Source organism: Taudactylus pleione, unplaced genomic scaffold (genome assembly GCF_031769625.1).
Source record: "Taudactylus pleione unplaced genomic scaffold, aTauple2 ptg000217l, whole genome shotgun sequence".
Lineage (NCBI taxonomy): Eukaryota > Metazoa > Chordata > Amphibia > Anura > Myobatrachidae > Taudactylus > Taudactylus pleione.
Window position 1 is genome coordinate 5,009,410 of NW_028284619.1, and position 72,089 is coordinate 5,081,498.

General features: G+C 44.1%; 1 protein-coding gene across 2 annotated transcripts; it reads right to left on the bottom strand.

The window, feature by feature from the left end:
* Nucleotides 1–10,955: 10,955 nt before the first annotated feature.
* On the bottom strand, nt 10,956–47,372 carry LOC148517427 (interferon-induced very large GTPase 1-like). 2 transcript variants are annotated; one of them, XM_088478695.1, is made up of 3 exons: nt 47,332–47,372; nt 37,115–37,151; nt 10,956–17,387 (listed from the first exon to the last, which is right to left on the bottom strand). In XM_088478695.1, the coding sequence occupies exon 3, from the start codon at nt 17,167–17,169 to the stop codon at nt 12,370–12,372; it is 4,800 nt and encodes a 1,599-aa protein (XP_088334821.1). In that variant the 5' UTR covers nt 17,170–17,387; nt 37,115–37,151; nt 47,332–47,372; the 3' UTR covers nt 10,956–12,369. The 2 variants fall into 2 exon arrangements, with proteins under 2 accessions (XP_088334821.1, XP_088334820.1); XM_088478694.1 differs by lacking the exon at nt 47,332–47,372 and adding an exon at nt 46,602–46,779.
* Nucleotides 47,373–72,089: the final 24,717 nt, after the last annotated feature.

Sequence of the window (72,089 nt, forward strand, 5' to 3'; positions counted from 1 at the left end):
TCAGCGCCTTTAATCAGCGCTTTTATCAAGCATATACAGTAATACAAAAGTGAATAACAGACTTAAATAGCTCACCACCCAGCAGGCCAAACCTCCGATGTAGCACACGTGCGCTGCCAGACAGCAGTCGCACAGGACATGACGTCATGGTCAGCCGCTGGTGTAACCATAGTGATGTGAATGCACACTAATACTCACTGTGACTGCTCATCGAATGATCATTAGATAAAAGCAAACTCTGTGTCAAAACCGAAAAGCGGCCTGAAACAGAATATGCACCATTAAGTGAAAATAAATGAAAACACCAATACTCTAAAACTTACTCTCGGCAAACTGCCGTAATTATGCTAAAAGCACCATGACCACTACCTACACCTATACATACATGACCGACAACATCAACACGACGTACCTTAACATATATAACATTGGACACATAAAACAATGTCTATTTACAATGTACAGCAAAATATTAATGCACACAATAAACAGACGAACAGCAACAGATATGTACCCACCTTGTATCAACCCACAAAAAACCTATTATGACTATAAGCAGGCCCAAAAATTAACAAAGACTACACTAAGATGTAAAATGGTGTCCGAACATGTCAAGCAGCCCCCTTGGAAGCAATAATCTATTAACCGCTACGGCAAGCACCACTAACTGTTAAATGATAGACTCTATGGATGTTTATACAAAGCATTGAAGACCTAAAGTCTCATTCAAACCACGAGGAGCCAATGTCTCTAACCTCATGATCCAATTGGCTTCACACTGTAACAGTTTATTGCCACGATCACCACCTCTCTGTAGAGGAGGCACATGGTCAATAATGCGATAGCGTAACGTCGCAATACTATGTTTGGCCTCAGAAAAATGTCTGGCTACAGGCTGTTCACTGGTGCCGCTAACAATAGCAGCCCTAATAGCTGACCTGTGTTGCGCCATACGGACTCGGAGTGTACACTCTGTCTTCCCTATGTACATTTTAGAACAAGGGCAGATGATCGCATAAACGATGTATGAACTAGTGCATGTAAGGTGATAGCGTATATTATATTTCACACCTGTGAATGGATGGAAAAACGAAGGCCCTGTCTGTAAATAGCTGCAAGTGGTGCAGTTGGAACATTTATAACAACCCAATTTGGGATTACCCAAAAAGCTGCTTTTCTTGGATTTACCCAATTGGGTGATGTCATTACGCACTAAAAGGTCTTTGAGGTTTCTACCTCTGCGATAACAAGACATAAGAGATGAATTAATGAGGGGTTGAAGGTGCTTATCTGTGCTGATGATTGGCCACAGACGTTTAGCTTGTCGATTGATGGAGGAACTCATGTGGTTAAAGTTGTTAACCCATATATGCCTGTTAGACTGAGTATTTTTAACGGTACTAGGAACACCAAGCAGTTTATCTGCTGGAATTGCCAACGCTTTAAGTTTGGCTTGGCTCAAAGTTGCCAAACTGTACCCTCTTTGTAAAAAATTAGTCAGCATCCTATCAAGTTGTTTGATCCCTTCCTCTCGATCTTTCGCTATACGCAAAGCACGTAAAAACTGTGAGAATGGTAAAGAATTTTTTAATGGTGCTGGATGTGCACTACTGGCCAGTAACACGTTGTTCCTGTCAGTGGCCTTGGTAAATAAAGAGGGAACTAATCTACCTCCACACTTGGTAACCGTAACATCTAAAAAATTCACCGAAGTGAGACTGGTGTGGTACGTGAATCTCACAGGTCTATGCAAATTGTTATATTGCTCAATCAAATTGACAAATGCCTGTGTGGTATCTCCCCACACAATCAACAAATCGTCGATATATCGGTAAAAAGCCAATATGTTTTTAGAAACATTGGGATCAGAAAAAAATACTTCATGTTCAATGGCGAACATATACGAATTAGCATATGAAGGGGCCACATTAGACCCCATAGCGCAACCAGACAGCTGCAAGTAATAAGCGCCATTAAACATAAAGTAATTTCTAGTGAGAGTTAATTCTAACAACTGTAAAAATAATTCCTCATTGATGCCCTTGAATAAGGGATTATCATGTATTAAATTCCTGGTGGCATGTAAACCTTCCCCATGGGGGATACACGTGTATAGGCTACATACGTCCACCGAACATAAGACACAATCTAAAGGTAAATCAGGGAGATCCGCCAAAGATTTTAACAAAGTGTTAGTATCCTTTAAGTATGATGATCTAGCTTGAACACATGGTTGCAGCAACGCGTCCAAATAAGTGGATGTCGGTTGATACAATGAGCCACGAGCAGCGATGATGGGCCGACCCGGCGGCCTAATGGGATCTTTGTGTAACTTGGGAATCAAATAAAGCAATGGTCTAATGGGAAACTTTACTTCCAAAATTTTTTTGATAGCAGCAGGAATAGTTCCCATGCGACAAGCTTCATCCAGTATAGCATCCAATTCCTTTTTAAAAATACACGTTGGATCCTGTGCGAGTTTTTTATATGTAGTGACGTCACTAAGTTGTCGGGATGCCTCCTCAATATAATCGGTGAGGTTTAACACTACAATCCCTCCTCCCTTATCTGCTTGGCGGAATACGATGTCATCATAAGCAGCTAGATGTTTAAGGGCCATGCGTTCATCTTTGGTAAGATTCCAAAAAGAAGGTGTCCTATTATTGGAATCCTCACTAATTGCTTTATCCAAAAGCCGAGTAAAAGTGGTAATCGACGCATTGGTACTGATCGGTTCAAACGCAGACTTTTCCTGCAACTTCATCAATTGAGGGGGTATCGGTGTAGAAACTGCGGGCTTATCTGCAAAGAATTCTTTTATTTTAAGACTTCTATTCAGCATAAATATTTCTTTTTTCCATTGGATTTGATTGAAGGGTACGGTAGGGACAAAAGCAAGTCCTTTGCGTAGAACTGAAAGTTCTGTAACGGACAACATTCTATCTGATAAGTTGAAAACTAAGTCCTGCGTCCCTTGGGGGGTCTTCCTCTCCCTCTTGTTTTGTTGCCCTCTACGGGTGCGCTTGGGCCCAAGTCTAAAAAACGGGCTCTCGTGCGATTGCCAACAGGGGATTGCATACGTTGTCTAGTCTTGAACTTAACAGATGTGTCAGTGTCACTTTCTGTGGTCACAGTATCATCGGAGGTGTTGAAGTGGGATTTGTGCATGTTACGTCTAAACTGTGGTCTCCTGTCATTTTTGGAATTCGCCCCCGTGAGCCAGTTGTAAACTCGCTGTTGATCGTAATCAAGATCCACCTTCTTCTTTTTGTCTGCTTTGAATTTTACAAGCTCCGTTTTGTAGGCTTCCAATTGTGTTGTTAACTTGGAAATCCATTCACCTTGTTTGTCATTCTGAAGAGTTATTAAGTGGCAAGATTCAAAGGCTGTAATTTTGTCTCTAATAATTGCCATCTCTCTTTTGGACTCTTCAATAACCAGTAATAATAGATCGAATGAGCATTTATTCAAAATTGAAGTCAATTTCTTGCAAAAATCGATGTTATAGCGGCCGATGGTAGGTACATTTTTAATTCTGAAACCAGGGGAATTTTTTTATCTTTGTAATAATTGGATAACGTGAGTCCATGGAAAAAGAAGTCAGTTTCTTTCTTTTTGAGACGTAACAAATCATAAAATAAATCTGATGAGGTAGGTACAGACACATGTTTAGACAGATCTTCTTTAAATAGTATGGCCTCAGCCTCTGATTCAGAATAGCTGAAAATAGACCCCTGCTCTAGGGTAATACGTTGGTGTAAACCCTCAGCAATGCCTTCCGCCATTGTGCCACAAAATATAGTGTGACTTAAGCCCCCCAAAAAAATCCCAACAAAGGAAGAGAGCGGCTGAATTTACTATGCCTGTACAGCCAATGTTGACACACGCAGGGGGAAACACATATCACATGCTGGTTCCAATGTCAGAACAAAAACGACAACAAAAAAATACATATAATAAACACATGAGAGCTAGACCTGCACTAGCGGTTTGCTCTTAATCCAAGGTCATGTCCTGTGCGACTGCTGTCTGGCAGCGCACGTGTGCTACATCGGAGGTTTGGCCTGCTGGGTGGTGAGCTATTTAAGTCTGTTATTCACTTTTGTATTACTGTATATGCTTGATAAAAGCGCTGATTAAAGGCGCTGAAACGTCGCTGAAACCAGCTAAGTGTCCGCATTGTTTGTTATCCGGAGTGCCGCCAGTGGTTGGAGTATATATATATATATATATATATATTGTGGTTCCCTGAGGAAGGTGATACGAAACGGCTGTTGGAGCCCACTGGGTTCAGAGCGTGGCTCCCCGGACTATGTTTGACCCATTGAATATGTGCTGAGTATATATTTTTTCTATACTATTGCAAATGGCTTGTTCTCTACCCTGTTGGTGTTATTTAAAATATATTTTTTGATTATAAATGGTGTGCTGGATTTTTTGTCCTTAGTTGGACCCGGTTCTATATATCTATATATATATATATGTATATCACCAGACGGGCAGCACTCCAAACACCATTCAGATAAACTTCACGGGTGCCCTCCAAGGTATCCAAGCAAGAGATCCAAATGCAGCAAGTGGACGGATGCACTCCAAAATAATGCAACAAAGCTAGGCAAATAGTTTCAACATTTCGACATTTTATCTCGTCTTCAGGATGTATCCTGAAGACGAGATAATAAAATCTCAAAACGTTGAAACTATTTGCCTAGCTTTGTTGCATTATTTTGGAGAGCCTCCGTTCACTTGCTATATGTATGTATGTACGCACATATATATATATATATATATATATATACTATACCCTGTATATATGTGTGCATATGTGTGTGTATATAAGACACCCCCCCCCCCCCCGAAAATCCTGCGTATGCCCGTGTTCAATACAAATTTTATTTTCCTTTGGAGTCAGTGCGCATGACATCATGACACGCCGCTGGAAGGAAGATATCAGAGGAGCTGCGGCGTGTGATGTGCAGTGCCAGACAGACCTGGAGGAGAATGGCAGAAGGAAGGCTCATTCTTCAAGGCGATAAGGTAAGTCATGACTCATGCGGTAGCGGGGGTAGGGGGGTGGAGGGCCCAGGGGCCCTGCCTATTTTGTCAGTCCCAGGCCCCACAATTTCTAATGGCAGCCCTGGATATAGGATCAATATTCTAATTGGATTGCTCTGGGTTTTTTACCCCTTGTATTGATTTCATAAATTTATGCCATATTATGCACAAGTAGCAAAGTGGATTTTTGTGTATAGATATATGCTCAATAGAGATCTATTGTTTTGTGTATTGTATATTTTGAATAATGTGAGTTGTATTTGTCTGTAGATTATGTGTATTTGTAATTGTGAACAAACATTGGATTAAAAATTTATATATTAACATATTAATACATATTTCCTATTTTGGAGCCATGACTGATTTATGTATGCATGTGAAGTCTGCTATCTTGCAGTAGATCTATATATACTAGCGCAGTCTGATACATATCGTATTATAGGTCTATGGCTGCCTTGCTGTCCTTCTATACTTATTTATTACACGTTATAAAATCATAGGGCTATATGGAATAGTTTAGCCTAGTTAAATTTTACAGAAAGTATTATATGTATATTATAGTTATGTATCACGTGGTGTTCATCACGGCGTTGCCATGGCCGTCTTTCCGGCGTGACGGAACTCTTTGTTCCTCCGCGCGGCTTGGCTTGGCTCGGCACTTCTGTTCTGCCCGCTACAGATACTGTCGGTGTGGTGTGACGGTGCTGGTGCACAACCTGCATGGAGTGACTTCTGGGTGCGCCGGTGAAATAAGCGGTGACATGCTTCAGGTGTTACACAGGTGAGTGTAGTTAATGGTGGTTATGGGGGTATTTAGCCGTACTGGGTTTGCCACTATGGTTATGGTCTCTTGAGGAAGTACTCACGAAATGGCTGTCGGGACTGTTCTTGCATGTTATTCACATAATGTGTTGTCTATGATAAGTATTGATGTCTTTACATACTTAAACTTATGGATGGCTTGTTTCCCCTGGTACATCATCAATATTAAATGATACATTGTTTTGCATTGGAGTGTGCTGGTCTATATTCCATATTGGATACTTTTTATATTATAGTTATGATTTAAAAACATTATTTGTGGAGTTGCTTGGTGTAGAGGAGGTGCTCTGCTAAAGGCAAAGGCATGCTGCTACTATTAGTTCTACCACAGCCAGAGAGCCACAGATTGCTTCCCCACCCAGGTATCAGAAATAACCCCTCCCATCCTGGACATGATAGGCCAGCCTGGTATAGCCTTGTTGTGTACAGCTTCCAACATGGAACATCTAGGAAACAATGTCACTGCAGTGGCAGTCAGGATAGCAGTTTATTAAACTATACAACCCCATAGGAAATTAAACCCAAGAATGTGTTCATTAATCAAGAACTAAGTCAGAGCCCCAAGGGAGTTGGAGTATGTTTATGGAGTAGTTGAAGACAGGATGAGAACGGAAGGATTGATTTTTTTATTATGAAGAAAATTTATGAGGTAGGATCAGGTCCTGAAAGACATCTTTAATCTGGAGAAGGTTCGGTATTCGTGCCTGGATAGTTTGTCAAAATATATTAAGCAGTGTCTGCACCATTGCACAGAGATTCTTGGGACATATATGGCGTGCCTGAGTTGACCTCAGCCTGCTTTACGAACTGTATGTAACATGTTAATATGTATGTATGTATGTATGTGACCAATATACACAACTATTTTTTGTATTAAATGTATTTGCACTTTAATGCACACATCCTGGCAGGAAGATGCTCTGTGCTGCTGCTCATATTTCTGATCTCTCACATGACACTCACCATCTACATAATCCAGTTATTCTGCTTAGAGTCACCTATATAAAAAGGAGGCAGATGTTTATTTAGCAGAACCGTTATTTATAACAGTATCAATTCAACAAGGTTCTGGAGCAACTGGTTGGGGTTGGGGGGAAACAATTAAAACCACTGGGTAAATTTGAACATCTACCATGTTTTGCCCACCCCATCAACTTGGTGGTTCAGAATGTTTTTTAAAATGAAAAGGGGCATACAGGAGATGCTGTCTGTGGCCATAACAATTTCTGGACATTTTAGGGATGAGTCAACCACCTGTAGGAGATTTCAGTGGCTGTGGCAATGCAACTTCCAACATGGCACATCATGAAACAAATGTTTTCATTAATCAAGAGGTTTGAGGGAGATGGAGTATGAGTACAGTAGTTGAAGGTAGGGAAAGGAATGGTTGATTCGTAGTAAATGTAATTTGTTTTACAAACACAATTGACTCATTCATATCAGTCCTTGTTAAGTTTTTTTGGTGGTTCCGCATTCTTTTTTAAAAATTAAAGGGGCATGCAGGAGATGTTCTCTGTGGCAGCACACAAAACGGAAGATCTGAACAGGAAGGAGGCAGAAGGAATTAAAAGTCAGGTACTAAACATATTTTATCATTGTGCTTCTGGGATTACGTAAAGGAAGGCTGGGAGGGGAGGTGGGAGAATATCTCCAGATAAAAATCGCAAAATAGCCTCGCCATTTAGTGCTGGAGTTGCAAATCACCAAACATGGCTGTTATGATCAAGGAAAGCGAAGCCCACCAGGTTGGTATCTACTGTATTTATTTCAACTAAAAATCACAAATACCTGTATGAAAAAATATAAATAAAAATAAGCGTCAGAGCAGCGGCACAAAAGCATGGCAGTTTAAAAAAATATAGGACATCTATGAAACAATTGCCACACAGCAGTAGCAGACAGGATGGCATTTTATTAAGCTATACAATTAAAAATATCAGGCAGCAATGCCCCAAACAGCACATAGTGCAAAGAGGTGCAAGATGGAATTGTCCTTGGGCCCTGCCACCCACCCTTATTTTGTATATATTAAACAGGACATGCACAGTTTAACAAACCAATCACTTCAGCAACAGGGACTGCCACTTGTGGCTGAAGCGATTGATTTGTTTGGTCCCCCACAAAACAACCTACCAATGGGCAGCTGACATTGCTGGCAATGATCTCTATGTGCACAAACTGGCTTTACAGAGGCATGATGTTGTCGCCATCATCCTCCAATTCCTCACCCTCATCAGTGTGTACTTCATCTTCACACAATAGTAATTTGTCCCCGCTGGAATCCACCATTACAGGTTCCTCTGTATTTTTTGATGTAATTAGCAGTAAAGGTCTTCCTCATGGAATTTTTTAGTTCATTTTGATGAACATCATCTTTTCCACATTTTGAGGAAGTAGCCTCCTACACCGATCACTGACAAGGTTTACAGCTGTGCTGAAAATTCTTTCGAAGTACACACTGGAGAGTGGGCAGCATAAGTAAAGCCAGTTTATGCAAGGGCATCCAAATTGCCTTAGAAAAATTGGGTAGACAATTCGTGCGCTTCACAGAACGTTAGGAGCTGCTACAAAGGGTTAGGTGTACACCCAATAACAAACACCAAATATGGAATTGAAAAATATATAGAGAGATAACCCTGAGCAAAACCTTAAATTGGGGTCATAATAAAAAGTTAATAACAATGATGGAAATGAAACTTTTTTGAAATCTTTTTTCATAAATCCTTTACAGTCTCTGGATATAATTGACTCAATGTCAATAGGTTTCTTGTAAAATACTTCACAATTCTGTCAGTCTGCCCACAGATAAGAAAATGTAAGGGATGGGGAACCATCGGTTGAATGCGCCCATCAGGCAATAATAACAATAAAGAATCTATGATCTATACCTCTGGGAAGAAAGACATGACATATGACAACAGTAGGATTGAGTACAGTTTTCAGACTGTATTGATCCAATTGGGAGCTCCTGACAACCCTTGGATCCTGGCAAAGCAAATAAAGGACTTGATCTATAAGTCCGACAAATTTAGCAGAATCGCTATGTTTCAGCTCCTCCTTCAATTTCTCAAGCTGCTTTTCCAATAGTCTAAATTAGGGGAATTACCTGACTCAAGCTAGCAGTGTCTGAACTCACTTCATAGGTGACTACTTCAAAAGGGTTTCAGCACTTTGCACAACACAAAATATTTTCCACTGAGCTTTAGAAAGGTACATTCCCCCTCCTCTTCCTATGTCATACTTTGTTGTGTAGCTTTGGATGGCTTTTTGCTTTTCCTCCATCTGCTGAAGCATATAAAGGGTGGAATTCCACCTTGGTACTATCTCTTGTTTCAGCCTGTGGCAGGGCAAATTCAACATTTCTTGCTGGTGCTGCAAACTTCTACATTCACCTGAATGGCAAAAAAGTCCAGAATTATTTTAGGCCACAGAGAACATCTCCTGCACGGTACGGCTATATTTTAAAAAAAATTGCACCACCAAGTTGATTGTGTTAGCAAAACATGGGAGGTGTTAGAATTCACCCAGCTGCAATATAGGTGGTGTTGTCAGAAATGCCATATCCCGAGGAGAGTCCAAGCAGAGTAAACTATTTTGCAATGAGTTCCCTGAGTTTTTCTAAAAGGTTGTCAGTGGTATGCATCTTAGTGAAACCGGTGATACACAGCGTAGCCTGCCTCTGAATGAGCTGCTGTTTCTTAGGTGCTGCTGCTGTTGGTGCCGCTGAAGGCAATACACTCACGCAGTGGGCTGTTACAGTCATGTAATCTTGCATTTGCTCGGTTTTGATTGTTCACATACCTGTGCTTAAGTGGACAGTGGAGTGGGTACATTGGCAATTTGGTGGACACTAATTCAGTTTTTTTTTTAATGTCCCTGTACAGGCTGGAAATTGCTTTCCTAGTGAAGTGGAACCTAGATGGGATTTGGCAGCGGGACACAGAACCTCAATTAACTGTCTAAAACACACTGCATTAATGGTGGATATTGGACACATCTAATACCAGCATAGATATTATGGTGTCAGTGATCAGCTGTGCAACTGGGTGACTGCTGTCATACATGCTCCCCATTGGAAAAGATTGTTTAACAGTCAATTGTTTTTATAAACTACTACGAGTAGTTTTCCTGATCCCATTCTGGGATGAAGATCCACTCCCAGCAGCAGCAGGTATATTGTTCAAGGATTCTTTTGAGGAATCCTGGATAGGGGAGGACTGAGTTGGTCTTATCAAATTGGATCCAGGAAAACATTCTATTATGACTGAGAATATCTTTGATTGAGGTGTTGGTGGTGAAGATTGCAGGTGCTTGGATCTAGCAGAGAGAAGGGAGCTAGCTGATGCTAGACTGCTTGTTACTTTTTTAGCCAAAGTTTCTGAATTTTGCAAAAACAGCGTGTTGACTTGTGCTGCTCATCCCCACATTTGCAGAGGATGCACAAATGGTGGAAGGAGGCTCCTCTTCGAGTACAGTATTGGAAAGGTCAGGCTCACACAGGGAACACTTCGACCCTCCCGACGGATTGGTGACATTCCTGAGCACACAGTTGGTTCCTGTGTCTTAAAGATTTTCATTAATTTGAAACTTCAACAAGGAGAGAGGCTTAAATCATCATAAGAGGCAAAACCACCAGTCATAAATAAAGGCCAAGGTCTTCGCCTTTCCATGCCACTTCGTGTGGTGAAAGGCATATTGCCATTTTTCTGCAGCTAACTTTCCCCTTGATATTTATTTTTCTTTACCGCTGTAAAAGATTGGTTCTTTGATTTTAGATGGCTTGACTTAAGCCCTCCTTGACCTTGGGCATCAGCTTTAGTAGATGACGTTGACAGACTAGTATCATCACTGGTGGCAGCAGCTCCAGCACTAGTATGTGGTTCCTGCTCTCATCTCAACTGATCATGCTCCATATCAACAAACACGAACAAAGTGGGGTACAGCACACACCACAATTTGTACCAAAAAGACAACTTTATTTTAAACTGTGTTCAAACACTGCGGAGTCCCACCGCTTATAGGAATATAACCTAGTGTCACAATATTTTATGAATATTACACTGTGGTATGAATGACCAACAGCATCACTTACAATACTTGTATGAATATTACACTGTGGTATGAATGACCTACAGGGTCGCAATTCTTGTATGAATATTACATTGTGATATGTTGAACCTACTGCGTCACAATACTTGTATGAATTTTACACTGCGGTACGGATGGCAGCGTCACAATAGTTTTATGAATATTACATTGCGTTATGAATGACCTACAGCGTCACAATATTTTTAGGACTATTACACTGCGGTGTGGCCAGCGCTTATATATGGATACACTGGGGAATGTACAGCATACATTGTCACAGTGCTTATATGGCTACACTGGGGTACAGCACAAAAAAATATTTTTAACTCTTTTTTTGCTTATTATTATTATTTTTTAACTTTTAGTTCTTTTTATTTTTTTACAGCCCGTGGTTGGACAGCACACCCCTTGATGGACAGCACAGCCCCCTGGATGGAGCACAGCACACCCCTGGATGAGCAACACAGCACACCCCTGGATGGACAACACAGCTTCTCTCCTGGACCTAGAACAGCACACCCCTAGATTGGACACCATAGTCCCCCTGGATAGAGCACAGTACAGCCCGGGACTCAGCAAGGAAATGGCACCGATCACCCCTGAGAATCTGACAGCAGGCGGATGACGTTTTTCCTTGTTTTGGATTCAGAGTCAGGTGGAAAACCTGAGACTGACTCGGATCCAGACTGACTGACTGACCATTGATTACGCTGATCAGGTAATCGGGATGTAGTCGGCATCCCAGCATACGGGATGCCTACGGTCATAATACCGGTTGGGGATACAAAAGTACTCAGTTAGGTTCTATGGGTGTCGGGATGCTGCTGTCGGTATTCTGACCAGCGGCATCCCGACAGCCGGGATATCATACCCAACCCAGGTAAAGCAGATATAAACATGATTTATTACAGTAACAAGAAAGCCAAAATAAATGCATAAACAAAGTAAGCAGGATTTGCACAGCAAGTATTATTTAAGCATACTGGTTTTATATTCAGGTTATAGCACTAAACAACTAAATTATAACAGAATAAAGGTCATATAATGATCGTTGAGGACATGTGTTATAGATATACAGTAGCTCATTGGTATTAAGAGGCTAAAACAGGAGTTGGAGCATTAATATGTTATACAGAGCTGCATCTGGTAAGTGGAATAACTGCTGAAGCTCACAACCAATCAGATTATTCCTTCTATGGTACTGAACACTCTTAATGTTCTCCCAGCCAATTACTGTCCAATTTTGTTCTAAAATGCCAAGTGATTTTCTCCCTATAATTATCTCAGGTTACACTAGAAGCATAAATTGATCTTTGATGCTGATTATAGGACACATGTAGGCCTTACCCTGTAGGCTCTCTTCAGTTTTTAAAATAGTGAGAAATTTTAATTTGTTTTAGACATTTACATTTGTTCATCTAACTCCAAAATGACATCCTGCTTATTTATACTCTTCCACTGTGAGGGGATAGTTCCCTGATCTGTAAATCGTAAGTTATAATATTCTTCCCATGCAGACTGGAAGTGGCAGATCACCCATTTCCAGTAAGTTAGTGAGGAGTTGTCTGGTGTAATAGACCAGTTACTGAAAGGAGGTCCAGCATCACTGTAGGTTTTGTAGGGGAAGCGCCTGTCATCATCATCATCAAGTACAAATAATAAATCACTGGATACAAGAGTGGAACATATATCTGTGGCAAAGTGATCTGTTTTATACCACTTCCAACCAGCAATAGCTTGAGGACGATGGAACTTCACACTGTGCTTCCCATCATGGCCAGCAATAGTATTCGTACAGACTGCGCCACAAAATGGGCACTTTTGCCAGCACCCCGGAAACCCACTAAATAGTATTTCAAGAATCTTTTTTTTCATATCAATTAGATCACACTTGGAAGTGTCACATTTTAGGTCTTTCACCACAATTTCCATAGCCTGTGTCATGGCCTCTTTCAGAAAATCTATATCTATTATGTTCTGATATTTCACACTTTTGAGGTCAGCACAGGACAGATTCATCTCACTTCCCAGCTCTGAGCAGAAAGTTTCCAGCCAAGAGCTGACGTCGCCATGTCTGTCTCTGACCATTACAGATGATGTATCTATAGCATGTATTATAATGTTTCTGAAGTGATCCACATTAATGTGCAGGGTGACTGCTATCTTGGTCTTGTCATTATAATACTGGTCAATACATTCCCCAATAAAGGCTTGAACTGCTGATTTAGGATCAGTGACATAATTCGTATACTCCTGGAAGTTCTCCTTCTCTGCCAGTGACTTAAGTAGACAGAACTCTAGTTTTGATCTGTTCCCATTCAGAGCAGGGTGGTTACTTTTCATGGCACCAGCTAATTGGATTGCAGACTTCTCATACACTCCTTGTTGGATGGATTCCTTTAATGTGTTACACAGAAAGTCGGCCAGTGATGCGATTTGTTTTGTTCCTTCACAAGAGATTTTAAAACTCTGCCAGAATTGTTTTCTTTTACTTTGTAGATAGACAACAGGATCATTGGCTTTTCTAAAGGCATCAGAGATCTGTATAAATCTGCGGGCAGCCTTTTGGCACAAGAACAGAGACACGTACAGTGTGTATTCTCGTTTAAATTTAAACTTTCTGTCTAACATACAGCTTATTTCTGTATTTAGGATGTTCAGAATTTCATGAAAGTAAATAAACTGATAATCCATTTTTTGTTGCTGTTTTTGATCTATGTATTCATCTATTCGCTTGTTTAGAGCCTGGGTTACGTTTTCTATGTGTTTCTTCTCTGCAAATGAAAGGTTTTCAGCCCATAGTAAAAGCTTGCGTTTAGTTGAAATGTACTTGGAGAACTCCTCAACTAAGTTTATCCACTTATAAGAATTTCTGATCGTATCGACCAGACCAGGCTCTTGCTTGAAGCGTTCTAGAAATATATTTTCTAAGTCCCTTGTGATTGGTGGTGATTCAGGAGTATGAGTTGCCGCAGTTGCTTTGCTAATGAAAGTATTCCACATTTTATTAAATTTTTCCAGCAAGTCGTCATCATTTAAGTTTTTTCCTTTCAAGTACAGGGCCATTTTTCTGCTTTCTGCAAACATTTCTTCCTCATATTTGCCTTTTATCTCATTTATTTTTCTATTATCCATTTTTAATATAATTAGTTCATCTGCTTTTTTCCTTATCTCTGCTATAAGGTCATCTTTAATAGTAGCAATCCTTTTTTCTGTATTCACTCTCCATTGAACTAGTATCTCCTTGTCTTTTTCACCATCAAAAAATGTATTTAAATCTTCCAGGATTGTTCTGTATTTTTGTTTAAACTCTTCATTTAGAAACATTACAGTCACTGATTTTATTTCATCTTTGTGAATTTGATTATTGATTTTGGTTTGAAGTGTCAGCATGTGTTCTCTTAGTGTCCATGCCCATTGGCTGTATTTCACTTCCAATTTGTTGTAAGCTGCAATCTCAAGAGAATTCTTGAAGCTGAACACAAAATTCTCATTGAGCAATGCATTCCACAGGTCACTAACACGGGTTTTGAACATTGAAATGCTTAAAATATTTTGCTGCGCTTCTTGTTTTGCAGAGTCAATTATGACCTGTCGTAGTGTTTGCACGTTTTGGCTGTAACTTGGGTTTGGAGGAGCCATTGGTGGGTCCCCTTCCCAGAGGTGGGCAAAGTAGTGAATATGAGTGTTTACATCAAATTGGATGACATCATTAAAACAGGTGACATCACATTGCTCTTGCTGTGCAGCACACAATGTCATCTCATCCAGTTTTTCCTGAAGTCGTCTTCGTCCCTCCATATTTTTCTCTTTGGCTGTGATTTCTCCAACATTTTGATGAACAAATATACAGCTGGGATGTAGATTGACTCTCTTCATTCTCAGAAATGCTTGGACAGCAATCTGTAGGATGTCTTGCATTTCAGAGGGATTTTCCCCAAAAATGTTGATTGCTGTAAGGTTACCCAGGCCAATTACAAATGTAGCCAATTCATTGTCATGATTAAGTGCATTTTTGTTTGACAACTCCACAGCTCTTAACCCTTCAGTATCTATAACAAGAACATAGTCAAAGTTCAATTCAGGTCTTAGTTCTTCATCTATCTCTATAAGCTGCATAAATGCTCCTCTAGTACATCGCCCGGCACTTACTGCAAACTGCAGCCCAAACATAGCATTTAGTAATGTGGATTTACCTGTACTTTGTATGCCCAGTACTGAGAGGACATAAAGTCTTCTATCTCCCAGTATTTTTATCAGTTCATCCAGAATAGATCGAACCCACCTCAATGGCACATGGGCAGCATCGCCATCCATCAACTCAACCGGATACCCCGAGACCATGAGATTTGCCACTATTTTTGGAAATTGGGAAAAGCTTTTGTTCTCTTTGGGAAAGGTTTCTAGTGCTTCATAGATTTGTCCAAGTTCTCTCAGAATGTGTTCAAGCCCAAATGTTGACATATTGATCTTAATTGATAATTTTTCTAAATCTTTCCCCATTTTTTCTATAATCTGTTTATTTTTACCAATTTGCTTTTCCTTCTTTATAATTGACCACACATTATGGTACTCCTGGTATAACACTGAAAGAGTTTTTGAAGATAATTCATCCAAATACATTTTAAACCACTGGAGAAAATACATTTTTGAGCACTTTACATTTGACTGTAGAATCTCTAGAAAAGATCTCATGAAGTCATTGAGAGGAAAAGCTTTTTCTAGTTGTTGATTTCTAATTATATATTTTTGAGACTCGATGTCACTTCGTTGTTGCTCAATACTTTGGTTGTTTATCTTCAGTCGAGTCATTTCTTTGTCTTTCATGCACCACTCGTGCCAGAGATCACCCTGTAAAGTAAGAAATTCATTCTTAGTGTCTGATACATTTTTTTCTTTTAACAGAGAGAATAGAACCTCAGCTTGTTCCTTGCCTTGTTTGCATTGTTCTTTGTCTTCATCAACCATAAATCCAAGAGTTCTAGCAATGCTGCCACATTTGGTCAGTGAGTACCTTAGTTGTACAGTAGGTAATAATGATTGTATCATGGTTGTTACTTCTTGTACCAATTCTGCTTCATTTCTATTTTTTATACCTATTTTCTTTTTCAATCCAGGTGTTGGTTGACAAAGTGCTTTGTCTGTAAGTAAACAGATTAACGGTACAGAGGATTTCAATAATTGTTGTAGCACTTCTATCCCCTTTGCATCCTTTGCATCTGAATCAGTGACCATTACTACAATGACAGATGAAATTTGTTCTAAGAATTTAACCTGTTGATCGTGGTCTCTGGCATCACCATGGAGATTAGTGAATGCGATGCAGTCATCAAATGCATCATCCTCCTTCCCACCTGGACAATACCAGGCAATCTCTGTAACGCCATCCATTAGCACAGAGTTCTTGGTGCTTCCTTTGCAGTGGCGATGGTAGAAGATGTCATGTCTTTGTCTACTCATCAGCCAATTTATTATCTGGGACTTAGAGGATGTAGAGGGGCCAAGACGAATGAAGGATACAATGGGAGTTTCTGTTTCCTTAATAAATTTGTCATTAGATTTATCATTCTCTGTATTATCACCACTTCTAGTTTTCCACTTCTTCTTTACTTCTTGAAAAGACCAAAGTGGGAACTCAATAGAGTTTGTGTTGGGATTAGTTACTAAAAGCGGTACAGCAAACTGACAGAGAGATAGTTTTGTGTAAATATATTGTCTCATAAAGTCATTAGCACAATGACAAATGGCCATCTGCACATCCATAGGGTGGATGGTTTGTTTACTATTTGTGCTTTGATGTTGAAAGTCTTCTTCAACATCTCCAAGGAAATCTGCTAAGATATCCCCAGATGTGTATATGTTATCTTCATTGCTTGTATTATCCTGAATGGGATCACCATTGACTCTACACTGTACATATCGTGCGCGATAATCCAACATGAGCAATCTTTGCAAGAAGTGGGTAGGAAGTTGTGATTCTTCCGCAATCTGTGTTTCATAGAGAGAAGATCTACAGATCTTATGGAAATCAGCGGTCTTCATTTTTTGTGGATAATACTTGTCAAGGTCCAGGCTCTTTAATAATTGCGAAACTTGTATATTCATGTTGCTACATTCCATTTCTTCATTATTTATCATATCAGCTACTCCTTCCTGGCAAAGATGATTCATTTCATTAGCAATTTCTCTCATGTCATCTTCCATTTTACTCTAATTACAGCATTCTATATGTTGTTCAATTATATCATTGATACTGGAGCCTCCCAGGTGTTTATCATAAAATGTAAACGTTCTCCTTTTTGTTCCAGTGAGTTCTCTATATAGATCTACAGATGTCAAATCTGTGTACAGGATGAATGTATTAGCCCACTGAGCACATGGACTTCTGAGGTTTGTGTATGCCTGGTAGGCTTCTAGGTTCTCTGTTGAAGAATAAAAGATAACTAGTTAATATAATTAATTAAACATTAATACTGATTGCATTAGAATTAACATAGGTTTTTTCTATACTTTTTTCTAAACAAATGCAATCCAGTGCAAGCAGGCTTGTGTGTGAACAGTGAACTTGCACTTGTTTTTCACAAGGATAACAATCTACACTGCAGTATACAGATGTGTCCACATACATCTAGCCTCCTTGTGAATTAAACAGCCCTGGTGTGACTCTGTAGCGCTGAGCATCATTTCATGCAATTTATTGCCTTCCAATGTGTCTTATTCACACAGAGATGCAAATAGAATGCACAAGCAACTTCTGCTGATTAAAATGAAATGCGGCATGCCTATATTCTATGTGCAACTGCAGGTGCATCTGCATGCAAAACGCTACGTCACAGCCACTGACTCAAATGTAGCATTTCACACGCAGAAAAACCTGCAGTCGCACTCAGAATATAATTTTAATCAGCAGAAATTGCTATTATCATTGCTGTGTGAATAAGATGCATTTGTAGGTAAAAAGATGGCTGAAAATATGCTCAGCACTACAGCGTCACATGGCACTCACGCGTTGTGTAATGTAATGAGACTTGTAGCGCACAGAGAGTAGATGTACGTGGACACCTGTATATTGTCACTTGTGTATGACAGCAGAGACAGTGCAATTATTTTCAAGCTTATTTGTCCAAATATACTGCGCTGTGTGAGTGAGCTGCTCCCCAAAGAACTTAGACATGTTTTTCAGTTTAAAAAAAATCTCCAGTCTACTTTTGCAATTCAGTTTAAATTCTATTTCAGAGGCAGCATATATTACTGTACTTACTCTTGGTGTGGTGGTGTTCCCACCAGCTGCACCCCAAAATAATGTAAAAAAAAAAAAAAAAAAGAAAATGTCTTAGAAAAAATATCGATTCTTTTAATAAAAACTGCATCCCTTATATTTACCTCTTATTATTACTCCTGTCCTGGTGTAAATATTAAAACTAATCATGGATCAGTTAATAATATAACAGAAGCAAACCTCGTACTAGTGCTAGCATACTACTTAAACATTTACTATTACAGAAGGTCTAGGGATAATAAGGTTTAGGAAAGGGTGCTCCAAAACTAGACAATGTTTGACAATCTTAAAGAAAAAAAAAAAAAAAAAAACAACACCTCAAACTATGATGGATGGGAAAAGTTATTGCTGGAAAACTCAAAATTGCCAACATGCCATACACCACATGCAGTGGCAAGTACGGCTCAGACCATGGTGACTTGTGGTCCTTCTATTGCTCTTTTATGCACTAGGATCAGGCCTGGTGAACCTCAAAGGGGACACTTGTACCGGGCCCAGAAATTCAGAGGGGCCCCAAACCCTCTTTAATTTTGTGAGCCCAGTTCACATGCCCCCCTTACCTTTGCCACCTACTGTGTAAGCAGGGCACCCAGCACTACAATTGTGGCTAGATCCACCTGGGAGTGACAGGGAGGCTGGGCCGGTGCAGCACGTGTGATATCATCAGGTCAAGCATCTGTGCCATTTGTAGTGTTAGAGTAAACAGATATAGGCACATTAACCATTTAGGCACCTCCACCTATTTGCAGGAAGCTCATCAAGTTACTGAACAAAATATGGAAAATTATATATAACAAGCAGTCCAGTGTCAGCTACCAGCACATGCAATCTCCACTGTCACTTTCATCATCATCAATCTCCTTATTAAGGATCAGAGGTAGTCCTGTATCCAATTTGCAAAGGCCATCTGACTCCTCCCCTATCCAGGATTCCCAAGAAGAATCCATGTGCTTTAGGGCTGCTGCTGGGGGTGAAACTTCACCTCAGAAGGGGACCAAGAAGACTAGTAGTTTTAAGCAACAACTGAAACAAGTAGGACAACCATCCTGTTGCACAGCGAATTACTAAAGACATGATGACTATGGGCCAGATTCACTACAGATCGCTATTGCGATCGCAACTGCAATTACACCTGCAGTTCTGCTGTAAAAATATGCTAATGCCTGCAACTACTCACCCAGCATGGAGACACCTACTACCGCCTTCGCACATTCGTAAGACCTCACAATCCTGCGTATGCATCAGTAACATCGGACCCTCACTAAGAAATACAGCAGGTCTGACCCATCTCAGATATTGCAGCTCTCATTGCATGCAGTGAGTACTCAAGCTCCAAATACCATTGCAGTGACTAACTTATTCAGGCCCAGGAAAAGGCGTTCAAATGGACTGGCACGCCTGCGTTTCTCCGACCACTTCCCTGTCACCATCCCCAAACGCTGATGCCCTTCACTTTGTATCTGCATATGTGATGGCAGTACGATCGCAATGCTGGCCGGCGCACTGCAGTGCATATGTATCGCCGGTCTGCGTATGTGGCTATAGTTGTGATCCGTGATGAATCAGGTGCTACATTTGCTTTAGATTTGCATTCAATATCCACCATCAATGCATCTTGATGTAAACAATTATTTGAGGTCATGTGTCCATGCTTCTAAATTCCATCTCTATTTTTATTTTACCACAACAGCAATTTCTCACCTGTTCCAGGACATAAAACATGTTATTCTTTGCCTAGAAAATGCCATTGCATGAACTATCCACTTAAATAAAGATATGTGGGCAAGCAGTACAAACTAAAGATTACATGACAGACAGCCCACTGGGAGGGTTTTTTGCCTTCAGCAACAGTAGTACCCAACACACAATACCAGCTCATTCACAGGCAGAATACTCTCTATCATTGGCTCATCTGATGCTGGGTATACTACATGTGTGCACCTAGCAATGGCACAATGAGACTGTACAATACATCATGCTGCCCGTACACACTGCATGATGCAGTGGATGACAGAGCAATGTGTAGTTCTGTGCTGCATTTAGCAGCATGGTATCCTTCATTACGTTATCCCATCTGCTGTTCTGCACAGCAGATGGGACGATGCATTGGGTGACCTGCAGGCAAGTGTGATCCGCATGATAAAGCATTCCGATCAGTCCCAGAATAATATATCATGCAATGGATCACATAGCGTGTACCCAGCTTAAGAGGCATACTGATATCAATCTGTTGGTAAAACTCAGGGATGCAATAGCAAAATGGCTTACCCCACAAACACTCTCCTCAGGATTTGTCATTTCCGATAACACAAGTAAAATTGTACGAACATTACAACTGGGTGAAATTTAACACGTACCATGTTTTACGCAAACAAACTTGGTGGTTCAGACATTCTTAAAAAAATGACAGGTTCTTGCAGGAGATGCTGACAGGCCCGAAATAATTTCTGGACATTTTTGGCATTCAGCATTTGCATGTAGAAGATTTCAGCAGCTGCAAGAACAGTTTAGTTTTACATCCAGTTATCTGAAGCAAGAGGTAGTAACCAGGGGGTATTCCACCCTTTATTTGTATGGCTTGATGCTGCTCCTCCAGTCACTGAAGCATATAGACACATCAAAACATTACTTAGGGAGTGAGGGGGTCATGTTACCTTACTGCAGAACACTGGAGAATATTCTGTTGTATGCAAGCTACTGAAACTAACCAATGAAGTCAGTTCAGACACTGCAAGCCTGAGTCAGGTCACACTCTCAATTAAACTAATAAAAAAAACCCCAGCTAGATAAGCTGGAGGAGGAGATAAAATAAAGCAACTCTGTTAAGTATATTGGACATGTTGCTTCACTGGGAACAAATGCTTTTCAATTGGATCAGTTAAGTTTGGCAACCATGCTTGATTCTATGGTTAAGTCCTATGTAATGTCTTTCCAACTGACACAGATCTTAAAATATGGAGAGCAAGTTGTCAGCTCAAGTGGCACATGACATGAGGTCTCCTGCTTTAGTTTCTCATAAAATGCTGCCAGCATTACAGGTGAGTCACTTTAATCACTGGGAGAAAAAGAAGCCAATTTTGTACACCTTGTACAAACTACCTATGGTTTATATAAGCAGCTCACCCTCCAGCATGTACTTGGAAAGAGTGTTTAGCACATCCTTGGAGCCCTGTGAGCAGTCACCGTAGGAGGCCGCTTTCAAAATATATGTTGAAAAACTGATGTTAAGCAAAAGACCTACAAATTATATTAGAGAAATCTGTTATAATTGACTGCAAAGGTGTTCCTAACTGTGTGTTCCGGTGAGGATGAGCTAATATTGTGAAGATATGGACAGTGATCAGGGTGAGGATGACAACATCTTAAAATTTTGAGTATGACCCTATTTAGGGTTAACCCAGCAAATAGATGACCCAACTATAATCTGTGTTATGACTATATGAGCTATGTGATAAGAATTGAGATATAAAGTATATATTTATCCATGAGAATATATTATATATATGTGTAAGTGTAGTTGATTAAAGCGCCTGGTGTGTTGCATATAAAATAAGATAAAACAAAAGGGTCTTAGTGAATATATCTACAAAGTTATGAAAGTGATAATCATATACAATTTATTCATATAAAAAACAAACATAAATCAAGGGGCCTGCAAACAGTAATAGCAGCAATTAGAGCTCTATTAAGATGTTTATAAAGTGCAGTGTGCTAGACACATACCATAAAATAGACATAAAAATTGATTAAAGGGCCTGCACACAGTGATAGCAGCAAATACAAGCTCTATTAAGGTATTATAAAGTGCAGTGTGCTGGACAAACATACCATAAATATGTAATTCATAATAAATACATAAATACCGCATATATACTGATCATATGTTTAAAATTCAGAAATTAAATAATTCTTTAAAATATAAAAAGAATTATTAAAAACAGCAATGCTTATCTGGCTATATGATAAAAGTTCATCAGGCAAGAAAGAGGCAGCTACCCAACGCGTTTCGTCCTTCAGGGACTTTATAAAGTCCCTGAAGGACGAAACGCGTTGGGTAGCTGCCTCTTTCTTGCCTGATGAACTTTTATCATATAGCCAGATAAGCATTGCCATTTTTAATAATTCTTTTTATATTTTAAAGAATTATTTAATGTCTGAATTTTAAAGATATGATCAGTATATATGCGATATTTATGTATTTATCATCAATTTATTATGAATTACATATTTATGGTATATGTTTGTCCAGCACACTGCACTTTATAATACCTTAATAGAGCTTGTATTTGCTGCTATCACTGTGTGCAGGCCCTTTGATCAATTTTTATGTCCGTTTTATGGTATATGTTTGTCTAGCACACTGCACTTTATAAACATCTTAATAGAGCTCTAATTGCTGCTATTACTGTTTGCAGGCCCTTTGATTTATGTTTATGTGAATAAATTGTATATAATTATCACTGTCATCACTTTGTAGATATATTCACTAAGACCCTTTGTTTTATCTTCTTTTATATGCAACACACCAGGCGCTTTATTCAGCTACACTTACACATGTTTTTCTGAGGACAATTAACCCATTGTCGTATATCAGTCGTTTTAGCAGACACCTATCACATTAGGGTGTGTGGTTGCCTCATAACACTTTTTAATAATTACGTAGAGGAGAGTTGTGCCAGGTTGGCGCTATTTTCATACTAATATATATATATATATATATATATATATATATATTTTCATATTCAGGTACCTGTAGTGAGAGAGATGGAGCTGTGCGGTCACTTGGGAGAGATCGGTGAGGCAGTGCTGTGCTGAAGCAAAAACTAATCCCCTCTCATGGGAAGAACCAGAGCAGGAGAGAGGAATAGCTGGTGCGAGGAGTAAGGACCTCTGATTGGATAGTCATACAGAGAGTCATGAGCCAGAGACATACTGTAGTAACTACATTGTAGCAGCAGAGATAAGGAGTATGGGGACACCGAGGACCACCCTCCCAGGTGGTGCTAGAGTTGGAATAGGAGAGTAGCCTCCACAGCTGGTGTATGTGGAGGTACAAGACATTGGTGAAAGCAGTCCTCTATCATATTCCACAATCCAAGACTGCAATATTTCATGCACTACTCAGTTATATCTAATCAGCTGGTCATTATATATTTAAGCAAGGAAAGCAACACGGTGATTAGAACTCTATAGGAAACTTGTCATACAGGCTTCATGAATTCTCTTAGCAAGCTTTGCGGCTATTGGATCTATTTAGTGCAGAAATAGCTACAGGCTATTCGAACATAAGGAGAAGGCTTTAGCTAGGTACCCACCTAACAGATATATCTGCAGATGATGGTTGTTCATACGGGTTGGATATGGGATTCCGGCACTCAAGATCCCGGCAGTCAGAATCCCAATGCCGGCATCCTGACAGGTTTAGCATACCGACAGTTGTTGTTCAGTAGGGTAACCCTCCCTTCCTGGTGCATGACCCTAACCTCCCCTCAGTGCCTAAGCTCCCCCTCCCCACACCCTATACTTAACCCTAATCCTCCTCCTAGTGCCTAACCCCTAAACCTATCATCCTTACCCCCAATACAACTCTTTACCTTCGGCATCTCGGCTGTGCGAATAGGGGAGTGACAGCCACTGAGCAGAGGGGGGGGGGTCTGTGTGTGTGACGGGAGCCCGGAGCAGAGGAGGGATGGGATCATCAGAGCTGACAGTTGCAAATAGTATTAGGGCACAGCAGAGAGGGATCTGAAAAGAACCCTCTGCTGCACATGCTGCCATGTAAACGACAGCTTGTGAATGGTATCGTGTTTCACACACAAGTTCCGAAAAGAGTTTCTCTGAACTTCATAAATTACGTAGTTTCCACTAAAGTATGGGGATGTGGAAAACATCAATGGATAATTGTAGCCAGGTGATATCAGGGATATATCCATAGTTGCCTACCTTTTATAATCTCTTCCCGGGAGAAGCCCCGGTAAGAGAAGCAGCAGGGGGCCGATGGGGGCGGGGTCTAATGATACGCGCCATTAAGCCCCGCCCCCTCGTGACAAAACTGCCGCGATTGGGTAACATTTACATAGGGGGTGGGGCCAAATGCTGTGATTCATGCAGAATCACATCTTAAGCCCCGCCCCCTTCACGGAGACCCGCGATTGCCGCAGGTATTCTCATTCTGCCCACTTCACTAGGAAGTGGGCAGAATGCGGGAGAAATGCCTACCCTTCCGGGGGTGCGGGGGGTTACCCGAAAAACCGGGAGCCTCCCGCGAAAACCGGAGGGTAGGCATGTATGGATATATCCTGCATTACAGGAGTGAGGAATGGCCCTGACAATTTATATAAAAGCAGGAGAAAATGATGAATAGACTCCTTAACTTTTAGGGTTGAGGATTACTATTCCTGTACAATAAAGAAATCTTATTCTGTGTCTTTCATGGAGGTGTCCCATGAATGTATATACAACCATCTGGTGGAGATGTTATTTGGCTAGAATATTTGATGAAGGGTTGACACTAGCAGTGGTGTCCCTACCTCACTTTTCACCCTCTGCGGGGAGCTTGTAGCCTCGTGGGTGAGGGTGTGGCCTGAACCCCCGTTTTTTGTCATACCAGGGGTGCCGGAGGTGTATACTGCCTTCGGGGACCAGCATGTGTAAAGTGCTGGCTCCCTTACTGTTCTAGGAGCAGAGTGGTGCACGTAATGCAGCACCCAGCTCCCGTCACCGAGGGATAGCCAGCACTTTGGGGTCAGCCCTTGGCTGGTGACACCTGGATGCGGCTGGCACCCCCCTTGTTATGCCAGTGGACACTAGCCAGCCTTTATAACATACATTTTAAAGCTGTGATAGCTGGTTATGACAGTAAAACAGAAGTGCCTCTATCACAGTATCATTTTGGGGAACGGTTCTCTAACTCGGTCCTTAGGACCCCAAACACTTCACATTATCCAGGCCATTTAACTGGTGCACAGGTGTATTCATTACACACTGACATTTTAAAAGAGAATTATTTCAGTTGTGATTCTATCAAGGCCCCCAAACACCTACCGATGGATTGACGGTACCAGAGATGGGATCAGAAACAGCGATCCACCATCAATGTTCCATGACCAGTCTGTGAATTTCGACATGTTACATTTCACAGATGCGCCAATCATGATAATTTTTTTATCGTGATCATCAAATCTGTGAATTCTAACATGTTGGTTTTCACTGATCCTGACCGGGCATCTGGGGATCGCCAAATCGCACTGATACATCGCAGATGTAAGGGGGCCTTAAGAACTGGTCCTGAAGACGGAGTTTGAGAACCTGTGATATAAAGTAAGGTAAACCCCGGTTACATGAGGAAGATGCTTTGCCAAGATTATGTGTGTTTGACAGGCAGTGTATATTACTGTAACAACATATATGGGTAACCAAAGACTGTTGTGATTTATGAATAAAAAATATGTATAGGTTACATATGTACACTAGAAATAAGAATGATAGTAATTATATATAATATATATATATATATATTAGGGGTGAGCGGGTTCGGATTTCTGAAATCCGAACCCCCCGATCCGAGTCCGATCCGAGTCAGGCTCGACTTTTCCCGCCTGACTCGGATCTGAAATCGAGGCAAAACGTCATCATCCCGCCTTCCGAGTCTCGCGGGTTTTGGATCCTATATAAGGTACCCGCGTCGGCGCCATTTTCTCACTCGGCTGTGGACAGTGAAGAGGGAGGGTGGGAGTTAGGGCTGTGTAGTGTAGTGTAGTGTAGTGCTGCTGTTGTCCACTACTTCAAAGTCCATAGGGGCAGGCTGTGTTGTGCTGTGCGGCTGTTGTTAATAGGGGCTGTGTCCACTACTTCAAAGTCCATAGGGGCTGGCTGGACTGTGTTGTGCAGTCAGTTCTCCATAGGGGCTGTGTCCACTCCAAAGTCCTGTGCAGTGTCCCAGTCCTAAAGGGGTGCTGTAGTGTTGTCCAGGGGGTGCTCTGTCCATCAGGGGTGCTCCCCCCAAGTGCTAAAAAAATAATATATTTTCTGTGTTTGTGAATTGTGTGCGCAGTAGCCGCACGTGCATCAACAAAGTAGTGCCAAGCGTGCGCCTGTGTCATAAGTAAAGGGCCGGCTGGCTTGACCGTTAAGGGTGCTGTAACCCCCGAAAGTACACCCCAGTCCAAACCAAAAAAAAAATTATTTTCTGTGTTTAGCCGCACGTATATATCAAATCGATATAACATAAATGGAGGACCAAACTTTCTCCGATAAAAATAAAATAGAGAAAGATCAAGAACCACTTCCTCCTAGTGCTGAAGCTGCTGCCACTAGTCATGACATAGACGATAACATGCCATCAACGTCGTCTGCCAAGGCCGATGCCCAATGTCATAGTAGAGGGCACATACAATCCCAAATGGCAAAGTTCAGGAAAATGACCTTGAAAAAGACATTTAAATCAGCTGAAGAGAAACGTAAACTTGCCAATATGCCATTTACGACACGGAGTGGCAAGGAACGGCTAAGGTCGATCCCTAGTATGTTCATGACTAGTGGTTCAGCTTCACATGACTATGGAAGCCCTCCTCCCACTAAAAAAATCAAAAGAGTTAAGCTGGCAAAAGCACAGCGAAGAACTGTGCTTTCTAAGAAGATATCACAAATCCCCAAGGAGAGTCCAAGTGTGGTGGTGGTTGCGATGCCTGACCTTCCCAGCACTGGACGGGAAGAGGTGGCTCTTTCCACCATTTGCACGCCCCCTGCAAGTGCTGAAAGGAGCACCCACAGTCCACTTGCTGATATGCAAATTGAAGATGTCACTGTTGAAGTACAACAGGATGAGGATACTGGTGTAGCTGGCGCTGAGGAGGAAGTTGGCGAGGAGGATTCTGATGGTGATGTGGTTTGTTTAAATCAGGCTCCGGGGGAGACAGTTGTTGTCCGTGGGATGAAAAAGCCCATCACGGTCATGCCTGGGCAGAAGACCAAACATTCCACCTCTTTGGTCTGGCAATATTTCTATCCAAATCCGGACAACAACTGTCTTGCCATATGTACCATATGTAAAGGTGAAATAAGTAGGGGTAGGGACGTCAACCACCTAGGAACATCCTCCCTTATACGGCACCGGCAGCGCGTTCATAAAAAGTTACTGTCAAGTTCAGAAACTTTGGCTAAGACCGTAAGCAGTCCAGGGACACCTAAATCCCGTTGTCCTGTTGTATCCAAGCGCCTGCAAACCACACCGTCAACTCCCTCCTCATCAATTTCCTCCTTAGTCAGGATCGGAAGTAGTCCTGCAGGCCATGTCACTGGCATGACTGACTCTCCTATCCGGGATTCCTCTGGAGGATCCTACATTGCTACGCCTACTGCTGCCGCTGCTGCTGTTGCTGCTGCTGGGAGTCGTTCATCATCCCAGAGAGGAAGTAGGAACACCACTACTTTTACTAAACAATTGACCCTCCAACAGTCCTTAGCGAGGAGGATGAAGTACGACAGCAGTCAACCTGAAGCAAAACGTATAACTGAGGCCTTGACTGCTATGTTGGTGTTAGACGTGCGTCCGGTATCCGCCATTAGTGCAGTGGGATTTAGACAATTGATGGAGGTAGTGTGTCCCCGGTTCCAAATCCCGTCTAGATTCCACTTCACTAGGCAGGCGATACCGAGACTGTACAGAAACGTCAGAAAAAGTGTCCTCAGTGTCCTGAAAAATGCCGTTGTACACAATGTCCACTTAACCACGGACATGTGGACAAGTGGAACAGGGCAGACTAAGGACTATATGACTGTGACAGCCCACTGGGTAGATGTACCACCTTACGCAGCAACAGCAGCAGCGTCACCAGTAGCAGCATCTCAGAAACGCCAGCTCGTTACAAGGCAGGCTACGCTGTGTATCACCGGTTTCAGTAAGAGGCACACCGCCGACAACCTCTTAGAGAAACTGAGGGAAATCATCGCCCAGTGGCTTACCCCACTTAGACTCTCCTGGGGATTTGTGATATCTGACAACGCCACCAATATTGTGTGGGCATTACATCTGGGCAAATTCCAGCACGTCCCATGTTTTGCTCACACAATAAACTTGGTGGTGCAGAATTTTCTGAAAAGCGACAGGGGCGTGCAGGAGACGCTTTGGGTGGCCCGAAAAATTTCTGGCCACTTTCGCCATTCAGCGACTGCGTGCCGAAGACTGGAGCGCCAGCAAACACTCTTGATCCTGCCCCGCCATCACCTGAAGCAAGAGGTTGTGACGCGGTGGAACTCAACCCTCTATATGCTTCAGAGGATGGAGGAGCAGCAAAAGGCCATACAAGCCTATACATCCACCTATGACATAGGCAAAGGAGGGGGTATGCACCTGACTCAAGCGCAGTGGAGAATGATTTCCGTGTTGTGCAAGGTTCTCCAGCCCTTCGAACTTGCCACACGTGAAGTCAGTTCAGACACAGCCAGCTTGAGTCAGGTCATTCCCCTCATCAGGCTTTTGCAGAAGCAGCTGGAGAAAGTGAAGGAGGAGCTAAGACGGAGCGATTCCGCTCGGCATGTGGGACTTGTGGATGAAGCCCTTCATTCGCTTTGCCAGGATTCCAGGGTGGTCAATCTGTTGAAATCAGACCACTACATTTTGGCCACCGTGCTTGATCCTAGGTTTAAAGCCTATGTGGTGTCTCTCTTTCCAGCCGACACAAGCCTGCAGAGGTGCAAAGACCTGCTGGTGAACACACTGTCAGCTGAAGCGGAACATGACACGTCAACGGCTCCTTCTTCATTTTCTCCCGCAACTGGGGCTGCCAGGAAAAAACTTAGGTATCCTAAGCAACCCGCTGGCGGTGATGCAGGGCAGGCAGGACCAAGTTTGGACATCTGGTCCGGACTGAAGGACCTGGCAACAATTTCTGACATGTCTACTGTCACTGCATATGATACTGTCACCATTGACAGAATGGTGGAGGATTACATCGGTGACAGCATCCAAGTAGGCATGTCAGACAGTCCATACCTGTACTGGCAGGAAAAAGAGGCAATTTGGAGGCCCCTGTACAAGCTGGCTCTATTTTACCTGAGTTGCCCCCCCTCCAGTGTGTACTCCGAAAGAGTGTTTAGTGCAGACGGGAACCTTGTCAGCGAAAGGCGTAGGAGGTTGCTTCCACAGAATGTGGAGAAGATGATGTTCATCAAAATGAATTATCAGCTCTTCCAGGGAGACCAGCCTCCAGAAGGTACAGAGGGACCTGTGGTGGTGGATTCAAGTGGGGACGAGTTAATACTTTGTGAGGATGAGGATGTACACACTGAAGAGGGTGAGGAATCGGTGGATGAGGAGGATGAGGATGACATCTTGCCTCCGTAGAGCCAGTTTGTGCAGGGACACATTAATTGCCAGCTTGTTTTGTGGGGGCCCAAACGAACCAATCATTTCAGCCACAGTTGTGTGGCAGACCCTGGCGCTGAAATGATTGATTTGTTAAAGTGTGCATGTCCTGTTTATACAACATAAGGGTGGGTGGGAGGGCCCAAGGACAATTCCATCTTGCACTTCTTTTTTTTCATTGCATTATGTACAGTTTGGGGCCTAGTTTTTCTAACTGCCATCCTGTCTGCCACTGCAGTGTCACTCCTAGATGGGTCACGTGTTTGTGCCGCCCACTCGTGTTGCTTAGCATAGTCATCCAGCTACCTCGGTGCAACCTTTTGGACATAAAAACACTATTGTGAGGTGTTCAGAATAGACTGGAAATGAGTGGAAATTAAGGTTATTGAGGTTAATAATAGCATAGGAGCAGAGAAACCAACAAATTCTGTGATTTTAGCTGTTTTTATGCTTTTTTAAAAAAAAATACAGATCCAAAACACAAAACCCAGAACCCAAAACACGGAAGGGTGGTTTTGGCAAAACCAATCCAGATCCAAAACATGAAGAAAGATCCAGATCCAAAACACAAAACACGAAAAGTGGCCGGTGCACACCCCTAATATATATATATATATATATATATATATATATATATATATATATATATATATATATATATATATATATATATATTTGCTATAAATGTTTTAGGGCTCCCGGGGGGCACTTTTACATGCGGATTCCGTGGCCAGAGGGGGAGTCAGTCTAACCTAAAATAAGGTTGGCCAGCTGAATGGGAGCAAAGCAAAGTAGCCAGTCCAGCAGAGTCCTGTAACCGCTTCATTGGGAGCAGCTTCCAGGATATGCCCACAGGAGTGCTAAAAGCTCTGCCCCTTTTCCCATAGTAAGGTTCCCCACTGACAGCTCCTATGTGAGGAGCTGGGGGAGTTACAATAGGAAGGTTTCACAGGCAAACAATCAGAAGGGACTTGTATAGTTAGGGTAAGGTAATATCCTGAAATGCACTGCACCCACTACCAGCAGCAATAAAAAGATGCAAGATAGTACTGACTCTTTAAGTATAGAGTATATGTAGAGACTGATTTACTTTTCATTCATATTAACATTTCATAGTACTGTAGTATATTTCTGGCTGCCAAACTTTAAAAAGACAAGCAACACCTCCATCTAGTGGCCAGTTGTAGTAATTGCCATTTTTAAACGCAATTAAGTCCAAAAATAAAAAACCCACTATCAGGAGCAACACTGAAGCTGGGCATACACATCCAGATAAAATGTCTGTCAGACCGACAGGCATTTTATCTGGAAGCCTGCAGATGTCCGCGCCGCGGCATACACTGAGATACCTCGTCTTAGGGGATGCAATCGGCAAGCCGGCTGGCATTTTACCGGCAGCCGGCTTACCGTCTGTCATATCCCGGCGAGGGTGAAATGCCCGGCATCTAGATGTAGACGCCGCTAATTTCCCCGACGCCGGGCGCCGCAAGCGGACAGCTGCGGGGTGGGGGTTAGGTTTAGGGCTCCCGGGCGGGGGTTCTTAGGGTTAGGCACCCCCCCGAGAGGTTAGGGTTAGGCTAGGGGAAGGGAGAGTTAGGGTTAAGCACCCCCCTGGGGGACTTAGGTTTAGGCACCCCTAATGGAGTGTTAGGGGGGTAGGTTAGTTAATACTTACCTAGGGACGATCGGGATTTCCAGCGCTGTCGGGCTGTCACTGCTGGGTCCTGTGCCAGTGTCGGGCTGGCCCTGCCGGCCATGCGGCCAGCGGTATTTCATACAGATTCCGTGTATTAGCCCCGACATCTGCGCTCCTCCCCCGGGGGTGGAGACATTTCCCTGTTCCTTCCATGGGAAGGAACACAGGAAATGCCTGTCTGTTGGCCATGACTGGGCATAGTCTGCCCGATGTGGCCGACAGTTTAACTCAAATATCGCATCGGACGGGCATGCTGGACAATCCGGCATGGCCGACTGAGCAATATTTAACCCTCGGTCGCCTGCACACACGCTACAATTATTGGGGCGATCCGCCGATATCAGGCGGATCGCCCCAATAATTGTAGCGTGTATGGCCAGCATTAGGAATCCTATTTCATTCTGAAATAAAGTATCTAAGCATTCAGCTACACCAGCTGCTACAACTTGGGAAAACATAGAGCTATTACAGGCACAGCCTTATTCTCTGGGGTTTGCATTAGGGATGTAGTCAGGTGTTATCCTGCCGATATCCAGACACTGACATCCCGACATAGGACCTATCATTAGCCCCACTACGGAATCCCGACACACCGAACGTAGGTAAGCCGGGTGTCTTAGCATCTAGCCGCACGTGGGGGGGAGGGGGGGGTTAGTTTTAGGGGTCCCTGGGGGACTTAGGGTTAGGCACCACTTGGGAAGGCTAGAGTAGGGGAGGGTTGGGCACCACTAGGGGGGATAGGGTTAGGCACCGCTAGGGGGGAAGGATTGTACTTACCTGATGCTGTTGGGATTTCGACACGCCGGGCTGCTGCTGTCAGTATTTGATCCGGCGGCTAAACGGCCGCCGGCATTACATACCGATTCCTTGCATTAAGTACTGCAGGGAGTTAATGTATGGTCTATTGAGAAGTGTTTAAAACCCTCACAATTAGTCAGCTACAAGTATTTTGAATGAATCTACACATTTGACTTATATGTATATGAATCTATACATATGGACTTATCTGTCTCTTTTCATCCCAGGTATGTGATTGTCCTTGCTGAGTAAAACTGCCAGAGCCTGCATTAACCCCCATTTACCATCAGCTGTCTAGGCAATGTATGTGATATTTTTTGACATCCTGCAAACCACAACTCCTAATCTATAGTTGCATTAATGCAAAATTAGCTGTGTATTTAAAGTATGTGTTTAATTTTGTACAAGTTTGTAATTGGTATTGGTTAAATGTTTGTGAATCTTTTTTGACTTGCTAGCCATAGTCATGACCTGTGTTTAGATGGGGATCACTGAAGCATAGTTTATAGTGTCATACTGCCTGTTTACTTAAACTTAGTGCAATATATGTCCACTGATCAATCTGCATTTCAACCAGCTGACCAATTGGCTCAGATGTAAGCTAGTGTCTTAATCAGGCATACTATTTCTTAACATTCAGTCTTAGGGCAGCTTGCTGAGGGTAGCAGCTTGATGTGGTTATGCATTAAGTGATTAAAGTGGGCTTTTTGAACAGTTAAATAACAGTTGAAAAACATTGAACAACATTGAAGACCAGGTAATTACAAACCCATTACTTAGAAAATTTAATTTTTTCCAAATACAAAAAAGAGAATGTTTCAAAAACTTCTTTTTATAATCTCACTTCATGGAATCATCTCTAAGACCACTACATCCTTTACTCTTCCTGCAGCTCACCCTTCTGTACATATTGATACATCATTAATCTACTCACCACTTATGAACACACATGAGCTTTTAACTTATCTATACACACTGACAATGACATCCACAACCAGTCGCCATAAAAATCTTTCGGACACATCCAACAATTATATTTATATCTCTCTACTGCTGCTGGTGACATATCACCAAATCCAGGCCCAACCCACATTCCACACCGAACTATAAATCCAGCTAACCTCATAAACATTGCGTGCCTCCCTTCACCATCCAAGTCACTAAAATGTGCCTTATGGAATGCACGCTCTGTCTGCAATAAGCTAACATCCATCCACGACTTCTTTATTTCAACCAACCTCAACCTTCTGGCAATAACAGAAACATGGCTTACACAATCAGACACTGTCTCCCCTGCTGCACTTTCACATGGTAACCTACACTTCTCACACAACTCCAGGCCTGGTAATTGTAAAGGAGGTGGGGTAGGAATATTACTCTCCCAATCTTTCACATACACAGTTCTCCCACAGGTACCTTCACTCACATTTACATCATTTGAAGTACATTCTATCAGGACTTTCACCCCTTTCTCTCTGCGAGTTGCTGTTATCTATCGCCCACCTGGGCCACCTCAACAATTTCTGGAACACTTTTCTGCCTGGCTTCCTCACTTTCTATCCTCAGACATCTCCACCATCATTATGGGTGATTTCAATATCCCCATTGACAGTCCACAATCTCCTCATGCCTCCAAACTACTCTCTTTAACATCCTCTCTTGGCCTCTCCCAATGGACTGACTCCTCCACTCATCAGGATGGCCACTGCCTTGATCTTGTATTCACCAGACTATGCTCAGTTTCTGATTTCACTAATGCTCCTTTCCCTCTCTCAGATCACAACCTTATCACCTGCACACTCTCCTCCATTACATCAACATAATTGAAATCAACCAAACCTAAACCCCGTAGAAATATTAATGTCATTAACCTTCAACAACTATCTACCTCTCTACAACAACAACCTTCACTTCTCCTGAGACTGCTGCATCACACCTAAACCATATTATAGAAAAAGCCCTCGATGAAGTAGCTCCAGCTACCCATCACACACCACGTAGAGTTAGACATCAACCTTGGCATTCTAGCTTAACAAGGCATCTACAAAAACTCTCGCATAACGTTGAACGTCAGTGGCGAAAGTCTCATACTCCAAGTGACTTCCTCACATATAAGACTACCTACAACTCTTATCGTACTGCTCTGGACACTGCCAAACAAACATATTTCCAATCTCTAATCTCTGCTCAAGCTTCTTACCCCTCCATCACCCAAACCACCTGCTACTATCTGTGCACAAGATCTTGCTTCCTATTTTAGGGACAAGATTGATAAGATCCAAAATGAAATGGTAGACTCTTCCTCAGCTAGTGACCTGCTCAATTCCCTACCTGAACCCTCTGGCACATTCTCTTCATTTGATCTCACAAACGAAGATGAAGTATCTACACTCTTCTCATCCTCCTACTCTATTACCTCTCCTCTAGATCCTATACCCTCACAAATCAGTAAAGCTCTGTCTCCTGTGCTTATCCCAACCCTAACTAAAATCTGTAATCTCTCTCTCTCTACTGGCAACTTTCTATCACTGTTCAAGCACGCAGTGATTACTCCCATTCTGAAAAAACAAAATTCTGACCCTAATACTCTCTCAAATTACCGTCCTATCTCCCAGCTCCCATGCCCCTCCAAGCTACTTGAGAGACTTGTCTACACCCGCCTCACACACTTTCTTAACTCACACAACTTATTGGACCCACTTCAGTCCGGCTTTCATTCCCAACACTCCACAGAGACGACACTGACTAAGGTAGTAAATGATCTTGTCACTGCCAAGGCTAAAGGCCATTACTCACTCCTAATTCTTCTAGATCTCTCTGCTGCTTTTGACACTGTTGACCACTCTCTTCTCATACAAACACTGCAATCCCTAGGTCTTAAGGACACAGCTCTTTCTTGGTTTTCTTCCTACCTATTTGATCGCTCTTTTACTGTTCGTTTTTCTGATTCTGCCTCCTCTTCACTACCTCTATCAGTTGGAGTACCGCAAGGCTCTGTCTTAGGTCCTTTACTATTCTCAATCTATACCACCTCTCTTGGCAAACTAATCCGCTCTTTTGGATTTCAGTACCATCTGTATGCGGATGATACTCAAATCTACCTATCCTCTCCAGATTTATCTCCATCTGTATTGGTCCGTGTCACTGAATGTCTTTCTGCCATTTCATCTTGGATGTCATCTCGCCACCTGAAACTTAATATTTCTAAAACAGAATTAATTATATTTCCACCGGGCAATAACAGTTACCAACCTGATCTCTCTATCACTGTTGATACCTCGACCATCCATCCCGCCCCACAAGCTCGCTGCCTTGGTGTCATCCTTGACTCTGAACTGTCCTTTAATCCCCATATTCAATCAGTCTCAAAATCATGTTACATACATTTAAAAAACATATTCAAAATTCGACCATATGTCAAACAATAACTCTAAAAACTCTAATCCAAAACTCTGCAAAAACTCTAATCCATGCACTTATTTCCCGCATTGACTATTGCAATAGCCTCCTTACTGGTCTTCCCAAAAACAGGCTATCACCATTACAATCCATTATGAATGCAGCTGCAAGGCTTATCTTCCTTGCGAAACGTTCTTCTGCTGCCCTGCTCTGTCAGCCCCTCCATTGGTTGCCGGTTTTCTACCATATTCAATATAAAATACTTTTACTTACACATAAGGCTATTAACCAAACCACACCAAAATACATCTCTTCACTCATCTCAAAATATCTCCCAACCAGACCTCTCCGCTCAGCACAAGATCTGCGTCTCTCATCCCCAATCATTACTTGCTCCCATTCACGGTTACAGGACTTTCTTCGCGCTGCACCCACTCTATGGAATAACCTACCTCGCACAATAAGACTTTCCTCTAGTCTCCAATCCTTCAAGTGTTCCCTGAAAACTCACCTCTTCAGGCAAGCTTATCAGATTCCAGAACCTCCCACATAACCTTCATAGCTTCATATCTAATTACATCCCCTTTTACAGTCCACACACAATCTCACACATCGTCTTTCTCTCATATCCTCATGACATTTGGTCGATATTCCTGTGTGACTGGATCATGCAGCCAACCAACTGTACATTCTGGCTGGACCAAAATGCAATATATTGCACCTATCCTTGTGTATCAATGCCTATTTCCCTTAAGATTGTAAGCTTGCGAGCAGGGCCTTCCTACCTATATATCGGTTTGTTATTACCCAGTTTTGTTCTATTAATGCTCCAATTGTAAAGCGCAACGGAATATGCTGCACTATATAAGAAACTGTTAATAAATAAAATAAAGAAATAAATTTGAGGGGAGTCAGTGGATAGCATCCAGTTGAATAAGAACCATTAAACTAATAAAGGAAAAAGGATGAGAGAGTTGTCCTTACAGAGACATAGGCAATTCTTTCAGTGGCGTCCCTCACTGAGGTGACATCTGGTGCGGGCAGGAATGTTAGCCAAAAGGGGTCTTGGCCTCACAGGTAGGGGGCATGGCCTAGAGGCCCAAACCCCCATTTTAGTCACTGGAAGATGTTGGCTGCCCCATGGACAAATCTGTTTCAAAGAGCTGGTTCCCTCTGGAGCAGAGTGCTGCACATAATTCTACAGTGCAGCACCTGGCTCCTGCCACTGAGGAGTCGGCACTTTGGCCTCACCCCTTGGAGGGTGACACACTGGTGCAGCCCACACCCCTCGCATCCCCCTTGTGATGCCACAGAGTCCTGTAGCATTAAGGATAACAGAAAGGACACTTTATTATGAGTCTATAGTAGGATCGGGACTTTGATACATATATGTATATAAATGCTAAGTCGGTCCTACCATCACATCTTTGGGACCTACAGGAACTGATATTTAAGAGTATATAAAGTCCACTTATATGATAAATGTGGTAATGTGAAATGCTACTGTAATATCTATTGTATATGTAAATCTGTACAAAATATATATGTTCTATTCTTTACTATTAATCCTCAAAGGGAATTCTGAAACTATAACCAGTGTGTGCTTACTTACCTGAAGAGGGTGACGAAATACCTCAAGCACTGAGAACCTGTGAAGGAAGGAGGAACAGGTGGTTACGTTCAATCTATACAGTATTGTATGTTACATGTGAATTGCACACCACATAGTTGAGAGTGTAAGGGTTTCCCAGGCAAACCTTAAACAAAAAAAACACAATAGCTTGGGTGGAGGCACTTAGTAACTCATCACCGAGGGTTACACATACGGATAGAGGTTTGGTGCACCACAAGATGTACACAGCTCTGCAAAAGGGAGAAACAGTCTAAAAACAATGTACAAACATCAGTGCTAGCACTAGTCACATACCAGGACAAATCATAAATATGTAATATTAAAACTAATATATTGAGCTAGTGAAGTGCCACTATGGGGTCAATTCAATTAGCCACAAGGCGAACAAGTTGCCATTAAAGTGGTGTAGAAAAACATTAGCAACAGCAGCTGAACTAGCCTTCTTCCTGGAGACTTACATTATTTTTATGTAGCGCTGTGAGGCTATGAATAAAAAGATGCATATTCAAAGTTACCATAAGTGCAGCAAATAGCTAAACTTACTCACAGGTCAACCTGCCTCGTGGCTAATTGAATCGACCCCTAGGTAAAAACAAATAAGAATACTACTGACTTGGTTAAATAAATGTATGTTTTAATGCCCTTAAAAACTATTTGCTACATATAAACCAACGGTCACAACTCATGGGTAGCTAGTGAATGCTAACCCATACATAGGGATGAGACCCAGTACTGAGGCGTGGAGTCTAAGGGACCTCCGCAAGGAGGTTTGGATTTAGCTGCGTCCGACACGCAGGTCTCGGCCCTCAGACTTGGTTCCATTGTACAGGAGCTGGTGTTCTTGAATCGAGCAGCATACAATACAGGCAAATACGTAGTTGACAAACTGACTGACCCAAACAGACAAGACAGTACCAAGAAGCAGATGAAAACAGGTCATGGAGGATAGTCCAGGTCAAAACCAGAATAAAAGTGCAGAATCAGGGAGAAGACAGAATCAGGTCATGAACAAGCAGGCAGTAATCACAGGGAACACTGGAGTAAGGACTGGGAGCCTATGCTCAGAGGAGAAGTGACCAGGCTTCTCCTTATATAGGGCTACTTCAAATTTGCTGCCCACAGAGAGGTCACAATTGTTGCCCCTGTGCCTATAAGTTCCTGAGCAGCACACGCAGCCCTATGGGAGCAGCGGCCATGAGAAGTAGCTGCAGCTGGCAGCACAGAAGAAGCCAGGGACCCCCTGCCAGGATGCCAACCAGCACTGCCGGACCCAATAAGAGAAAGCCGGGATCTGGCTTTAAGTAAAATAGTGACTTCTTTATATTGGTGAAGAAAAATGATCATACCCAATATTTTTTTTACATTAACAAGTAGATCCCAAATCGGACATCCCCCTCATTAAAAATTAGTTCTCAAATTCTTACAGATCAGTTCCCCTGCCTCGCTATTTTTAAAAATCAGACTCCAGATCAAACAGCCTCCTTCAATTCGGATGTTCCCGCTAGGCTGTTTTAGCGGGGTGCTGTGCCCTGCCCTCCTTCTGGATCACCCTGCCCTCCTTCTGGAGGGCAAAAAGCCACCTGCCCTCACCGCGCAGTGCTCCTCTAAGATAGCCTGCTGGTGCAGTCTTCACCTGTGGGTCGCAGTGTCCTGCAGGCGGGGAAATGTGCGGTGACCCGGTCACTGCCGATGAATAGACGCTGGGCGCATTCGCCCAGCATTTAGTCTACCCATCAGCAGTGCTTGGGTACTGCCCCGCCTGTTTTAAGTGCCCGGCACGCCCCCAAGAGTGATGAAAAGGTTGACGCGTCTAATAGGCATGCCCCCTTTTTGGGTGTGCGGAAGTGCCCACCCTAGCACCGGCGCCATGCCTGCCGCCGGAGCTAGAGCGAACACTACATACCCCAGATCTGACAACCTCCCACCCACCTCCAATTATAGTCATACCCCAAACTTCCCTTCCTTCAATTGTAAACATACCCCAGACCTGACAATCTACCCCCTTTACCCTCAATTACTATATAAGACCTGACAATTACCTCAATTTAAATATCCCAGAATTGTCCCCACCCCAGACCTGACAACCCCTCCTGCATCAATTAAAGTCATGTCCCAGGATGCCACCCCCAGACCTAACAACCCCCCCATCTCCCTCAATTGAAATCATGTCAAAATGCCACACCAGAACTGCCCCCCCTAAACCTGAAAACTCCTCCTGTTGGATCCTGGACAGGATTTTTTTTGTGGGGTAAGGGTCCCGGTCACATTCCCATTTGTGTATGCTGAGCAGAACTTTGACCCAGGGAGCTAGGTGTTGGCCTTCCACTGGATGGATTTGGATGACATCACAAACTTAATACCTGGGGAAAAGGCTGGGTACTTCAGCAAGTATTTTTATATATATCTCCTTTATCTTGCACTAAAATAAGCAATTATAAAAAGCTGCACCTCTCAGCAAATCCACTGTTAGTAAGGATCAGACAAATACACAAATATAAAAGCCGGAGGGCGCTATACAGAAGAAATATTTAACCATAATGGTGCATATACATGGCCAGATTTGTTGTCAGATATGAACGATAACGACTGTAAAAATTGTTCAATAGTTCATATCGTTGACATGTAGGGCATGCATCGACCAACGATGTGCGTGCCCGCATGCCAGATAACGATATCTGACATTGACTGTGTTTGCAGTAAGATTTGGACGATTTCATTCATTTTAAATTGTGTCAGAAATCGTTCATCATTTATGAAATCGTTCATAGACATCATTCAACGAAATCGATCATCTGACAAATCTGACCGTGTGTATGCACCATAAGAGCAATAAAGTCCTATCATAAGATCAGTGGGTCATCTTTACTCTGTCTACAAGTCCTTTCCACTAGGATCCCCCAAGGAATAAAATTGTGGAGGCTGATATATCAGATGTTCCTAAAAATACCAAAGATCACCCAACAAGAAGGCCCTATGGCTGATCAATACATTGGCAATTGTTATATTTTGATTAAAAAATGCATAATTAATAAAAATTGCTTACAGCATAAAGAAGGTGACAGTATCCACAATCAATACAGTTATGGTGATGATATAATCCTGCCGCAACCCTTATGGATGTGAGCTCAATTGGCAGGATCCTCCCGCTTAGTGTATGGACACGGCACTAGAAACCCTATGAGTTTCGGCCATAAATGGACTAGGGTAAGAAAACAAAAATTATAATTCACCGTCATAATGTACTGGAAATCGTTCATAGATCTTTAGTCTTCATTCTAGCACCCTGCACCTGTCACAACCCCTGCAATTCGCTCTGCTCTGGTGCTTTTAGCACATTCAGCTGACAAAACAAAACTTCTGATATACAGACCAGTGTGAGGCTTGGGAGCAAAGCAAAAAGAGCAAGGCAAAACAATGCTGCACTGCACGTGTGGGGAGATTTAAAATGTGCAGAGATTTAGATTTGAGAGAAGGTCGTGTCCAAACTCAAATCTAAATTGCAGTGAAAAAATAAAGCTGTCCAGCATTTGTGGGCTACATACAAAAGCAGCCAGCATTTACCATGCATGGAAAAAAAAATGAAAGAAAAAAAATGCCCATGTCTGTGCACCTCTTGCAGTGATTTGTTGCATGGTTTGTTTAGGTGCAAAGTCACTTGATTTTTTGGCTTTGTTCCCAAATCAGAAAAAGCCCCTAAAGCTTGAGGTTCAAAATTCTATTTACTATGCTGCTGAGGAGCTAGATTTACCTGTCACCAGGGTCGTCGAGAGGGGGGAGGGGGGAGCGGGTACAGATTACCGGGGCCCGGGCTTCCTGAGAGGCCCGGGTCCGGTGCCGCTCCCACTCCCTCACAGCAGCCCAGCACACAGCATGTGCTGAGCTGCAGTAGAGACTGCTCGTGGCAGCTGAGCAGCAGCCACAGCAGTCTCCTATGCCTGTGGGGGGAGCGATCACACTGATCGCACCCCCCCTGGCTTTGAGCAGGGCTGAGGGGGCCTAGAGCGCCCCCCCTCCCCAGCGCGCAGCACCGCTTCGCGGCGCTGCAAATCTTTATTTTTCCCGGAAGGGGGCGTGGCCACGCCTCCCGTGATTAGGCCACGCTCCCTATTACCCGGGCCCGCCGCAGCTCTCAGCGGGCCTGCCTGTCACCATATGCTGTTATATTCGGGTTTGCTTCAAGGTTACTATGACATAGAAGAGGTGGCATGCCTGTAAGAGCAGCTGCCTTTCCTTCTCAGTTTGGGCCGGATTCAGAAGTGGGCGCAGATGCGGCTGCTTGGTTTGGCGTTTGCCCATCAGCAACTTTATACAAATGCCACTACTAATCCCTTTCCTGGTGCACATCCGTGCATATGAATGTGCCAAGACAGATGTCCACTGAGTGCATCTGAAGACCCTGTAATGCAGCCAGGTGCATCTTTAGATGTCACCATCGGTCACCCCAACAAAAGTTATACCAGGTGCAGGTATTGCTTTGGAGTATGCAGGAGCATATTAACAGAGGTGAGGGCCTGTGTTCACTCACCATCTGGTGCCCTCCTCTCTCTGGCAGCCATGGTGTCCTAACCATACTTGCCGACAAACTGGCTTCCTCTTCCGGGAGGAGACAGCCAGCTCGGCACTGCAGTAGGGGGGGGGGGGGGGGGGGGAGGGGGGCGTGACCTGTTTTGGGGGGGCGGAACAGGGGGCATGGCCGCGTCTTCATGTCATTGCGGCCCTGCCCCACAATACATATATTATCAGTGTTGTGTAGCCGGGGGCGGAGCCACAATGACGAGACCCAGCGTGAATCGCGTCAGCAGCTCCCCCGACCCAGCCACTTTGACCAGATAAGTGGTGACGCTGGCGTAGGAAAGGGGGGGGAGCGGGGGTTGCAGGCGGGCTGCGACGGCCGGGAGACTTGACCCCTCTTTCGGGGGGGGTCGGTAGCGACACCCGATTTCGGGAGGGTAGGCAGGTTCTGGAGACTCCGGGCACAGACTAGCATCATACTTGCCTACTTTTAAAAACTAGTTTCAGGGAGTTTGCAGTTGGCAGCAGAGTTGCTGTGTGAAGAGTGGCACGCTGCTTAGGGGGCATGTCTTATTACATCCAAAGGGCATGTCTAGCTCCACCTATGGGCGTGTCTAATGTCACTGAGAGGTGTGTCCTGTCAGTGGCAGGTAAAAACTATAATGCAGAATGCCACAAGAGCTAGTTTTTGTATGGGTAGCAGGACCTAATACAGACATGAGAGGCCACTGTATGAGAGACACTGCTAGATTGTCACACACCTAAATAAATGCTGACAGGAGAAAGGGAAGATAGGGCTGAGTGTCACAAGCATTACCTGCCCTCAGAGAGGGCACTCACTGACAGCCATGGAATGGATGGCTGCCACTCAGTGCCCTTTCAGAGTGCAGTTAATGCCTGTGTCCTCTGACACTCAGCAACCAGCCTCCATGGACCCCAGGTCTGTTGGTTTATCAATTTAATTAATAATTCCCTTACATGTAACAGGGCTACTGCCACCAAGGAAAGCTGCTGATGTCATGTCCACCACTGCAGCTGCCAGGCACACAACTGAACTAGGCGGCCACCACTACCCATAACCCCATGGTGGCCAGCCTTTAATTAACATCGCGTAGTGACATTGCGACACCTCCCGTGCAGTATATGCCCCACAGCATCTCCGGGCTCGCATAGTCTGGAATTTAACCGGGGTGCACGGGAAACCCAGGAGTGCTGCTAGGGTTTGCGGGGCAGCGTGATTCTCAGTTCAAAATAGTCAGGCTCCTGCTGAAATTGGGAGGGTGGGCAACACTGACTAGCATCTAGTGGCCCATGTGCCCCACACACCCTGTACCAATTATAGATATGCCCCTAGGAGTATGGCCTCCTGAGTGAGCGACTCGGTGCAAACACTTCAGCAACACTCCCAAAATGTGCATCAGTTTTGCCACTGCCCAGGAATGCCCAGACCCTTTTACAAGACATTTCTGATGTGAGCTCTTAAGTGCCCATTTGTGCATACACGCTAATGCATGCGCCTCATTTTCTGGAAATGCAGGTAGTGCCATCCGTCCACAAACGTCCGCAGCATGTCAATCATTCTGTTGCTTAGTGGGGACTGATAGCCATCGCAGTCATACACCAATCATTAAACAGTTGTATGCAAACTATATTGTTTACATACAACCCTAAATCAGGCCCTGCTTCCTCTACTGCCTGTCATCCCAGCACAGAGATTAGTATATGTCCCCTTCACACTTACTCAGTAACAGCGCTGGTGAGCAATCACTTTCCCCAGGTTCCAAGTGCTACATGCAGGAGAGAATCTAGGATGGTTTTTGGAGGGTTGATTGTCTCCACTCTCCATCAATGGTTTAACCCAGTGGTTCCCAAACTGTGCGCCGTGGCAGCCTGGGGTGCCTCAGAACACTTGCAGGGGTGCCTCAGGTTGGTGGTCCAGCACTAAATCAAATTATTTATGGTCAATATAATGTAAGTATGTGGACAAACAGATGCGTAAACCTGTCCACCAACACATAACAGAACCTAAGGATGACAGGTCAGCACAATTTACTTCACTTTACTACATTTTTTCAAAATTGCTGAATAACAAACTTTTGGCCTAGGGGTGCCATGAAAACAATGATGATACTCTAGGGTGCCATGGTTCAAAAAAGTTTGGGATCCCACATGTAAAAATAAAAGTATGTATTTACACCCCTTGCATTGCAATATGGTTTGTTCACAGTTGAGAGAGAGATCTCACTCTGGCCCTGATTCAGAGCCGGAAACTCTGACAGAGCGCTCGCGAGCGGGTCTGAATCAGGCCCTCTATTCCCAAGTCTGAATCAGGCCCATAGTGTACTACAGAATAGGCAGTAGGCCAATCAGGGAAGGGGGCAGGATTTTGCAGTGCATGGAGGGGGGGTATGGCTAAGCTCCATATTCCATGCACAAGCTAAAAAACAAACAAACAAAAAAATCACAACCGCCCCCCCCCCCAAAAAAAAAAACACTAAACACTTTACTGAATGGCGCACATTGGTAGCAAATGGCCTGATTTAGCAGTGAACGCAAGTTCACTTCTGGTTGCAGATTCCTGATTATCAGGAATCTGCACGTGCGCAGGACCCATTCTGCGAGTGTGCAGAATGGGTCCTGCATTGTTGCACACAAACCCTTGAATGCCTCAGCCTGATTCACAGGCAGAGGCATTTAAGGGGCAGGGTCAAACACTGTTCTTGGAAACAGGGGCGTGTACACCCCATTTTCTGGGAGTGGCTAGCCCAGGATCTGGGTTGCCCAACAGTGTCCTGGGCTCACAAGCTGGCCAGCCTGAATAAGCTGAGGACCACCGCCGTCCACCGAAATCAGCACTTCAGTAAAGTGCCAGCAGGGGGGGGGGGGGGGGAGGATGTATTTCTTAAATGGTTGCCATTCGACTGTAGGATGTATATTGGGGGGGGAAGAGTCAGGCAGGAGGTCATATGTGTTAATATAATTAATTGATATGTATTAAATGATACCATTCCACTGCAGTGGTGGTGGGGGGAGGATTATGCCAACTGCTGTATGTTATTCTTGGGGGGGTGAAGATGGGAGGATAATATTTTTTAGATGATGCCAGCTGCTGTCCGCTATGTTATTCCCAGGGGGTGGGAGGATGGGGTATGGGAGGATAATATTTATTAGATGTCAGCTGCCTGCTCTATGTTATTCCCAGGGGGTGGGAGCCTTGTTATTTATATTATTTATTGATATTAAAACACTTGAAGTACGTAATAAAGTGTATGTTACAGGCTTATTCTGGTTAGACATTTTTGTTATTGGGTCTGTAACCAATTATTTGGAAACCTCCCTTTCAAAATCCTGCATTTGCCACTGTGACCCCTGTGTATGTAGATGTGTGGGGTGAGGGGGGCTGGCACTAACCCATGTATGTGGGTGTGTGGGGTGACGGGGCCGGCACTAACCCCTTGGTATGTCCATGGGGGGGAGGGGGACTGGCACTGACCCGTGTGTGTGAATAGGATGGCACAGATCCATGTGTGCCCAAATATTGGAGGATAGAGAGAAAATTATTTTATATTATATATATATATATATATATATATACACATACACATACACACACACACACACACACATACATATACACAAACATACATAAAAATAAACTTTGTTTTAGAGGACTCAAAAATTAGGGATAATTTGTGACTGCACCTGCCACCCATATACAAACCCATCCTGACAGCGAGCTGCACTTAGTAATTTTGTTTCCACCAGCCACTGCAGGACACCCCACTGAGTGACAATGGACACGCCCACAGGTGGAGCTAGACACACCCTTTGGGCAAAGCACGACATGTCATTCCCGAACTCTCATGCCATCTAGAATCTCCCTTAAACTAGTTTCCACAAGTAGGCAAGTTATGCTTGTACTGACAGCTTATATTAAGCACAATACTTATTGTATGGAATCAGAGGACTTTTAAATTCTATTCCTAAAAGCACAGTGTTCTATTATTTGGAGGAGGCACATGCCCTTTTAAATGTGTAACAACGAGTTTTATTTATTTTTATTTTTTTTCTATTTATCAGAATAAGTACGTTTAATAGGAAAAAATATACATAATACATATAATTCATAATAACACAGCAGGTGTGAACAACAATATTAAAAATACTGTAAATTGCAATTAAAAATACAATCAGTATTGGCTTTAGCCACATTAGCAGTGCTCATATATTATTGCAATTGAACCATGTGTCCATGTTCCAAACACTGATTAGATAGGAAACTTGGATGACTTTCTTAAGCTGCATACACACACGATTTTTTGAACGATTATCGTTAGACAATATAGTTTAACGATAATCATTTGAAAAAAAAACAAACATTCACTTTCTGAGTCAAACAATGAACGATTATCAGTCATGCGCGTTCACGTTTGAAGTTTATAGTTCAGTCAGACTTGTCAACTCAATGATTTTCATTAAGTTAATGGAGCATAAACACGGTCAGATTTGTCAGATGAACGATTTTACCAAAGATTTGAACGATTGAACGATTTTTGACTGCATTAAAATTAATGGAATCGTCCAAGTCTGACTGCAAACACATCAGATGTCAGATATCGTTATCTGACAAACGGGAACGCGCATCGTTCATCGTCCAGGCATGTCAGATATGTCATTTTCCTTCAGATATGAACGACTGAACGATTTTTAAATAGTTATCGCTCAGATCTGAAGGAAAAATCTGACCGTGTGTATGCACCATAATATGCAAAAATCGTTTGTAGTTCAAAAAAATCGTTCATTACACTTTAAAAAAATCTGACCGAATCGTTCATTAAATCATTGGTAACAAAATCGTTGTGTGTGTATGCAGCTTAAGTAATCAAATGGTTAGTTCAATAAGCTGTTAGTTTGTACAATATCCTTAGTAGTATATAGTACCACAGTTACTTACATGCAATTTGATACATTCAGTCCTGGCCTTAGAAACATTCATACTCCAAGATGGATTTAGGAGATTTATTTTTAGCATAGATTTACTCAGCCAACAGGAACAGTCATTAATATCCGTTTGTTAGTGCAGTCACATTGATACGGGGATTTCCTATCCCTCCTGGCTGCTGGTGCATCCCTGTAATACAGCCATCAGGAGAGGCCCAACAGAAAGACCCCTATTTGTACTGCTCTGCAGGATCCACACAGGCTAGGTCATATGGCTCATCAGTGTGGTTAACACATTTCACCCATCTCCAATCAATCAGCAACCTGGCATATAGACTTCTTTAAATGTAGGTACATCTGGGTTTGATTATTTTATATTAGAGTATCCTAGGGAAGCACCAGACAACTTGTACTTGTGGTATTTCTCATATACATTATGTATGACACTAAGTGATTCTGACTATATATTCCCGCAACAGAATATGCTGACGATATAAGTATATAATGTTAATACATAAATAAATAATCATTTAGTAGGGATCATTATCTCTAATAGAAAATTTTATAATAGTTTAAAAATATTTAAATCCAATGTTCTTATTTTTTGTACTTTGAAGGTATTAATATAATAACAACCAGATGCACTAAATAATGTGTTTTTATGTTGTATGAACCTAGTAACTGAAAAAACATAGAGATTTAAACGTTTTTCATTTGTTAGTTCCCCAGTAGAGTTACTGTACCTGGCTCCTGAATGTCTGGATGCTGTCTGCAGAGTTCTGTTACATTCTCAATGGAAAAAGTTAGCTCGCTCCTATTTATAGTGAATATTCTTAAACTAGTTTCACTTTCACTTTCACACTTAAAGCATTGAAACCAGCCCATTTAAGGCATACATGCCTACTCTCCCGATTTATAGGGTATAGCTTATTTCCCGTTCATGCTAGGGACCTGGAAATGACGTGAGTGAGGGCAGGAGTGCAGGTCGCTCCAGCTAAAGAAGTTGTCCCCACTTAACCACTTAACTGACGAATTCTTTTTCCAAAAACCGCTCCAAAATTGTCGGTTTCTTTTATGATTGAATTAGGTCACGAGCATAATTTTAAAGCCGCTGCCGCATATGGCTCAGACGCTGGCAACACACAGCGGAGCAGGAGCTGAGGCCAAGCTCCAAGATCAAGCTCCCCGTTTGAACCTATACTGACTGGAGAGATTGGAGGATCTTATTCAGGGTAAGATAGGGACAGTTGGTTTCCGATGTGTGCAGCAGAGTGACTTTGCAAACGGGACCCACCATTTATATTACATTGTCCAAAAGGAGCTATAAACACTATATTAACCACTTTCTTTACAGGTACCACGTATTTATCATAAATAGCGCTCGATCCTTCTGTAATTTATTCACTATCCCTAATTGAGCTGCTTTTACCATTTACATATAGCGCAGTAGCCACAATACTAATTTATAATTTTAAACTTATTCATCACTGTTTTATTTGAAAAAAATATTTTTTTAAAACACGGTATACCATAAAAATAGCAATTTTTATATTATACTGTAGTGATAGCCATTGACGGCTGTACCATCGATGGTTCAACCATCGTTAGAAGCCAACAATTGTTTTGCGATTGGTCGAGGAGATCTGTGTACACCACAACTGCCGATGTCTCCTAAACATCGATTGAGGGATGCCATCGATGGTGCAACATTGATGGCCACCAGCAATGGCAAACCACTTGTTTTCAGTCAGACCATCGATGGTTTGCAAACCATCGATGGCCAGTTGCCAGCCCTAATCAGATGCTCTGCGATATTGATTTATCGATCTCATAATATAAATATATATATATATATATATTAGGGATGAGCGGGTTCGGTTCCCTGAGAACCGAACCCACCCGAACTTCGGGGATCCGGGGCGATCCGAGCCCAAGCTCGGATCTCCCTGTCTGCCCCGGATCCCTCTCCCGAGGCAAAACCTCGAGATCTGCTGTCGGATCTCGAGGTTTTGCCTCGAGCGGTCATTTTAAAAAAAATGCCTTTGCCTTTAATGGGCAAAGTGCTGATTGGCTGACAGAGCCGTCTGTCACGGCTCTCAGCCAATCAGCATTATGGTGCTCATTTGCATGTAGCACGGACTCGTGAGATCCGTGCTACATGCATCTGTGTGATTGACAGTGACACAGAGCACAGATGGGTCAGTGAGACCCGTCTGTGCTGCTGTGTATTTCAATGACACAGATGCACGCACGGACCAGGAGATCCGTGCTACTTGCATCTGTGTCATTGACACAGAGCACTAACGGGTCCGTGAGACCAGTCTGTGCTGCTGTGGTAAAAAAAAAAAAAAAAACCTGTGTAAAAAGAGAAAAAAATGGCGTACCCCCCCCAAAAAAAGAGCAACCAGCCCCGGGCATTAGTGACCCAGTGCTGGGTGTGCTTAAATACAGGGGACAAACGACATAGGGGTCCCCTGTACTTAAACACAACCGGCACTGGGCTAGTCAGAACCAGAGCTGGTTGCCAAAATACGGGGGACAAACGACGTAGGGGTCCCCCGTATTCTGCGCAACCAGCTCTGGGCTCTGATCCGGTCCTGGTTCTGGAAATACAGGGGAAAAAAATGAGTAGGGTTCCCCTGTATGTTCCAGAACCAGCACTGGACTTTTTCTAGCGGGGGGCTGATGCCACAGCCAGGGGAGCCCTTTCACCGGGCCCCCCAGCCGCAGCATCAGCCCTGACCGCTAGTCAGCCCAGGCCGGGGATCCCTGGAGAGCTGGGGACCCCCCCAATAAAGGGGTCACCCTCTCCAGGGCTCCCCAGGCCCATGCTGATAGCCCGGGGCTATCCCCGCCACCCCTGGTGGCGGTGGGTGGCGGGTTGATTGTATGGTGTGGTGTAAATAAAGAATATCAAACATTGTCTTTACAAGTAGAACTGCAAGTCCCAGCAAGCCTGCCCCGCATGCTGGTACTTGGAGAACCACAAGTACCAGCATGCAGGGCATTAAGGGCCCACTAGTACCTGTAGTTCACCTGTAAAAAAATGTTTAAAAAAAACACAGGACACACACACCGTGACAGTATAAGTTTATTAAACATACATACACACACACACACACACACACACACACACATGTACACATACTCACCTATGTAACCCTGTAGCATCGGTCCACTTGTCCGGTAAAGTATCCATAGGGGACCTGTGAAAAAAAACATACTCACCGTCTCCTATGCGAGGTTCTGTCCTCTTCGTTCCAAAGTAGGCATCCCCGGACTTGGCAAAAAAAAAAAAAACGAAAACGCGATCCACGAACTTAGTACCGTTCTATAGAACGGTACTTCCCGAATGAGAGCTTAGCGGCGGGGTATCACCATGGAAACCCCGCTGCTAAGCGTTCATTGGCTGAGAGAGGCCATCTCCCGTCTCTCTCAGCCAATGAACGGCTCCCTCCATTGTAGTCAATGCTGGGAGCCGCAAGGTTATTAAAGTTTACCCTGCGGTTCCCACCATTGACTACAATGGAGGGAGCCGTTCATTGGCTGAGAGACGGGAGATGACCTCTCTCAGCCAATGAACGCTTAGCAGCGGGGTTTCCATGGTGATACCCCGCCGCTAAGCTCTCATTCGGGAAGTACCGTTCTATAGAACGGTACTAAGTTCGTGGATCGCGTTTTCGTTTTTTTTTTTGCCAAGTCCGGGGATGCCTACTTTGGAACGATGAGGACAGAACCTCGCATAGGAGATGGTGAGTATGTTTTTTTTCACAGGTCCCCTAGGGATACTTTACCGGACAAGTGGACCGATGCTACAGGTTACATAGGTGAGTATGTGTACATGTGTGTGTGTGTATGTATGTTTAATAAACTTATACTGTCACGGTGTGTGTGTCCTGTGTTTTTTTAAACATTTTTTTTACAGGTGAACTACAGGTACTAGTGGGCCCTTAATGCCCTGCATGCTGGTACTTGTGGTTCTCCAAGTACCAGCATGCGGGGCAGGCTAGCTGGGACTTGCAGTTCTACTTGTAAAGACAATGTTTGATATTCTTTATTTACACCACACCACACAATCAACCCGCCACCCACCGCCACCAGGGGTGGCGGGGATAGCCCCGGGCTATCAGCCTGGGCCTGGGGTGCCCTGGAGAGGGTGACCCCTTTATTGGGGGGGTCCCCAGCTCTCCAGGGATCCCCGGCCTGGGCTGACTAGCGGTCAGGGTTGATGCTGCGGCTGGGGGGCCCGGTGAAAGGGCTCCCCTGGCTGTGGCATCAGCCCCCCGCTAGAAAAAGTCCAGTGCTGGTTCTGGAACATACAGGGGAACCCTACTCATTTTTTGTCCCCTATATTTCCAGAACCAGGACCGGATCAGAGCCCAGAGCTGGTTGCGCAGAATACAGGGGACCCCTACGTCGTTTGTCCCCCGTATTTTGGCAACCAGCGCTGGTTCTGACTAGCCCGGTGCTGGTTGTGCTTAAGTACAGGGGACCCCTACGTCGTTTGTCCCCTGTATTTAAGCACACCCAGCAGTGGGTTACTAATGCCCGGGGCTGGTTGCTCTTTTTTGGGGGGGTGCACGCCATTTTTTTCTTTTTTTACACAGGTTTTTTTTTTTTTTTTTTACCACAGCAGCACAGACGGGTCTCACGGACCTGTCATTGCTCTGTGCCAATCACACAGATGCATGTAGCACGGATCTCCCGGGTTCGTGCTACATGCAAATGGGCACCATAACGCTGATTGGCTACCTGTCTGCCACTGCAGTGCCACTCCTAGATGGGCCACGTGTTTGTGCCGCCCCCTTGTGTCGCTTAGCATAGTCATCCAGCTTCCTCGGTACAACCTTGTGGCCTAAAAACAATATTGTGAGGTGTGAGGTGTTCAGAATAGAGTGGAAATGAGTGGAAATTAATGTTATTGGGGTTATTAATAGCGTAGGAACAAAAAAAGGCCCATTTATGTGATTTTAGCGTTTTTTTTTATTTTTTAAGAAAAAATCCAGATCCAAAACACAAAACCCAGAACCCAAAACACGGAAGGGTGGTTTTGGCAAAACCAATCCAGATCCAAAACACGAAGAAAGATCCAGATCCAAAACCAAAACACAAAACACGAAAAGTGTCCGGTGCACACCCCTAATATATATTAGGGGTGTGCACCGGCCACTTTTCGTGTTTTGTGTTTTGGTTTTGGATCTGGATCTTTCTTCGTGTTTTGGATCTGGATTGGTTTTGCCAAAACCACCCTTCCGTGTTTTGGGTTCTGGGTTTTGTGTTTTGGATCTGTATTTTTTTGAAAAAAAGCATAAAAACAGCTAAAATCACAGAATTTGTAGGTTTTTCTGCTCCTATGCTATTATTAACCTCAATAACCTTAATTTCCACTCATTTCCAGTCTATTCTGAATACCTCACACCTCACAATAGTGTTTTTATGTCCAAAAGGTTGCACCGAGGTAGCTGGATGACTATGCTAAGCGACACGAGTGGGCGGCACAAACACGTGACCCATCTAGGCGTGAAACTGCAGTGGCAGACAGGATGGCATTGAAAAACTAGGCCCCAAACTGTACATAATGCAAAGAAAAAAAAGAGGTGCAAGATGGAATTGTCCTTGGGCCCTCCCAACCACTAAACACTCTTTCGGAGTACACACTGGAGGGGGGGCAACTCAGGTAAAATAGAGCCAGTTTGTACAGGGACCTCCAAATTGCTTCTTTTTCCTGCCAGTACAGGTACGGACTGTCTGACATGCCTACTTGGATGCTGTCACCGATGTAATCCTTTAACAGACAGACGCACGCTTGTCGCTGCTGCTTTGAGGATTCAAGTGCGGCTACAGCCCACACAATTCACAAAGACAGAAAAAAAAAAAGAATATTTTTATTGTTTGTGGAGCACACTTTGAGGGTTACACCACCCTCTAACAGACAGACGCATGCTTGTCGCTGCTGCTTTGAGGATGCAAGTGCGGCTACAGCCCACACAATTCACAAAGACAGAAAAAAGAAGAAGAATATTTTTATTCTTTGTGTAGCACACTTTGAGGGTGTCACCACCCTTTAACAGACAGACGCACGCTTGTCGCTGCTGCTTTAAGGATGCAGGTGCCGCTACAGCCCACACATTTCACAAAGACCGAAAAAAAAAGAACAATATTTTAATTGTTTGTGTAGCACACTTTGAGGGTGTCACCACCCTTTAACAGACGCACGCTTGTCGCTGCTGCTTTAAGGATGCAGGTGCGGCTACAGCCCACACAATTCACAAAGACAGAAAAAAGAAGAATATTTTTATTGTTTGTGTAGCACACTTTGAGGGTGTCACCACCCTTTAACAGACAGACGCACGCTTGTCGCTGCTGCTTTGAGGATGCAAGTGCGGCTACATCGCACACAAGTCACAAACACATTAAAAAAATAGTTTTTTATTTTGTGGAGCACTTTGAGAGTTACACCACCCTTTAACAGACAGACGCATGCTTGTTGCTGCTGCTTTAAGGATGCAGGTGCGGCTACAGCCCACACATTTCACAAAGACCGAAAAAAAAAGAACAATATTTTAATTGTTTGTGTAGCACACTGTGAGGGTGTCACCACCCTTTAACAGACAGACACACGCTTGTCGCTGCTGCTTTAAGGATGCAGGTGCGGCTACAGCCCACACAATTCACAAAGACAGAAAAAAGAAGAATATTTTTATTGTTTGTGTAGCACACTTTGAGGGTGTCACCACCCTTTAACAGACAGACGCACGCTTGTCGCTGCTGCTTTGAGGATGCAAGTGTGGCTACATCGCACACAAGTCACAAACACATTAAAAAAATTTTTTTGATTTTTTGGAGCACTTTGAGAGTTACAACACCCTTTAACAGACAGACGCACGCTTGTCGCTGCTGCTTTGAGGATGCAAGTGCGGCTACAGCCCACACAATTCACAAAGACAGAAAAAAAAAGAACAATATTTTAATTGTTTGTGTAGCACACTTTGAGGGTGTCACCACCCTTTAACAGACAGACGCACGCTTGTCGCTGCTGCTTTAAGGATGCAGGTGCGGCTACAGCCCACACATTTCACAAAGACAGAAAAAAAAGAACAATATTTTAATTGTTTGTGTAGCACACTTTGAGGGTGTCACCACCCTTTAACAGACAGACGCACGCTTGTCGCTGCTTTGAGGATGCAGGTGGAATCTAGACGGGATTTGGAACCAAGGACACACTACCTCCATCAATTGTCTAAATCCCACTGCACTAATGTCGGATACCGGACGCACGTCTAACACCAACATAGCAGTCAAGGCCTCAGTTATACGTTTTGCTTCAGGATGACTGCTGTCGTACTTCATCCTCATCGCTAGGGACTGTTGGAGGGTCAATTGTTTAGTAAAAGTAGTGATGTTCCTACTTCCTCTCTGGGATGATGAACAACTCCCAGCAGCAGCAACAGCACTAGTAGGAAGTGGTTCTTGATCTTTCCCTATTTTATTTTTATCAGAGAAAGTTTGGTCCTCCATTTATGTTATATTGATATATATACGTGCGGCTAAAGCGCACACAAACACAGAAAATATTTTTTTATTTTTGCTGGAGAGTAGTGCACTTTGTGGGTTACACCACCCTTTAAGAAATGAGCCAGCCGGCTCTTTACTTATGGGACACAGGCGCACGCTTGGCGCTGCTCCTTTGTTGATGCATGTGCAGCCACAGTGCACACAAGTCACAAACACAGAAAATATATATTTTTTTGGTTTGGAGTGTACTTTGGGGGTTACAGAACCCTTTAACGGTCAAGCCAGCCGGCCCTTTACTTATGACACAGGCGCACGCTTGGCACTACTTTGTTGATGCACGTGCGGCTACTGCGCACACAATTCACAAACACAGAAAATAATTTTTTTTTTTGTTTGGACTGGAGTGTACTTTCGGGGGTTACAGCACCCTTTAACGGTCAAGCCAGCCGGCCCTTTACTTATGACACAGGCGCACACTTGGCACTACTTTGTTGATGTACGTGCGGCTACTGCGCACACAATTCACAAACACAGAAAATAATTTTTTTTTGGTTTGGACTGGAGTGTACTTTGGGGGTTACAGCACCCTTTAACGGTCAAGCCAGCCGGCCCTTTACTTATGACACAGGCGCACGCTTGGCACTACTTTGTTGATGCACGTGCGGCTACTGCGCACACAATTCACAAACACAGAAAATAATTTTTTTTTTGGTTTGGACTGGAGTGTACTTTCGGGGGTTACAGCACCCTTTAACGGTCAAGCCAGCCGGCCCTTTACTTATGACACAGGCGCACGCTTGGCACTACTTTGTTGATGCACGTGCGGCTACTGCGCACACAATTCACAAACACAGAAAATAAATTTTTTTTTGGTTTGGACTGGAGTGTACTTTGGGGGTTACAGCACCCTTTAACGGTCAAGCCAGCTGGCCCTTTACTTATGACACAGGCGCACGCTTGGCACTACTTTGTTGATGCACATGCGGCTACTGCGCACACAATTCACAAACACAGAAAATAATTTTTTTTTTGGTTTGGACTGGAGTGTACTTTGGGGGTTACAGCACCCTTTAACGGTCAAGCCAGCCGGCCCTTTACTTATGACACAGGCGCACGCTTGGCACTACTTTGTTGATGCACGTGCGGCTACTGCGCACACAATTCACAAACACAGAAAATAATTTTTTTTTTGGTTTGGACTGGAGTGTACTTTCGGGGGTTACAGCACCCTTAACGGTCAAGCCAGCCGGCCCTTTACTTATGACACAGGCGCACGCTTGGCACTACTTTGTTGATGCACGTGCGGCTACTGCGCACACAATTCACAAACACAGAAAATAATTTTTTTTTTGGTTTGGACTGGAGTGTACTTTCGGGGGTTACAGCACCCTTAACGGTCAAGCCAGCCGGCCCTTTACTTATGACACAGGCGCACGCTTGGCACTACTTTGTTGATGCACGTGCGGCTACTGCGCACACAATTCACAAACACAGAAAATAATTTTTTTTTTGGTTTGGACTGGAGTGTACTTTCGGGGGTTACAGCACCCTTAACGGTCAAGCCAGCCGGCCCTTTACTTATGACACAAGCGCACGCTTGGCACTACTTTGTTGATGCACGTGCGGCTACTGCGCACACAATTCACAAACACAGAAAATAATTTTTTTTTGGTTTGGACTGGAGTGTACTTTCGGGGGTTACAGCACCCTTTAACGGTCAAGCCAGCCGGCCCTTTACTTATGACACAGGCGCACGCTTGGCACTACTTTGTTGATGCACGTGCGGCTACTGCGCACACAATTCACAAACACAGAAAATATATTATTTTTTTAGCACTTGGGGGGAGCACCCCTGATGGACAGAGCACCCCCTGGACAACACTACAGCACCTCTTTAGGACTGGGACACTGCACAGGACTTTGGAGTGGACACAGCCCCTATGGAGAACTGACTGCACAACACAGTCCAGCCAGCCCCTATGGACTTTGAAGTAGTGGACACAGCCCCTATTAACAACAGCAGCACAGCACAACACAGCCAGCCCCTATGGACTTTGAAGTAGTGGACAACAGCAGCACTACACTACACTACACTACACAGCCCTAACTCCCACCCTCGCTCTTCACTGTCCACAGCCGAGTGAGAAAATGGCGCCGACGTGGGTACCTTATATAGGATCCAAAACCCGCGAGACTCGGAAGGCGGGATGATGACGTTTTGCCTCGATTTCAGATCCGAGTCAGGCGGGAAAAGTCGAGCCTGATTCGGATCGGACTCGGATCGGGGGGGCTCGGGGGGGTTCGGATTTCAGAAATCCGAACCCGCTCACCCCTAATATATATATATATATATATAATAATGGTTCATTTATTTATTGGGGGGGATGGGGAGGCGGAGCTGGGGCTGGAAAGGAGTGGGCGGGAGCGCCGGGGGAACATGGCAGCAGCCGCGGCTACCAGAGCCGCTGCTGCTGCTCCTACAGTGATTTTACTGATCACTGTTCCGGAGCCGTAGCGGGAGGGTGTCCCGCTAGCGGCCCGGAAACATAGCAGCGGCGGCAGCTACCAGAGCCGCTGCTGCTCCTGCACAGTGATCACTATGTGATCACTGTAGTTCCGGAGCAGCAGCGGGAAGGTGTCCCGCTGGCGGCCCGGATACATATCAGCGGCGGCGGGTACCAGAGCCGCCGCCTGTCCCTCTGGTGTAGGCGGCTGCAGGAACATTAGCTTCCCAGAGCCGCCTAGTGGGCATTTCTGACTGGTCGTATCAGATACGACCATGTCAGGGAAAGCCCAGCCTGGTGCGGTCGTATCTGATACGACCGTGCCAGGCAAGTGGTTAAAGAAGTAAGTTGTCCCCTCGCACACTTGCCACGCTTCGGGCTCGGTGGCTGGCTACTCTCGCCACATGGTTATATTCCCCCTCTATGCCCACTTGGATGGTAGGGAATGATGCTGGACACTGGCTGATGACGTCAGGGTCCCCTCCGTGAAGGGGATTTGGACACTAACCTATTTATAGGACATATTCTTAAATTAGTTTAACTTTCACTTTGACACTTAAAGCATTTTTGAAACCACCACATTTAAGGCATACATGCAGGGGCGGGATGGGCTGGGGGAGGTGCCATGTGCCCCCCGGGCTGGTCAAATTTTAGTGGTCCAGGGCCGCCCACAGCCATGCTCTGCATATATATATAGCAGACTGTGGAAGACTGTCGGCTGGGGCTGGTCCTCTCTGCTCCATCGGACGTCCTACCTCTTGCTCTGCCTCCTGTTCTTCATGTTAAGTGCACGTCACCCAGGGCCCCCTCTCGCAGCGTGCCCACGGCCATTGATAATTGCAGCTGCAGTCAAAGTGCTCTGCAGTGCAGTTCGAAGGAGGTTAACAGGTAGGCGGAGTTGGGACAGGGGGCGGGGCTACACAGCAGTCAGAGGCCAGGCCAGCAGCAGCATGTGAGAGAGGAGGGGACGGAGTAGTACAGACAGTGAGTTTACTGTACCCTGCCTGGCTGTAAGGTGATAGAGAGGAAGGAGGGGAGGTTCTGTGACTGTGTATGTATCTGTGTGTATGAATGTCTGTCTGTAAGGTGATAGAGAGAGGGGGGGCAGTGTCAGACTGGGGAATAAAGGACCCACGGGGGTGGAGGGGTGTGGTCATCCCATATTAAAATACTGGTTGTGGGTAGATCCCCATCAGTAGATGTACCCTGACGCCATCAGTTACTATCCACGTGGACATAGAGTGGGAACAGTAACCTGTGGCAAGAGAAGCGAGCCCACAAGTGTACAAATTTCTACTATTGGCGGTCAGAGAGTACAAATGAGACAATTTAACAGCTCTGTCAGGGCATAGAACCGCACTTCCGCTCTCACTCCACATCATGTCCGGTACATCTACTGAAGGGGATCTATACACAACCATTAAATAATATTAATAATCCGTGGCCACTTTATAAAAATATCTATAACTGGAGTCCCTTTTATTAGATTAATAATAATATACATAGTTTACACACACAAACATGTATATGCTGTATACATAAATATATATATTATACACATGCCTAGTGTACATAACCATACCTATAGATAGAATACATGCACATAGCAGGTATACACAAATACCTATACATATACAATGTATACACATACATACTGTATACATAGCATACACATTATACAAATACATAGTATATGCATACAAACATGTCCAGTTTACATACATGCATACACATACTTAGTATGCACTGACATACACACATACAGTGTATATTCTGTATAATATATATATCCAGGAATGATGATGTTCGTCCATGTAAGATGACGTTTAGCCTCTTTCTGAGTTCCGTTTTTTTGGAGGGAAAAATCCGAACTCAACGTGCAAACTCGAACCTATCCGAGCCTGCACATCCCTAATATATATATATATATATATATATATATATACAGTGACACATTTGGGATATGGGTCCCCCTCCTAGGGTAGATGGACTACCTCTTTACACACACAGCAGCCGTAGAAAAAGGATACAAGTCTGGGGTTCTCGTACAAACTGGTCGGTGCCAGTCTTTATTGTGCCAAATGAATATAAACATAAACAAAACATAAACAAAAGTCCTAGCCCGGCTGGGCACTAGCTACACAGCAGATTCCCTCTTTACAGTACTTACAAGGATTATCACCAAGTGTCTCTGAACAGGCTAGTCTGCTTGCTTTCCCAGGTGTGAGACACTCAGCCACAAACAAACCATGCTTATATCAGCCATTTCCAGCTGCAAGCCCTAATGAGCCTGTTACCAGGCTGAAAGGCCAAAAACCTGGAGTGGCTGTGGATGGAGCCCTCCCTCTCCTCACATCCACACCCCCCAGGACCCAAACCGGCTTTTCCAAAAGCTGATACTCTGGTCTGCTTACAAAACAGACTTCTCCTGGGGTTTTTTAGAACACATAGGCCAAAAACCTAGGACAAATGTACCTGCCATTGACCACTTTACCAGTGCTTCTATCACATATCTCCCCCTTTTGTTTCGACCTGTGGGGCAGAACAACCGCAGCCCCCAAACAATGGACATGTGACAAAGCATCTGCATTGGCCAGCTGACTTCCTGGCCTGTGTTTAAAGGTTTGTAATGCCAAGAACCATCTCATTATTCTTGAATTACTGTCCTTGTTTTCTGACATCCACTTCAGACGGGCATGGTCAGTGATCAATCTGAACTTTCTTCCCACCAAGCAGGGGCGGATTTACCGCTAGGCAACCTAAGTATCCACCTCGAGCCTGGCGGGTCCAAAGGGGCCCGTGTCTGGGGCCTGAAATTCCACCATGACTATCACAAATGCAGGCTTCTCTTCTTTTTGTAATGTTTTACAGATGCTCCCTTACTGTGCCTCTGCAAAACATGTCCCAGAGGAGCAACGTGCGACATACTGACGTTGCGTTGCCCCGCCCCTCTCTTTTGCACTCTCAGTGCACAAGCCCAGGCTCAGCCTAGCTCCAGCAGTGAAGTGAGGACTGGAGTTATAGCAACTGCAATTACAGTGATGAGATGCAGGATTTCCCGCACGGCCTTCCTGCACCTCTAAATGTCGGTATCGCGGCAACACTGTCCTTATAACAGTCCAGGGACACTGATAGGAGATACTGTGGAGCAGAGAGGAGCAGAAGAGTGAGGAGCTGATGAGCGCACAGGAACTGAGGTTAGTTTTAGTGCTACAGGTGTCTACAGAAAAAGGGGAAGGTGGGTGGGGAGTTGTTTGGAGGGGACTGGGGAGATGGGTAGTGTCTACATTGCTATTTTTTTTTATCTAATAGTGACCGTGACATAGGGGAAGTTTTATTAGCATTTTGACATTTGTTCCAATATATGATTATACATTGTATAGTATAACTAGGCTCAGTATAGTATACCAAGGCTCAGACTGTCTGTTGAAATTTCTTGCGCGGGGTAGAGGGGGTGTTTGATGTTACCCACACCCACCTGCTCCTATGGGGGGTGTAGGGGAGGGGGGCCGTGGGTGGGGGGAGGTGAGGGGGGGTCGGCGGGGAGGGGATGGGGTTTATTTGCTGCAAGCATATGAAGACTGTGTCTTCTTGTGCTGTGTGAATGTATAATAAATGAATACATCTGTGTCAGTAAGTGTGTGTGTCAGTAAGAAGTGTCAGTAAGAGTGTGTGTCAGTAGATGGTGTCAGTGTCAATAAGTGCGTGTCAGTAATATCCCTTTCAAACAGAAAAACAAATTATTGGGTCAAACATTTCTACCCGGTAATTTGCTGATCAACACGGGTCTATTTTCTGTATGAAAGGGTAAGCCCTTGTTGAAATTCGAACCAGGAATGTACCCGGGAATTTCGACCCAGCTTGACCTTTTCAGACAGAAGAAATAACCGTGTTAATCAGCAAATTACCAGGTTGAAATGTTTGACCAGGTAATTTGCTCTTCTGTCTGAACAGGGGTTCAGGGTGGGACCGGCAAAATGACCCGGCACGCAAATCCTGGGTAAAATCTGTCTTTTTAGCACTTTTTTGTCTGAAAGTGGTATAAGTGATGTCAGTAAGTGTCTGTGTCAGAAAGGGTTATTGGTCAGGAAATGGTGTCTGTATCAGTAAGTGGTAATTGTGTCAGTATGGGTTTGTGTCTGTAAGGGGTATCTGTGTCAGTAAGGGGTGTTTGTCAGTAACTATGTATTTTAATGTGCCAATCGGTGGCGTCAGGGGTATCTTTCAGTATGTGGAATCTGTGTCAATAAGTGTGTGTGTGTCAGTAAGTGTTTGTATAAGTGTGTGTTTTATCAGTAAGTGTTATCTGTCAATAAGCGGTGTCTGTGTTAGTAAGGGGTGTCTGTGTAGGTAAGTGTGTCTGTAAGTGGTGTCTGTCAGTAAGTATGTTTGTGTCAGTAAGTGGTATCTTTGTCAGTGAGTGTGTCAGTAAGGTGTGTCAGTACTTTATATGTGTCAGTATGGGTGTTGGTTTCAGTAAGGGGTGTCTGTGTCAGTAAGGCAGTGTGTGTGTGCATGCAGCTACCGTAGGGGGCAGTGCATGTATATATGTTGCTATGGGGGCAGTGTGTGTGTGTAGCTATGGGGGCTGTGTATGTATGTGGCTATGGGGACTGTGTGTGTGTGTGTGTGGCTATGGGGGCTGTGTGTGTGCGGCTATGGAGGCTGTGTGTGTGTGTCCGGCCATGGGGGCATTGTGTGTGTGCGGCTATGGGGGCAGTGTGTGTGTGTGTGTGTGTCCGGCCATGGGGGCATTGTGTGTGTGCGGCTATGGAGGCTGTGTGTGTGTGTGTGTGTCCGGCCATGGGGGCATTGTGTGTGTGCGGCTATGGGGACAGTGTGTGTGTGTATGCGGCTATGGGGGCCGTGTGTGTGTGCGGCTATGGGGTGTGTGTGTGTGCAGCTATGGGGGCAGTGTGTATATGTGTGTATGCGGCTATGGGGGCCATGTGTGTGTGTGCGGCTATGGGGTCTGTGTGTGTGTGTGCAGCTATGGGGGCTGTGTGTGTGTGAGCGGCTATGGGGGCGTGTGTGTGTGCTCGGCTATACTATACTATTCATGTAGTTGAGGGAGTGGGTCCCAAAACTGATAGCTTGCTTAGGGCCACAAGAGGTCTAAATCCGTCTCTGCCACCAAGTAGTACCTGAGAGTCTCTAATACCCACTTTATGGCCAATGCTTCTTTCTCAACCGTAGTATAGTTTTTTTCATGTACATTTAATTTTCGGCTTTAGAAGAAAATCGAGTGTTCTTCACCCTCTTTGCTTTGGGACAGGACCGCTCCGATGCCTACTTCTGACGCATCAGTTTGTACAACAAACTCTCTGTCAAAATTGGGGGTCATCAAAATGGGTTGGATACATAACGCTATTTTTAACTCCTGGAAAGCCTTCTCTGCTTCAGGACCCCATTCCACGATGACTATCTGTTTGCCTTTGGTAAGGTCATTCAGTGGGACTGCAATGGTGGCAAAATTGGGTATAAACCTCCTATAATACCCAGTGATCCCTAAGAAGGCTCTCACCTGCTTTTTATTCAGGGGTCATGGCCAGTTTTGGATTGCCTCAATCTTATTGAGCTGTGGCTTTATCAAACCTCTGCCAATGGTGTACCCAAGATATTTTAATTCTTCCATCCCTAGACAACACTTTTTTTGGTTGGCTGTCAAACCTGCCTTATAGATGGAGTCCAACACTGCTTGTACTCTGGGCAAGTGAGACTGCCAATCAGGACTATGAATGACCACATCATCCAGATAAGCAGCAGCATACTGTCTATGGGGCCTTAGAATCCTATCCATCATTCTTTCAAAGGTAGTAGGTGCCCCATGTAGCCCAAAGGGCAACATTTTGCATTGAAACAACCCCTCTGGTGCAGAAAAAGCTGTCTTTTCTTTGGCGTTCTCAGTTAACGGCACTTGCCAATACCCTTTGGTTAAGTCAAGAGTAGTGAAATATCTGGCTGCCCCCAGCCTTTCAATTAGTTCGTCCACTCTAGGCATAGGCTAGGCATCGAACTTTGCCACACTGTTCAATTTCCGGAAGTCATTGCAGAATCGCACACTCCCGTCGGGTTTTGGAATGAGCACATTGGGATCCAACTCTAACTTTTTATAATTTCCTTTGACACTGATTCTCTTTGGGCTTCTGGTAACTTATAGGGCTTTAGGTTAACCTTAACCCCTGGATCAGTGATTATGGCATGTTTGATGACCATGGATTTCCCTGGTAGGTCAGAAAACAACACCCTATTTCTGATCAGAAATTCCTTAACTTCCTGCTGTTGACTAGCTGACAGGGTTTTTGCCACTTTCACTTTGGGTGCCATGGGCACTGGCCTTACTGGAGGGGTTCGGATGGCTGACAGTGCTGCTCTATCCTTCCAGGGTTTTATAAGATTTACATGGTATATCTGTTCTGGCTTTCTTTTCCCCGGCTGGTAAACTTCATAATTGACCTGCCCCACTTTTTCTAAGATTTCAAAGGGTCCTTGCCATTTAGAAAAAAGTTTACTTTCTACTGTGGGAACCAACACCAACACTCTGTCCCCAGGAGCAAAGTTGCGTAAGCGAGCATTGAGGTTGTATACTCTCTGCTATGTCTGCTGGGCCTGTTCCAAGTGCTCTCTTACTATCGGTACCACAGCAGCAATTCTTTCTTGCATTTGAGAAACATGCTCAATAACTGTTTTATGCGGACTGGACTGCCCCTCCCATGTCTCTTTCGCAATGTCAAGTAACCCCCTCGGATGTCTCCCGTACAATAAATCAAAAGTGTAAAACCCTGTGGAGGATTGGGGAACCTCTCTTATGGCCAACAGCAAATAAGGTAACAAGTAATCCCAATCTCTACCATCTTTGTCCACTACTTTCCTTAGCATGTGTTTTAAAGTTTTATTAAACCTCTCCACTAACCCATCGGTCTGGGGATGGTACACAGAGGTTCTTAATTGGTCAATTTTAAACAGGCGGCATAACTCCTTCATGACTTTTGACATAAATGAGGTATCTTGGTCAGTCAGGACCTCCTTAGGTATTCCCAACCTGCTAAAGTCATGGACTAATTCTCTAGCAATGGTCTTGGTTGACGTATTGCGTAATGGTATCGCTTCCGGGTACCTGGTAGTGTAATCCATTATCACCAGACTATATTGATGGCCCCGGGCAGATTTCATTAATGGCCCAACCAAATCCATAGCTATTCTTTCAAATGAAACCTCAGTAATGGGTAACGGTACTAGGGGACTTTTGAAATGTGGCCTTGGAGCATGATACTGACATTCAGGGCAGGATGCACAATAGTCAGATACTGTACCTCTTTATGGACCCCGGGCCAAAAAAACCTCTGCACAATTCACTCAGTAGTTTTCTCTACCCCTAGGTGGCCCACTGTTCTTCTGTATGCTTTGGGAACTATTAATTCTTCCACAATATCTTCCCCCTTCTTAGTCACCGGGTACAACAAATCCTGACATACTGCCATGTGAGGATAAGACAAAGGACTATCTGGGTCTATGGGTTTACCATTAATCACCTTGACATTCTCCCTGGCTTTTACCAGAGTAGGGTCATTCTACTGCTCCACGGCAAAGACCTCTCTCCTGACCTCAAGATCAGGCAGGTGGGCCATGGGCTCAATAACACTCCCCACCTCAGTGGGAGGCACCCCACTTGGAGAGCCACCATCACGCTCCACATTTGCCAATCATACTAGAAAAAGGGAACATCTCTGACTCTGCTACTATGTCAGGTGCTACAAAGACAAACATACACACATAAGACAATAACAACAAAAAACATTCAAGCAAATCTGGAAGATGCATAGGAAAAAGGCATGTCAGAATGTAAGAAAAATAATTATAGAAAGCAGTTCAAATTAAGTTCTTCATTTAGTCCACCAGGTGGACTAAATGAAGAACCTAATTTGAACTGCTTTCTATAATTATTTTTCTTACATTCTGACATGCCTTTTTCCTATGCATCTTCCGGATTTGCTTGAATGTTTTTTGTTGTTATTGTCTTATGTGTATGTTTGTCTTTGTAGCACCTTTATAGCCAGGGCTGAACTCATTGACGTCAATGTAATGCACTAATGATATTTTAATGTTGATATTATGTACTTATATATGGCACCGAACAATCGGAACATCACTTCCGGTTACTGGAACGCAAGCTCCGGTGGAACGCACGCGTCACTTCCGGTTTTCCGCTGGACGCGTGGTTCCACTTTCCGGAGGTTCCAGGTGAGAAGATCATTTACAGGGGAGTGCTGTTGATTGACGCCATTTGCTTTCAGGTGCGGACTATCAGGGTGCTATAAGACATGAGGCCTTAGTGTATGTGGCAGTGCCCTTGGAAGAAGGTACCGGAGGGTACCGAAACAGCTGTCAGGCCGGGCCACACTTTAACGCTACAACGAAGGTTCAACTAATGATGAGTATCATGCTGGAATTACAATATTTGATTGCATACAGAATTGTTTGGCTTATATGAACGGACGTTGTTAGCCATTGGGCTATGTACCTTTTGATGGTTTTTATGGATTAAAACTACTTTTTGCATATGAAAAGGGTGTGCCGGTCGTCTGGTGTTCTGGACTTTTGAAACTATTAATATTTATGATCTGGCACCCTATGATTCTTTTATAAATGAGGAAGAGTGTGCAGGATTTGCTGATCTTTGTCTATATATATATATATATATATATATATATATTTATACACACATACATATACATACACACATATATATATATACATATATATATATGTACATATACATCTCTATACATACGCACATAACAGTGATCATTAGTGTGATCACTGTAGTTCCGGAGCCGCAGCGGGAGGGTGTCCCACTAGCGGCCTGGATACATAGCAGCAGCTGCGGCTACCAGAGCCGCTGCTGCTGCTCCTTCACACACAGTGATCACCTAGTGATCCCTGTAGTTCCGGAGCCGCATCAGGAGGGTGACCCTCTGGGGGCTCCGATACAAAGCAGAGGCGGCGGCTACCAGAGCTGTGGCTGCTGCTCCTTCTCACAAAGTGATCACTGGTGATCACTGTAGTTGTGGAGCCACAGCGGGAGGGTGTCCCGCTGGCGGCTTTGATACAAAGCAGTGGCGGCGGCTACCAGAGCCGCCGCTACTGCTTTTTACTGAAGGGGGTGGAGCCAGCTGCCCGATCACTGCTGGCCACAGTGATCGGGTCACAGCAGTAGCTGCGGCTTACATGAGCCGCGGCTGCTGCTTCTATGGGAGAGGGTTGCCAACGGTGCCCGATCACTGTGGCAAGCAGTGATCGGGACACGCTGGAGAGGCAGCCACACTTGCAGAGGGACCAGAAGGTCCCTCTGATGTAGGTGGCTGGGGGAAGATGGGCATTTCTGACTGGTAGTATCAGATACGACCATGTCAGGGAAAACGCAGCCTGGTGTGGTCGTATCTGATACGACCGTGCCAGGCAAGTGGTTAACAGACAATTGTTTTTATAAACTACTACTAGTACTTTAGTTTTCCTGTGATGAAGATCCACTCCCAGTAGCAGCAGGTATAGCGCTTATGGATTCTTCTAAGGAATCCTGGATAGGTGAGGACCGAGGGCCTGATTCAGACCCGCTCGCTGGTCTGATGGGCTTTTTTTTTTTCTTCAGGCCGCTCGCTATTATCGCGACCATCGGGCTGGCGAGGAGACCCTGTGGTTGGGTCTCAGCTCTCACAAGCCCGAGTGGACTGCCTGCTCTAATAGAGCAGGAAGTCCACTACTGACATCACTAGTGACTAGCGATGTCAGTAAGGCTGCCCACAAATGCCAGGGAATGCCTGCGTTTGTGCAGCCACTCCCCCTCCCCGCCTACAAAACATCAATAGCTGCCCCGTCTTGTAGCGAGACCCATAGCAATGGAGCAGCCATCGCTGGACGGGTCACGCGCACGCCGGAGGCAGGTCATGCACAGTGGGGGACCATTGACCCGCTTGCGAGCGGGTCTGAATCAGGCCCTGAGTTAGCCTTATCAAATTGGAAGCAGGAAAATTTCCAATCATGACTGAGGATATTTCTGATTGGGGTGGTGATGGCAGGTGCTTGGATCTAGCAGAGAGAAGGTCCCTACCTCTACTTACTTAGGCATTACAAATGGTACAGATGGCTTGACAATTGTTTTCACTGGTGGCTGATTTACACAAACAACATCCTCATCAACAATATCCTCATAATCAACATCCTTATTAGCGTCAGCTACACAAATACCCTCCTCATCCTGGAACATTTCCACAGCAGCATCCTCGATTTCTATGTCAGCATGTTGACTTGTGCTGCTCATCTCCACATTTGCAGAGGACACACAAATGGTGGAAGGAGGCTCCTCCTCGAGTACAGTATTGGAAAGGTCAGGCTCGCACAGGGCACACTTCGACCCTCCTGACGGATTTGTGAAATTTCTGAGCACCCAGTTGGTTCCTGTGTCTTAAAGGTTTTCATTAATTTGAAACTTCTACAAGGAGAGAGGCTTAAATCATCATAAGAGGCAAAACCACCAGTCATAAATAAAGGCCAAGGTCTTCGCCTTTCCTTGCCAGTTCGTATGGTGAAAAGCATATTGCCAGTTTTTCTGCAGCTAACTTTCCCTTTGATATTTCTTTTTCTTTACCACTGTAAAAGATTGGTCCTTTGATTTTCGATGCCCTGACTTAAGCCCTCCTTGACCTTGGGCATCAGCTTTAGTAGATGATGTTGACGGACTAGTATCATTGGAGGCAGTAGCTCCATCACTAGTATGTGGTTCCTGCTCTCCTCTCAACTGATCATTCTCCATATAAACAAACACAAACATAGTGGGGTACATCACACACCACAATTTGTACCAAAAAGGTTTAACTTTAACTTTATTTTAAACTTTGTACACAAACACTGCTGAGTCCCACGCTTATGTGAATCCACAACCTACAGTTTCACAATATTTTATGAATATTACACTGTGGTATGAATGACCGATAGCATCACTCACAATACTTGTATGAAATTTACACTGTGGTATGATGAACCTACAGCGTCACAATACTTTTCTGAATATTACACTGCGGTACAGATGGCAGCATCACTATTTTTACAAATATTACACTGCGGTATGAATGACTGACAGCGTCACTCACAATACTTGTATTAATATTACACTGTGGAACGTAAGGCAGCATCACAATAGCTTTATGAATATTACACTGCAGTATGAATGACCTACAGCGTCACAATATTTTTATGAATATTACACTGCGGTATGGCCAACAGCGTCACAATGCTTATATATGGATACACTGGTGAAGGTACAGCATACAGTGTCACAATGCTTATATGGATACACTGGTGAAGGTACAGCATACAGCATCACAGTGCTTATATGGATACACTGGTGAAGGTACAGCATACAGCGTCACAGTGCTTATATGGATACACTGGTGAAGGTACAGCATACAGCGTCACAGTGCTTATATGGATACACTAGGGTACAGCACAATAAAATCTTTTGAACTTTTTTTACTTATTATTATTGTTTTTTTATCTACTTTTAGTTCCTTTTTATTTTTTTACAGCCTGTGGGCAGACAGCACACTGGATGGACAGCACACCCCTTGATAGACAGCACAACACACCCCTGGAATGGACAACACAGCACCCCTGGATGAGCAACACAGCCCCCTGGACAGAGCACAGCACACCCCTGGATGGACAACACAGCCTCCCTCCTGGACAGAATCACAGCACACCCATGGATTGGACAACACAGCCCCCTGGATGGTGCACAGCACATCCCTGGATTGGACAACTCAGTCCCCTGGATGGAGCACAGCACACCCCTGGATTGGACAACACAGTTCCCTGGATGGAGCACAGCACACCCCTGGATTGGACAACACAGTTCCCTGGATGGAGCACAGCACACCCATGGATTAGACAACACAGCCCCCTGGATGGAGCACAGCACACCCCTGGATTGGACAACACAGTCCCCTGGATGGAGCACAGCACACACCTGGATTGGACAACACAGCCCCCCACTGGACAGATCACAGCACACCCATGGATTGGATAACACAGCCCCCTGGATGGTGCACAGCACACCCCTGGATTGGACAACTCAGTCCCCTGGATGGAGCACAGCACACCCCTGGATTGGACAACACAGTCCCCTGGATGGAGCACAGCACACCCCTGGATTGAACAACACAGCCCCCCCTGGACAGAATACTTAATATAAAAGCGCTAGTGTCACCCCTATGCTAGACTGAATACTAATGAAAATGGAATGTGACCGACTGCTGCTAGTTCCAAAAACCTGAGGAGCTGACCCTCATATATAAAGTAATAACAATATTCGATCAAACTGGAGACAGCGCTGTCTGTTTATAACTTTCAAAATTTAATAAAATATAAGAAAAAGATAATAAAAACCAGTGTCCTCTCTTAATCCATATAGGAATGTATACATCAATTTACAAATAAACAATTGGAATGTGCAAACATGCAAAATTGTTCAGTAAAATGATTATAAGATAGACATCATATATTAGTAGGTGTACAAATAATCTCGTTGTTGAAACACCTTCATGTGGTGAAACACCTTCATGTGATTACGACATCGTAATCGTGCAATCGCTCAGTAATTGGCCGCAAATCGGGCATTTAAATGTCAAAAACAACCAGCGATGTGCGCACCCGCTGGTCATTTTTGACATCTATCATCGCTCGAACATGCTGGTCAACCTGATGACGTTGTAAGGTTGACCATGTTCGGGGATGATTGATGTGCCTACACTGAACGATCAATCGTTAAGTGTAGGCACTGCACCCCTAGGGAAACGACAACACGATTATGATGCCGTAATCATGCCATCGTGCCGGGAGTTTGTAGTGGATACGCACCTTAAAACTTGCAAATCGTTAAACAACACCAAACCTTAGAAGTTAGTTCCGTTATACACTTTATGTCAACAGGTTATAGGCAAGCAGAAACATATATTCTCCGTTTTAATAGCATTAGTAGTTTTTAATAAGCCTCCATATTCCAGCGGTCACCCAGTGACCAGAACAGTCCTATTATATATATGTTGATTTGCCGTGCATGGCTAATTGCCTTGATATTAAAGTTAGTCAACTGTTCAAAGGAGTGAGTAAGTACCAGTGAACTTCTCCTGCATGCGGACCTTCGGAAAATGACTTGCTCCTTTTGTATGGAACTCCGGAGAATAATAACCCCGCTTGTCCTCCGGTGCTTGGAGTGGCCACGTGTCCGGACACACCGCACTGACCGTAGTGGCTACAGGAGCTGCTTGCCGTACGAGTGAAGGAGCACTTTCTGGTGGCGTCATCAATTGTGGGCGGAGCTTGACACGTTTCTCATCCAAAGTACGTAAGGCTGTTTCCTCAGAAGTACCGCCCTTAGGACCTGATTCAGACCCGTTCGCTAGATGCGGCCGCTCGCCCCCAGCGTATTTAAATTTTGCAAAGTGACGTCAAGGCAGCCGCTCGCTCGGCAAGGCATAAGCAGGCCCACTATGTCTTGGCAAGCGATCACTTTGCGTTTATAGATGCCCACCAGCCTGTCTCTAGCCACCCACCAGCGTACGTCATCTCCAGGAAGTATATACAACCATCGGTACATCGGGCTCCATCGGATCTGACCGCAGCACTTGTGGTTGACTGTACCCTACCGCAAGCACTGCGAGCACTTCAGTATATAATTCCACCAGGTGACGTGTACTATGACGCTGCCTGTTAATTATGCACACTCCAGAAACAGCGTGAAAACACTCTGGCACGCCTGCGTCCGCAACTACACTACCCCGTTACTACTGCCCTGCCCCTGTTACCATCTACAAACGGCCTCTACTGTCACTCATTCCACTGGGCTATCTTTGCAGGGCGAGCGAGCAAAATCCGATCGCTCATACTAGTTTGCGCACTGCGAACTACACGCATGTGCACATTAGCGAACATCGTCTGCAACGATTAGCCCCTTGCTAGTGAACAGGTCTGAATCAACTTTCAAAATGTAATAAAATATAAGAAAAAGATGATAATAAAAACCAGTGTCCTCTCTTAATCCACATAGGAATGTATACATCAATTTACAAATAATAAATTGGAATGTTGAGAGACCTCTGTGCAAACATGCAAAATTGTTCAGTAAAATGATTATAATATAGACATCATATATTAGTAGGTGTACAAATAATCCAGCTAACCAATCTAATTTTGATTGATAGCGAATGTGATCTGTTCAATTAACCATTTCATTACTTCCTAAAATTATGTTTAATACTTTCTCTCCTACTAGGGTATCAATTAACATTGAAATAGATGCATCTCAACAGATCATACTAATATATATATATATATATATATATATATATATATATATATATATATATATATATATTAGGGGTGTGCACCGGCCACTTTTCGTGTTTTGTGTTTTGGTTTTGGATCTGGATCTTTCTTCGTGTTTTGGATCTGGATTGGTTTTGCCAAAACCACCCTTCCGTGTTTTTGGTTCTGGGTTTTGTGTTTTGGATCTGTATTTTTTTGAAAAAAAGCATAAAAACAGCTAAAATCACAGAATTTGTGGGGTTTTCTGCTCCTATGCTATTATTAACCTCAATAACCTTAATTTCCACTCATTTCCAGTCTATTCTGAACACCTCACACCTCACAATAGTGTTTTTATGTCCAAAAGGTTGCACCGAGGTAGCTGGATGACTATGCTAAGAGATACGAGTGGGCGGCACAAACACGTGGTCCATCTAGGAGTGGCACTGCAGTGGCAGACAGGATGGCAGTTTGAAAAACTAGGCCCCAAACTATACATAATGCAAAGAAAAAAAAGAGGTGCAAGATGGAATTGTCCTTGGGCCCTCCCACCCACCCTTATGTTGTATAAACAGGACATGCACACTTTAACAAACCAAACATTTCAGCGCCAGGGTCTGCCACACGACTGTGGCTGAAATGATTGGTTCGTTTGGGCCCCCACAAAACAAGCTGGCAATTAATCTGACCCTGCACAAACTGGCTCTACGGAGGCAAGATGTCGTCCTCATCCTCCTCATCCACCGATTCCTCACCCTCTTCAGTGTTGTGTACATCCTCATCCTCACAGAGTATTAATTCGTCCCTGCTGGAATCCACCACCACAGGTCCCTCTGTACGTTCTGGAGGCTGGTCTCCCTGGAAGAGTTGATAATTCATTTTATGAACATCATCTTCTCCACATTTTGTGGAAGCAACCTCCTACGCCTTTCGCTGACAAGGTTCCCGGCTGCACTAAACACTCTTTCGGAGTACACACTGGAGGGGGGGCAACTCAGGTAAAATAGAGCCAGTTTGTACAGGGACCTCCAAATTGCTTCTTTTTCCTGCCAGTACAGGTACGGACTGTCTGACATGCCTACTTGGATGCTGTCACCGATGTAATCCTTTAACAGACAGACGCA

Coding starts and splice junctions, on each gene's coding strand:
- LOC148517427 (XM_088478695.1), bottom strand. CDS start 17,169: ATGGAAGATGACATGAGAGAAATTGCTAATGAAATGAATCATCTTTGC.